This window comes from Megalobrama amblycephala, linkage group LG10 (genome assembly GCF_018812025.1).
Source record: "Megalobrama amblycephala isolate DHTTF-2021 linkage group LG10, ASM1881202v1, whole genome shotgun sequence".
Lineage (NCBI taxonomy): Eukaryota > Metazoa > Chordata > Actinopteri > Cypriniformes > Xenocyprididae > Megalobrama > Megalobrama amblycephala.
This window is the reverse complement of record NC_063053.1, coordinates 25,738,687-25,805,235: the sequence shown is the minus strand read 5'-3', so window position 1 is coordinate 25,805,235 and position 66,549 is coordinate 25,738,687. Positions and strand designations below refer to the sequence as shown.

At 38.8% G+C, this 66,549-nt stretch overlaps 1 protein-coding gene across 1 annotated transcript; it reads right to left on the bottom strand.

The window, feature by feature from the left end:
• Positions 1-14,440: 14,440 nt before the first annotated feature.
• golga7bb (golgin A7 family, member Bb) lies at positions 14,441-53,283 on the bottom strand. Its single transcript, XM_048205565.1, has 5 exons — positions 52,968-53,283; positions 39,431-39,556; positions 36,377-36,529; positions 29,697-29,798; positions 14,441-17,803 (listed from the first exon to the last, which is right to left on the bottom strand). Exons 1-5 carry the CDS (start codon positions 52,977-52,979, stop codon positions 17,720-17,722), a joined length of 477 nt encoding a protein of 158 aa, XP_048061522.1. The 5' UTR covers positions 52,980-53,283; the 3' UTR covers positions 14,441-17,719.
• Between the last annotated feature and the right edge of the window lie 13,266 nt (positions 53,284-66,549).

The following is a 66,549-nucleotide window of genomic DNA, read 5'->3' as shown; positions in this document are numbered from 1 at the left end:
CTCAATTGTCCTCAGTATGAAAACACAGATCTCAAAATCCTACAGTCACTGCTGGAAAGGGTTCAAATATGCAAAAATGCTTGAAAACTGATGAATCTGCAGGACCTGGAGGATTTTTCTGAAGAACAGAGCTCAGTTTAACTGCTCAGGACAAACAAGAGACTCATGAACAACCATCACAAAACAAAAAACAGTCGTGGATCATCAGGTAACCACACACAGTATTGAGAATCAATGGTTCACATACTTATGAATGGGGTTATTTTAATAAATTCAGCTATTGTTTTGTCTTGTGAACTAAATGCAAACTTGCAAATCTTTTATGTAAAATATCTTACTCAGGACAGTACTAAACAAAAAATAACATGCATTTTTTATTATCTCTCTTATTTTATTAAAATAATTCTCATTTTCACAGATTCTGCAAGGGGTTCACATACTTTTTCATGCCACTGTATCTTTTCCACTAAAGTAAATAGTCCATGGCCAATGTCCAAACAGGGAAAACAAACAAACAAACAAACAAAAACACCTGGAATTTCTGTGCAATATTACAAGCCAAATATTTGTTTTCTGTGTGAAATAGGTGGACATTTTATAGGAATAATTCACACAAACATGAACATTTTCATTACTCATCTTTTTTTTTTTTTTTTTGTAGAAGATCTTCACACATCATTTGTCTTTCATACAATGAAATAGTGACCATGCCTGTGTCCAGAAAGCTGAAAAAAAGGATCCCAAATCCCATAAAAATACCATAAAACAGTCTGCTTGTTGATAGTCCTTGGCCATATGATGATTTTGTCTTCTTAAAATTGAGGTTAAACCATTGGAGTCACATGGAGTCCTTTAATGGTGTCTTTCCTACCTTTCTGGACCTTGAAAGTGGTAGTTGTGTTGGATCTCTAGGGAGGGACAGAAAGCTCTCATATTTCATTAAAAAAATCTTAATTTATGTTCCGAAGATGAACGGAGGCTTTACGGATGTGGAACGACACGAGGGTGAGTAATTAATGACAGAATTTTCATTTTTCTGTGAACTAACCCTTTAAGAAGTTTGCAAAGATAGTACACAAGTCATATGGATCACCTTTATGGTGTTTGGTTTTGTTTTAGACGAACTAACCATTTAGGTCATTATTCACTGGCAGTGGTTTTGAATTTCCCTCGTATTCTAAACTGATAGGCTCAGTAGTATATGCACCACTAGATTTTTTATTCATTCTTATAAATTGATTTAATTTAGCCTTTTCAACCCTAGTTATATTACAGAATAGAATATTACCCTAGAATATTACAGATTCCTATGCAGAAGATTCACCAAAGGTTAATGAACCGTGTGTGGTTCAATGAAAAGGCATTTTAAAATGAAGTACGAGCTCCGTTTGCAGAGTCGTTAGCTTTGGATGTAAATATTGTTATTTCCTACAGAATGCCCTTTACTGAAATGAGACTGCTTAGACACGATTGTCAATTTTATTTCAGAGCATCCCTGTTGCTACAGAGTTCAGAATCCACATTCGTTGCATTTTTTAAACATTGTGTGCTGTCATAACTGGACTCAATGCTTTTGAACAGCTGCCCAAGTAACATTTGATATGAATCCACTGTGGTCTGTGATGGAGGTGTTAAATAACTTCTGAACTGACTCATGATGTGTGCATTGGCTAAAGACCCTTCACTCTCTGGAGGAGAATAGATTCTCTTTATTTTATTACACTGTTGTAATGTTCCATGTCGAGACTCAGGCGGAACATGGAGAGAATGTCAGATCTCATATGAGCTGACAGATGCCACCTATAATTATTACTGAAATGATAATGATATGTAGTTACAGAGCAGATGAAATCAAGCTCACCTCACCGTCATGGTTACAAGGAAAGGCACAATGTAGAAGCTCAAGTAATGCATGTCATGTTAAAGGGATATGTGGAACTATGATCTGTCGTCATATTTTCTGCCAAAGCAATTTCTGTTGAAAATACCAGCATGAATTTCTATGCTGGTTAGAGCTGCTTAACCAGCGTGATTTTCCTGTAGAAAAGACTGGTTAAGTTAGATAAGACGCCTGGTGGGCAGACCAGCATGGAAAACACAGCTGATGTTTTCAACAGTTCTGATCAGATTATATGATGAGCTGCACCTGATGATGATGTCATCTGTACTTTTATGTAGAAATAGCACACAAGTCTATTACTTTCAGAGAAAAGATGGCAATGTTGACTTAAAAACAGGTTTGATCCAGTCTTTTGGTATGTGAATGAATAGTTGCTCTTTTCTTTTGCAGAAATCACTATAATTTGGGATCCATGTGTAAAATAAAGTCAATACCTTTTTCTGTCTTGGTGTTTGTCTAGGTTTTTGTCGCAGCAATATTCAACATCCATGAGCCTCCCAGACTGATATAGAAGCCTGTTTCTACCTTAATAAATACAAAGCTAGATTTCTCGGTAACACATAATCCCTGTAACTTTCATTAAGTATATTAAATAACATTACTTCATTAAATACTTGCGGCTTATTAGTTATAAAGTTCGAAATGACTTACTAGTTAAAAATGAACCATGAACATTTTATATACAGTAACATTTCTATTCTTCTATTCAGTAAGTATGCATTAATTTAATCAAGTTATGGTTAATGACTTTGATACAAAAATGTCTATTTCAGACAAATAATGTTTTTTTTGTTTGTTTTGTTTTTATTACATTTCCGCAAAAAAATAAAGCAGCACAACTGCTTTCAACATTAACCCTTAAATGCATGACTGTTTCGCCAATCATTCTTACATATTCGGGTCTTTATCGACCCGGATCCATATCTAACACGGAAGGATCTCTACCTGTCGTGATAATATAAAACGCCGCTGATATTAGAGTAACAATTACAGAAGAATAAAATAAATCGTATTTTGTTACTTTTTGGAGCTTGAAAGGGCTCTGTTTGAGCAGATGTTTTATGCCATCATCACTGTCCTCGTCAGAGCTCATTTCCCAGTAAATTCAGCAAATAATGGGTTATTTTTATGTTTGAGGTCATGAATATGAGCCCATTCGTGATCTCAAACATATTCTCAAAACTATATAATTTTCAACATCTTCAAAATCAATATTTCGATCGCTAACAGCTTCACCAGATCCATCCAATGACAGTTACAGTCATATTTCATTGCATTCAGTACTTGCTCTGCAGTAAATCGCTGAGCAGTGTTGCCAGATCTCGCGAGACAAATAAGCAACCAGGCCTGTGAAAACAAGCCCAAAACAAGCGACTTTAGGCTTGTTCGAGATGCAGTCGTCTGGTCTCCAATTACTCTCGCGGTACTTTGATGTCATTCGCCGATCGGTCTGCGCAGCGCCGATGCATCTCGAACAAGCCTGTTTTCTACGGAGCCCCCCCACCCCCAGGTTCCGGTAAGAGAAAAATAAATAAACTGTGTGCACGTTTTTACAATCCGTGAGGACGGATTTTAAACTGTGGGTACAGATTGTCAATTTACATCCATGTAGACAGATTGGTAAACTGTGTGCAGTTTTACAAAACTGCACACATGGTAACGTTACAGTTTTATTTTTCTCCCCCCTGAGCAAAAAGATTAACCTCGGTGTAGTTAAACTTGAAAAAATGTGTATATTGACGTCTTTCCGCATTTGAAAGAACATTCAATTCTCATGTTCACTCATTATTTGACGCTATAAATGGACTAGTAGGAAGAGATGATCGGTTTAGGAGCCTCTTGAGCAGAGGCGCTAGCAATCCGTCACGACCATGGTCACGACACATTAAAGAGCCACAAAACGGATTTTATTGTTTGAATTTCTTTAATAACTACACAGTTTGAAAGCTGGGACTTTGTTTAATATCGTAAGTAACCTGCTCTGTCTTGTCTGTCGACGTGTTGCCAGTATCCTCTTTGCTCCACGATGTATTTTTCACTGCGTGTGACGTGACAGCGCCACGGCTTGTCGGACAAAGCAACAGTAACTAAGGGGGGCGGGTCTTTGCGAAGGGCCAATTAGAAGCAGGATGTGGGTGGGGAAAAACTCTCCTGTGTGTATGGGGAAAGGGGAGGACAGAGAGAACAAGCTAGACAAACTCCTACATTTAAATAACATATAGAAAATATCTGCTTGACAACTTATTATGGAGCTGGGATCAAGCCCAAAATAAGCAACTACACTTTAGAAACAAGCCCAAAAAAACGCGACCCGCGACTACCAATATTTGTAAGCGACTTTACAGAAAAACAAGCCCAAAGTCGCTTATTATAAGCGGACTTGGCAACACTGTCGCTGAGCCATTTCATGTTGTTCTTATTATTTCGTTTTCTGTCTGAATGAGTCGTCACTTCAGCATTGTGTATCAGACATTGCCACCTTGTTGAATAAAGGTGAATTGCACTTATTCCGTCATCTAAGATTCAATTATTGTTGTGCAGAAAAAATATAGGTACACTCATACAAAAACTTTTATAATTTTATGATTTTTTTCTTGTTATATTCTTTATAATGAATTGATTGAGGAATACCAAGAAGGTTAATGTCTAACTTTAAAAAATTAATGAGGAGGAGGGTAGTGAATGACAGTAAAAGTCACTAAAGACCCGAGGTATGCATTTAAGGGTTAATGATAATTAGAAATGTTTCTTGAGCAGCAAATCAGCACATTCGAATGATTTCTGAAGGATCATGTGACACTGAACATGGGCAAAATGACTTCTGAAAATTCACAGAAATAAATTTCATTTTAAAATGTTATTATTTAACGGGTGTCTAATGCTATTTCATGCATTCTTACCTATTTACACTGTTAAAGAGTTGGATTCTCATGCTAAACATGGTTAAACGAGTTGGACGTATGATGGAGTATTTCTGTGCCAAATACACTCCTTCAGAGTTCGTACAAGTTTCGGAAAGTTTTTTTTTTTTTTTTTTTTTTTTGAGTTTGGCCCTGTGTAATAAAGGGTGAAATTCCTTGTATGGGCACTTTTTCGGAAAGAGCATGCGCACACTTCAACCAGAGCAAGAGAGCAAGAGCATGTCCATCAACGTGCTTACGGAAGTCACCTGCAGCGCTTGCTCGAGAAAGATTTGTCACTTGTTTTTAGACCACAAAATCATCAATGACACCACAGAAGTGTGTTTTTGGTTGTGAGGGAAAGATAACCTTGCTTCCCAAAGAATCCAGCGTTAAGTGAACAGTGGAGCTGAGAGATTTGTGCTCACGCATTACATTGATGCGCTCTCAACATTTGTCATTAAAATAACCATAGAAACCGCTTTTCCGTGGCTGCTCCAGCCTCAGGATCGGCACTTATGGTTTTATAAACAAGGCCCAGTTCGATGCTGGATTTACAGATCACTTGATACTGAAAGATGGAGCGATCCCAGTGATAAAAGATCCCGGTCATGAGTCGGAACCGCAGGTGGTGAGTAAAACTGCATCAAATGTCTGTTTTGTTGGCATTCAGCGCGTAAGTGCATATAATGTTAACAACACGAACGTATAATGAATCAAATGTTATCCAGGGATAATGTGATGGTGTATTGTGTGTGTTTAAATACATTTGTTTAGCTGTCCATCGATTGCTTGCGATCGCTATGCAAAAGCTGCGTGTGCTTGTGACTCTAGCTTCGCCCACAGCACGCCTCCAGGAGCTCGGCTGTTTTCGGAAAGAGTCGGTACAGTGTATCTATCTTTTATAAATATAATAAAAATAAAGCCTTTTCAAAGATATGAAGGATGCAATACTACTCCGTACTCAAGATTAACATGAGATTGGCAGAAATTGTGTGTGTTATGTACCCTTTAAAATAGAAAATGGTTATTTTAACTGGGAGTAAAATGTCACAATTTTCCTGTTTTTTACTATATTTTTACTCAAATAAATGCAGCCTATCATTAATCATTATCATGAGAATCATTAATTTGTAATGATTCTCATGAAACCATCTATTTTTAACAAAACAAATATATACATTCATGAACCGAGTAGTTTGGAGATGATGAGGCACTGAATAAACATTCAAAGCAAACACAAACTTCAGCAGGTGTATGGAGGGGTCACTTTGAAGAGAGCAGTTCTGTGTCTCAGACAGCGCTGGGAACGTTGGGTTACCCGAGGCTGTTACAGCTATCTTTCTTGTAGGGGCTCACTCAGGTTTTCAGGACATATTTCAGATTTTCAGACTCCAAGTTAGCCCAAGAGATAAATACTGCAGATAAAGAAAAAGAAATAAAAAACTGAAAACTGAAGTGAGATCAGATCTCGGGAGAGGAAAGCAAACAGTGTCGAGATCGCTGTGTGTTTGTTGTCTTTGAATGAAACATTGGATTCCAAAGTCTGGGTCTGGGTTTAAAAGGGTGAAGGGTATGGCAGGCAGCACTGGGCCTTAGTCTCATGGTTCAGTACTAGCGAAACATACTCGCTCACACCACTGATGTACCTGTTTACCCAGGTGCTCTCCTCTTGCCATTACTGGACGACCAGCCAGCAAGGTAGATGAGAAACGTGGTACCAGACAGTACACTGAAAGACATCTCACTCCGGTCAGCTTCTCATCGGGATGATTTTTATGTCTTTTCCATTTATTAAAGGTACTAGCCATATCATCATGGTGTCATGAAAAGTGAGAATGTCCTTACTATGAATACATCTCTGTCTTTTTCACATTGTGAGACCTGGTTTTAAACCAGTAATGCAAAGTATGGTTTTGTGAGACTAGTGAAAGTGAGTCATCTATAACTGAATGTCATCTATAGGCCCTTTATAGGGAGTACTAACTCTCTCTATTCATACAGCCATGTTATCATACTTAATGTTTAAAAGCACATATGGGTCTCTTGTTTGAGTGCCCACATACTTGATGGCTTTGGTGAAAGCAAGAATAGAGTCCTATTCAAATTCAAATCTATTATTAATCTCCTGACCAGTTCTTCAGTTCTCTCTCACTGTTCTTTCCTGCTTCAATACTGTGCTGGGCTGATAAACTATTGATGGTTGAAAAAGAGCGGAGCACTTAGATGTTGAAGAGAACGAGATTCAAATTGGTGCTGATAGCTTGCATTCTAGATGTAGGAATACTGTAGCTCAGTTTGGGAGGTCTGAACATCACTGACTGCCATTGTTTGCTGTCATTGGCATTCCTCACATAGCAAATAGGCCAAACCAAAATGGCTCCTTCTCATAAATGAAGCACTTGAGGACACTTGGCTATGATGGATTAAAGAATTAAATCTTTTGGACTTTTTATTCTACTCTCTGATCTGGGTTGATTTGTTTGGGCATTTATGAAACACATCGGCTTCAATAAAGTTCTGAACATGGAGAATTTTGGTCAGCTTTCAAGTAATTCTCTTGCTTGATGTCTTTGGATATTAATGATTCATTTTTTTATTTTATTTTTTGCCAATATTCATATTATTATCCCATTTTACACTAGTTAACATGAACATTTTGTGCAATGTTTTTCAATCTTATTGTGTGGCCAGAAGATTATTTTTAAATGTCAATGAGTCATTGAACAAGTCAACATCTTCTTTAGGTCACCAAACAACATGCTTTTGCATTGAATTAGACTCTTACTGAGGATATATTTCAAAGCAGCGGCTATTTGCACAATAGATGCTATTTACACTATGTGCAAATAGTGATAGATGCTATATATCTAGCCATATATTCAAAATACACCATGTGAAAATAGCAATACATTCTAATTACACTAAGTCACAATAGCAGCATTTTCATAGGTGAAAACACTAGGTGAAAATAGCTATTCTATTTACAGCATGTAAAAGCACAACCCGAATTCCGGAAATGTTGGGACGTTTTTTAAATTTGAATATAATGAAAACTAAAAGACTTTCAAATCACATGAGCCAATATTTTATTCACAGTAGAACAAAGATAACCTAACAAATGTTTAAATGGAGCTCATTACATTTGCCTGGCAAGGCCAGACTGATATATCTTCTACAAGATATATCAGTCTGGTCAGTCCGCCCTCCGTCGCGATTCGAGTCAACTCCAAACCGTACCGTGCAATCAGATTCGTTTATTTCAGTGACGCAAACAGCGTCACTCTAGTGTGGCGAAAGTCCCTTCAATACCAACAAAGATTGCGCATGGGAGACCCGAGAGTTTGTTCTATTCAGCCGTGAATTCAGTTTTAAATGACCAAAAACACATTAATTATTTACTTTTCGCTGTTGACTCTCTTGCTGCTTTGCTAACGTCATATCCGCCCTTTACTCCGCTTCCTGTTTGCTCGGATTTGCTCCGCCCTAGAAATCGAATTGATTCAATGGCCGACCAGACTCATCCGCTGGCACAGTGGTGAGGCTGGATTTTCCAGGCAATCATTAAATGAGCTCATTTCAAATTTGATGCCAGCTACAGGTCTCAAAAAAGTTGGCACGGGGGCAACAAATGGCTGAAAAAGCAAGAAATTTTGAAAAGATGCAGCTGGGAGAACATCTAGCAACTAATTAAGTTAATTGATATCAGGTCTGGAACATGATTAGCTATAAAAAGGATGAGGCAGAGAGGCAGAGTCTCTCAGAAGTAAAGATGGGCAGAGCTGTGAAAGAGTGCATAAAAAGATTGTGGAAACTGAAGAATGACACTGCATCACTCATTGGTATGATTGTATCAATGGCATTACTAAATGGGCCCAGGAATACTTCCAGAAACCACTGTCGAAAAAACACAATCCGCCGTGCCATCTGCAGATGCCAACTAAAGCTCTATCATGCAAAAAGGAAGTCATATGTGAACATGCTTCAGAAGTGCCGTTGTGTCCTGTGGGCCAAGTCTCATTTAAAATGGACTGTTTCAAAGTGGAAAAGTGTTTGATGGTCAGACAAGTCCAAATTTGACATTCTTGTTGGAAATCACGCACACTGTCATCCTGGCTAAAGAGGAGGGAGACCTTCCAGCGTGTTATCAGCATTCAGTTCAAAAGCCAGCCTCTCTGATGGTATGGGGTGCATAAGTGCATACGGTATGGGCAGCTTGCATGTTTTGGAAGGCACTATGAATGCTGAAAGGTATATAAAGGTTTTAGAGCAACATATGCTCCCCTCCAGATGATGTCTATTTCAGGGAAGGCCTTGTGTATTTCAGCAGGACAATGCAAAACCACATACTGCAGCCATTACAACAGCATGGCTTCATTGTAGAAGAGTTTGGGTGCTGAATTGGCCTGCCTGCAGTCCAGATCTTTCACCTATAGAGAAAAATACGTCAAAGAGGATCACAAACTCTTCAGCAGCTGGACACCTATATCAGGCAAGAATGGAACCAAATTCCAACACCAAAACTCCAGAAACTCATAACTTCGATGCCCAGACATCTTCACACTGTTTTGAAAAGAAGAGGAGATGCTACACCATGGTAAACATGTCCCCGTCCCAACTATTTTAAGACCTATAGCAGGCATCAAATTTGAAATGAGCTCATTTTGTGCATAAAATTCTACAATTTCTCAGTTTAAACATTTGTTATGTTATCTTTGTTCTATTGTGAATAATAAATTGGCTCATGTGATTTGAAAGTCTTTTAGTTTTCAATTTATTCAAATTTTAAAAAACGGCCCAACATTTCCGGAATTCGGGTTGTATCAGTTCTTGGCAATAAGTGTAAAAAGAAATTAGATGCTATCTATAATTTATATTGACATATACTATTTGCACCTCAGTATTTTTGTACATTAACTAGATGCAATAATATCATAGAGTGTAAATTATTATATTTATTAAAATTATTAAATGGATGCTGCCTTATTGGGAGAATAAAAACACTCCCTACACCTTCCCCTAACCCTACCCAATAAACATTTTTAATATTATTAAACACCCGTTAGCAGTTTATTTCCACTTTTAGAATATTATTTAAATTTTTATTGAAAATAAATGCGAGCTCGGCAAAAGCCAGATTCAAAGCCACGTCGATCGCGTTAAAAGCCAGGTCTGCCTTACTCACTACTGCTACGCCACTGAAGACATTGATTTCTGCGCGTTATTTTTAAAACTAAAGTGGCCCAACCAGACATTGGTGGGCGGAGCTAGTGTAAATAGTGTTTGCTAACAAGGGACGCTATTTGCACTAAATAGACACTTCAATATTTCAATGCTTTTGCGTTCTCTCACAAAAGTTTTAAGTTCTTTGAGAAACTTTGCGTTCCCCTGAGAAACTTTGTGTTGCCCCTGAGAAACTTTGCGTTCGTTCGCAAAGATCGGAAAAGTTTTGCGTGCAAGTCCAAGTTTCCTGGGGGAACACAAACATTTTGCCAACTAACGCAAAGTTCTTGGGGGAACGTAAAACATTTGCAAGAGAACGCAAAGCATTGACATAATTTTTCCTCCCATCTCATTTTTTTTTTTCCTTCACCATGTCCCTTTAGGTGCTCCGTAGATCATTGTTAAATATATCTGACAACAAAGCTTATTGCAAAAGAACATATTTAGATTCAGTGTACACTAGATGTTGCATCCTACAACAGACACCACACATTCAGTGCTAGTGTTTGAGGTTTAAGCCAAAGCCAACAAAAGGAGAGATCCAAATTCAGTCAAACCATAATATTTGCAGACACTAAATCCAGCCAGAAATGAAAGAGGAACGTCATGAAGACTGTATTGTGTTAATTCTGTCTTATGAAAGCTCTGCAGGCTGAGTGTTTAAATAATAAATTAAATGTGCCATGAAGATTGAAAGGATCATGTTCACAATTAAACTGCCATGTAACAATCAGAAGCGTGAAGAATCAGAGTTTTCCCTCTATTAGGAACCCATTCTCCCTGTTTACGGAATCTGCTGCCTATGTAGATGTGATCGGATCGCAATTGGCCACTAAAAGCCAGGGAAAAATTACATATTGAGGTTGGATCACTGGATTTAGAGATGGCGTAATTTCAAATGTGTGTAGTGTTGAGCAGCAAATAATCATTGTCATTTTTTTTTTATATTAATGTATATAAATATAATTAATATTTCTACAAATATATATAAAGAAATACTATATATATATAAACTATATAAATATAAACGATTTATAAATGTGCAATACTCTTTATAAATAATATATTATTGTTAATTATAAAATATTTCAGAATGTTTTAAGATTTAAAGAACCAAAATCATGGTAAAGTAAATTGTTCACTAAATATTGAAACACTATGTATTTTTAAAGGGATAGTACACCCTAAAATGAAAATTCTGTCATTATTTACTCACCCTCAAGTTGTTCCAAACCTGTATGAATTTCTTTTTTCTGCTGAACTTTAATGTGACATTGCTTCACAAGATGAGCGAATGCTTGATCTTAATGAATTCAGTCAGAAAGGTTTTGTTAATTTAAGCAAAAATTTGGATCATTTATACTGGGAAAAACAACAAAAAAGAAAAAGAATGAAAAATGAAAAAGAAAAATTGCAGTGCACTTCACTGGCTCATCTATCGGTGTTCCTGTCAGAAACTGGAATATTTTTAAAAGAACATTTCCCGGTAGTTTCAAAATGATTGTCACTTTACTTAAAACAATCTTACAAGACTGAATAACAAAATCTGATCTATTTACCATATAAGATGATGTCTGCTTCTCAGACAACAATAATTCTTTCAGCCTCTGCTTGCTTTAGTCCTTCTATTTCATTCCTCTTTTTGATTTTAAAAGTCCAGAACGCAAAGCTGGCCTGTGTTCTAACGCTGGAGTGATTTTAATTTTCCCCTTGGTTGACAAAGAGGATGACGTTTGCTCTTTAAATGTGAAATCAACTGCATTTCAATAACTCTCTCATCTGCTGACCCTGAACTGTGTGTTTACTGCAGTGAGGAATATAAGTAAATACACTTATGGAAAAACTCTTGCTCACACTGGCCTTGAATTCATTACACTGTAGCTGCTTAGTTTGTTGTCTTTTATCATTGTCCAAAACAATATGACTCTAGGGTTGTGAGTAACCTTTCTTTAAATGACCATGCTATCTGTTTTTCTCTGGAGATGTTGCAGCAATAATAAAAATGCATGAATGTCTGTGAATGTAAAGGTGAAGTTCGTAATTTCTGCACTGCAAGCATCACAAAACAGAATTGTAAAAATAATGATTTTTTTTTTATTAGTTGCCCAAACACTTCCTCATCACACACTCCTCATCAAAACAGAATGTTTCCCCCACTCCGTATCAGAATTTGCACAGTGAACTCATTTTACTGTGTTTTTAAAAAGGTGCAGTAAGCGATTTATGAGAAATGCTGTTGAAAGTGGATCGGACCGAACATCACAACACACTTGTAGCCAATCAGCAGTGAAGGGAGGGGTGTTTGTTTGGATTGAGTTCAAATATCAACAGTGTTTCTCAGAAATTGCTTACTGCGCCTTTAAATGCAATTTCTCAGAGAAACAAAGCATTTACTGTGTGATTTCACTTGTCAGATTTTTCCAAACAATCCTCATGGAGCAAATAATTTGACCTCATTGTTGCCATCACAAGGCTTTCATATCAGCAGGTGAATCTGTTCTTCTGCACTAATATCCTGGAGGAAGAACAGACCCAATGCAAATTCCCTATAAAACTGCAGAACCAAACGCAGCCTGGGGTTGCCAAAGTCATAACTCTAATCCTCCATCTCTGGCGTAGAATATTCATCTGTCACATCAAGGGCAATACCATTTCCTCTCAAATAAGAATATATGACTTCTTCTCTAGCCAGTAATGCTGCTTAATATCTTATGGGAGAGAATTACTTTTGGAGAGTGTGTGAGCTGGACCTTGAATTAGCCTGTTGAGATCACAAAATGATGAACCCATGTTTGTTAACCTAGCTCACATGCCCAGAAAACAGTCTGTTTTCATTTTAGCACTGTCTGTGTATGTGCAAGGGGGAAAACTCATCTGATCTCCGTTTCCAGAGAAACAACAAAACATTTTATTTTATTGTTGGCATTCTGGATAAAAGCAGAAAACAATACCTCTTTTCAGAATCCTGCTCACATCCAGACATTTTGGGGATAAATATATATTTATATATATTTGTAATATAAATGGTATAAAACTTTCTCTTGATACACTGAGTGCAACATAACAGTAATAAACAAACAGCAGAAGAAATACCTGCTACATTGTTATATATTCCCCATTTCAAGGTATATTAGTACTTATAATAAAACACATTTGTCTCTGTGGCAGCAATGAGCCAGAGATTTTATAATATTCCCAACATAAGTATTAAAGGTAATGGAAAGTTATGCTTCAACATTAGGAAGACATGAACATTTTTGCTTCTTTTAAATCATACTCCAGTGTTTTCTCTATACAGTTGGTTCAAAACAATATAATATACAATACAAAACTAGTATTTACATTTTGCCATATCAAAGTACTTTTTAATACATATGCGATGTTTCTTTTTTTCCTAAAACAGACGTGTAGGCGATTTTCCATCTTACCTATGCTGACATACCCAATATTTGTTGATTTAAATGAAAAGTGAGGATTGTGGAAAACTCATGGCAAGACGCTAGACACACTGCCTGACACTTTATATGAATTATATACGACCTGTCCAAAATAGCAGGCTTGTCCATATAAACACATGGTAATACATGTCTTTTTAATGTAACTTACATTTTTATGTCATGTTTTACTGATTTGTATGGATCAGCCCGGGGCCCTTTCAGACTAAATATTGTAAATATTGAAGGGCCCCTGACACTCCATCATTAGAGTCAAAATCAGTCAAACCATGCCAAGAAATATTTCAGATTTTCAGTCAGTTTTGTCAAAACGTAAGGGCTGTGGGTGAGAGAGGTTTGGCAGATTTACTTGTAAAATCTTTCCTGAGCAACTTGTCAAAAACATGCCTTTCCAGCCCAACAAACAGTCAACATAAAATCACAATCAAAATATACTTTCTCAACTCATGTCCCATGATGTTATTGCGCAAAATTCATTGCTGATTGCCATTTCAAATAAAAATATGTTTGGAAAACATTATATAAATGCCTATTTTTCACAATCCGATCAGTTCACAAAGAATAAAATCAAATCCTACAGTAAACTATTCTCAAAAATATATCATATGGCAGAAAAACAAAAGGGCTGTGAACAGGTTCACTTCATAATCATCTTCCCAACTTAAAAACAGCTTCATCAAAAGACAACTACAAACATTCACTCACTAATGACAAACGTTCACATGTAGACAAAGACTCTCATGCATTAATAGTGCAAATCATGTACAATTTACAGAAGTCCACGGTTCTGATGGATCAGCACCAGGGTTGGTATCTCCACAGCAGTGAAACATGAAGGCAGCAGGCACAGGAGATCTATGAATGCTACGATACTATGGATCAGATGAGTGGCTTTCAGAACTGAGATGAGGGGAAACGCTTGAGAAGCTCAAAGGTGGGTTACATTAAGTGTGGCCAGGAACTGTTCAATAAAAAGGGGAAACAAATGGCATAAAATAATGAACAGTCAGTTAAAGGAGTCATATCATGTGGAATCAAATTTACATTGATATTTTGAGATAAAAGAAGTCCAAAGCAGTCCAAAAATAGCATTCACTGGAACTGAGGTTAAAAAACAGCATATTATGAACCCTTCTTAAACATGAACATATCACCACCCACACTGATGCCAGTGTCAGTGTTCAGAAACTTGCCTGTCCAGTGACAGTGAGGTAATGAAGGATGAAGCGGGATAGCTCAAGTAGGCTATTAATCTCAATGGCAGTTACTCAGTTGTTTTTTTAACAAGGCCCCCAATAATTACAGTCCAGTCTTGCACTGATTGTTTATGTTATGCAGTTTATGAAGAGGCTGTTACTGGAAGATGGGACCGTTAAAAACTATATTAGAAACTGTATTAAAAAACTATATTAAAAAAAAACTATAAAAACTATATTAAAAATATAGTGTGGTATATATATATATATATATATATATATATATATATATACACACACACACACACACACACTCTTCAAGGAGAAAAGTTATTCATAAATTGTTTACAAATGTATGATATGACCACTTTAATACATAAAATAGGGGAAAAACAGAAATGTTGGCTTCTATGCATGTGTGAAACAACAGTGCTTGTTTGAATAGAAAATGTATCATACTGTCTATCCACATAATGAAATAGACACTCTAATGCTATTTCACAATTTTACTGTTTTACTGTATTTTTAATCAAATAAATGCAGCCAAAAAAATTACCAACCCCAAACCTTTTTTTTTTTTTGAACAGTTGTGTACGATAAAGCAGTGCAGCAGTAATATAGTCCAGTTACTGTGAGGGTATTGACTATCTATGAGACCTCCTTTAAACAGAACACATAAAAAAAATGAGTTTAAAAATCATAATAATAAAAACATTTTAATAACGCAATGATAAAAGGATGGAAAAGCAAATATGATCTGCATTTCCAATAAAAACTCCCCTCCTTTCCTTTAAACTGCACATTTTCTTCTCTTTATTCCAGAGTTGTAATCATCATAGGCATTGAGGAGGACACGGACCCTAATATTCAGTTCTGTTGTCCATCAATATGGGCTCTCTTTTAACTTTAGTCCCATCCAATACTAAATATTTAGTTACATTCTTGCTTTAACTTAGTGACTGAACTCTACAAGATAAGGAAGATCAAATTCAACAGCTCAAATATGTTTTATGTACAAATACACTAAATAGTTGTGCCACTTTGCATGTGGTATTTCAGTGCAAAAGCCTCAATTTGATTCCCTAACAATAATAACTTACATATGATACCTCCTTTATATGTAAATTTGTCTTAATGTATACAGGTAATGTACCTTATTGATAAAACTCTATTTTTCTGGCACAACTAATACTGGACCATTACAGCACTTTTTTATTTCAACAAACTCATAAACTGAAGGGAAGTCAATCGCCGACTGTGGAAAGGGCTGTTATTTCTTTTAAAAGAATAATGAGTGTGCATTCTTGCATGAATTATGTCTGAGAGTCTAACAAATATGCTTAACATGAAACCAACAAGAGCAATGAAAAATCTCACAGCTCATTCTGAACAGCTGGTGAGTCAATCTTCTCTGAACCAGATCAGTCAAAATAAACTTTATCTAAGGCGCATTTACATGTTGGACCTCATCCTGTCTACACTGGCTCCCTCAGCTCCCTGCGCAAGCACAAACCAGAGGTAGATTTTATCGTACAAAAAATAATTAAGTAAGAAAAAATAATAAAGAAACATGCTGCCATTTGTTATTATCCTCCATGAGCAGAGGAGAGCTTTGCCCGGTTTGGGCATATTGTCTACGACACCAAACACTAAACCTCTGAGGTGCAGGTATGTGGTGGAACTAACAGAAGGAACATGAGCCTGGAGCGCTGCAAAGGGTCAAGACTGCCAGTGAACTGAGGCACTGCTGAATTTGGCCCCTGCGGTACATCAGGGGGATGAATAGAGAGAGCTCAGTCACTGTCCAAACTAAATAAGCACCATAGCTCTGCTGGAAAATCCAGCTTAAGTTGGTTGCTATGTTTTGGAACCATCTTAGGCTACATCTATATTAATCCGGATACATTTAAAAATGACATTTTCATTTCAAAATGCTAACTGTCCACACTAGCGTTTTCCAAAAGTTTTGTGTCCACACTGAAATGGTGGAAAAAGCTAAAATCATCCAACTACAAATGCATAAAATGTAATAAAAGCTCACTGAGATGATACTGAGAGACCAGACATCATAAAGTTCTTATGCTATAATTATTTTATTTGTAAAATATCTCACCACTTACTGGTGTGTTCAGGTCGCACTCTATTGCCATTCCATGTATTGACTAAAACGCAACTGCCCTCATGTTTTGCCAAAGGACAGCAATTGCGAGTAATTTTTGTCATTTTTGCAGGAATGTAGTATGAAGATTATACAAAGTAGCATTTATCTTTAGCAACACTGTGAAAGTGAATAGCACAAAGCAGGCACATACCGGTATAAACATCTATAGGTACAGTATAATGTGAGTCACATGACTAAGCATGCATCATCATTTTCAAATACCTCCGTTTTCACGGTTTACTCTATAAACTGAAAACTGCATTTTCAAATGTATCCACTTTGGAGAGCGTCTTCAGAAAGCCTTGTTTTAGAAGGACAAATATGCTGTTTCTGTGTGGACTGAAGGACCACATAGAGAAAAAAGATGCATTTTTAAATTAACCCAGATTAGCGTAGATGTAGCCTTAGACCAGCAACAAACCAGCTCCCAGCTGGTCATGCCAGTTTAAGGTGTCTTACATGGTAAACCAGTGAATTACCAGCTTAGACTACCTAGAAACCAGCTATCATGTTGTTTCAAAACCACCTTAACCTGATTTTCCAACGCTAAGTAACAGTGAGAAATCTGTAGGAAGCACTCCAACCATTGTACCCATCTGCTAGCCCTCTTTATTTCATTATTGAGGGCGTCTGATCAACTTTTCTCTGTCACTAATGGAAATGCAAAGAAGGCTGAATTAAATGAGATGGGGGGAGATGTATTTGTGAGTTAAAGCTCCTGGTTTTGCTCTTGTTGTCTGGATGAAGCGAGCGAGTGAGCAGTACTTCCTCTCTCTCTCTCTCTCTCTCTCTCTTTAAAATCTGGTGCTCTCATGTTTCAACATGCGGATTTTGGCGAGCGTACCGGCCACCCTGTACCCGTACCCCTGGTGCTGCTCCTCCAGTCATTGAGCCGTGCTACTGGTCGGAGAACTTCCACTAGAGCTTGAGCTGGTGGAGCCACTGTCCTCAAAGATGGAGATTTCGATCTGGACGGCTACAGTCAAGGGTTAAAATTTGCAATGATGAAACATAACAGTGTTAATATGAGAAGTCTAAATACTGTATTAAAGACCCCATTAAATTGCTTGATGAGCGTGGCATGAAGCAAGGTGGGGCCGAGAGCCATGGGAGCGGAGCAAGGCTGGTGGAGTACATGTTAAAGGATTAGTCCACTTTTAAATAAACTTTTGCTGATAATTTATTGACCCCCATGTCATCCAAGATGTTCATGTCTTTCTTTCTTCAGTTGAAAAGAAATTAAGGTTTTTGATGAAAACATTCCAGGATTTTTCTCCATATAATGGACTTCAATGGGCACCAAACGGTTCAAGGTCCAAATGACAGTTTCAGTGCAGCTTCAAAGGGCTTTAAATGATACCAGATGATGAATAAGGGTCTTATCTAGCGAAACGATTGGTCATTTAAAAAAAATAAATAAAAAAGTTTAAGTTTTATAAGCACAAATGCTCCCCTTGCTCTGTTCTGCGATGCGCATTAGTGACGTCACGTAATACACAATTACGTTGAAAAGGTCGTGCTTGACGTAGGCGGAAGTACCGACTCAGTGTTTACAAGTTAAACATGCAAATACTAACCCTGCATCCCAATATGCATACTATCCACCCTATCCACCCTAAATAGTATTGAAAATTACTAATATCACATACTATTTAGGATGGATAGTATGCACATTGAGACGAAGGCTCGGTCAAACGCTGTTTACAAAAAAACGTGTGTCACCGCAGCAGTCTCTTCCTCTGTGTATTCCGGTTCAAAAAGGTAGGGCAGGGCGATAAACTCATCTTCTCCTCGAAGTTCAAAATCCTCCAACATTGTCCAATCTGTAAACACTGACTTGGTACTTCTGCCCTACGTCAAGCGTGACCTTTTCAACATAATTGCGCATTACGTAACGTCACGAACGCGCATCGCAGAACAGAGCAAGGGGAGCATTTGTGCTTATGAAACTTAAACTTTTTTATTTTTTTAAAAATCGTTTCGCTAGATAAGACCCTTATTCATCGTCTGGTATTGTTTAAAGCCCTTTGAAGCTGCACTGAAACTGTAATTTGGACCTTGAACTGTTTGGTGCCCATTGAAGTCCATTATATGGAGAAAAATCCTGGAATGTTTTCATCAAAAACCTTAATATCTTTTCGACTGAAGAAAGAAAGACATGGACATCTTGGATGGCATGGGGGTGAGTTTATTATAAGCAAAAGTTTATTTAAAAGTGAACTAATCCTTTAATGTGACACACCAATCTTGAGTCCCACAGAGGAGCTCCAGAAAGATAAAGGGAGGAGCGAAGACAGTGGAAGGTGAGAGAGGAGCAGGTCTTGGACCTTATTTTGTTTTATTATTTTTATATGCAGCAGTAGTCCATGAGGGGCTGTCGCTTACTTCAGTTTTGTTGTTGATGTTTATTTTGTCATTAAAGTTATGCTAATCTTTCGCCGGTTCCCGTCTTCTTGTTCCCATGTCATTACAATGAGTATTGCTGTTTTTACCAAATAAATGCATCCTTGATGAGCATAAGAGATTTTTTTTCATAAACATTTAAACTCTTTAAATTTAAACTTTTCTAATTCTGATAAATGTTTATTTTGTAAAGTACACATAACATGTAGATGGCCTCAAAGTTGATAGACATGCACTAAACGCCTCAAGACTCCAATCTGGATCCTAAAATGGATTTAAATGAGAGCTGTTAAATGCATTCCCTCTCCACAAGAAAGTTAGACCTATTCAGATGTTGAGAATATGCAATATTTTGTAAACGTGGTAGCATAGCAATAATGGAATTTAACCCATCAACTGTTTCATTTAATTTATCTTGAAAATGTCTTTCCTGTGAGCTAAACCAAAGCCCTGTGAAGAGTTACTGGTGGTCAGTGTGGTGGGAACTGAATGGCAGCTATTGTTTGCCCATTGCTCCTAAGGTGACAGCTGGTTGGATTCCGCAGGGCTGTGAGCTGACGAAGGGCTGCCAAAGCCAGATGGGCCTGCAGTCAGTGGGAAGAGGGAGGAACGGGATTGCCAAGCTAGCTTGATGGTCCACTGGATAGATTTCCCAAAAGGAATCACCCAAAATTATTGGATCCAAAGAATAATATGTTCCTGGATGATCTTTTGAGGGTGAATTTACTGTCATACCTGAACAATACAGACATATATTAGACCTAGAGAGAAAGGAAACACCCAGGTCTCTCTACAGCAGGGTTTCCAAAAGTGTGGGCGCTGGTTCCTTGAAAGACACTGAAATTTCATTTTGTATGATTATTTTTATACACATTGTGAAAAAAGAAAAAAAGTTTAAATCAAAATAATAATCAAAAAGGGAATGGGTTGCCAAGGCAACTAGTAGGCTACTGGGGGACGTGCTGTGTTTTGAGCCTGATCTCAGCAAAATGACAAGCATTCAGCCATGCATCAAAATACTTGACAAGGCAGAAACATCTAATTAGCTTAGTTGCTTAGAAACAATTATTTTAGTTCACATTGACCCAACAAACAGCAACATTTCAAACCTTCCCAAGTTGCTTGTTGGATTTATTATATTGAGAAACCTAACCATCATTTTCAAACTGCTTCAACAAACACAGGTTTTACATGCTGATGTGTTGTAATTTGATGTTTGTTAAAACAACTTGTCCCAAAACTTGTAAACTACTCCCAAGGCTGCATTTATTTGATCAAAAAAAGTAAAACAGTAATATTGTGAATTATCATTACAGTTTAAAATGATGGTTTTCTATTTTGATATGTTTTATAGCATAGTTTTAAAACGTGATGGCGAAGGTGAATTTTCAACATATTTAAAGTCTTCAGACGGCCTTCATTGAAGTACTCAAGTCGTCACTAGCTATATTCCTATGCAAAGTAGTGAATTTAATTTATGCACAAAATTATAATAGGCCTATCACATAAAATTTTGTGAATACAGCAGTGTTTCTTTCCATCCTATGTTCAAGAGAACAAAATTGCCACTTCCTGGGAAACTGGCACAAAATGTCTGTAATAAAAATGGAAGTTGCTGCAATCGGGGAAGAAACTGTGGCTCTTTTTTTACTACATCATAAATGACTTCCACCTCAGAGCACGCAGACAAAACACAATAAATGCTGTCATGTTATCTTGTATGCATGGTTTTTGGGAACGCTTTTGTGTGAGACAATTCTGAGATAATTTTGGGACATTTTGGGACATTTGGCTTTGGCATTTCAGAATGATCAAACCAACATTTGAGATGCTGTGCTGTGTGTGATTGGTCTGCTGGTTAGTCCAGTTATCCAATCATATTTTCTGTTGAGGCAAATGCATAAAAAAAAAAACAAAAAAAAAAAAAAACAATGGAAACTTGGCTAGTGTCACACAATCCTTCAGAAATCATTCTAATATGATGATTTTGTGCCCAAGAAACATTTCTTCTCATTAATAATGTTAAAAGCAGTTGTGCTGCTTAAAGGTGTAGTATGTAATAGTTTTGTCCGCCAGAGGTCGCTAGAATCCTATTCAAAACAAAGGCGTAGCTTGATGACGCCAAGTTTGAGAGCGGAAACGTCTCGGTTACGTATGTAACCCTCGTTCCCTGAAGGAGGGAACGGAGACGTACGTCAGTAGTGACCGACGAATTGGGATATCGCTTAGAGAGCCCTATCAGCTTCGTGTGAACTAAAACAAGCCAATGGAATTGGCGTGCGATATTTGCATAATGCGCACCGCCCCCGACAGGTGTATATAAATAGGAAGCGGATGCAATCGCACTCTGTTTTTCGCTGAGGAGACAACTGGTGTCCGCACTACAGCGAGGGTACAGGAACTGTGGCGACGGGACGTACGTCTCCGTTCCCTCCTTCAGGGAACGAGGGTTACATACGTAACCGAGACGTTCCCTTTCAGTCGGTCACGTTCGACGTACGTCAGTAGTGACCGACGAATTGGGATCCCAACTAAAGCGCCACAGTTACGAAACCCCTTCCAGTGCCCAGCGCAAGCTCGGCTACCCATAGCACCAGCTGGAATGGTGAAGGGGCGAGCTTACGCCGAGAGAGTTTACTGCTGTCTTACCGAATACCCACTAAGTAAACTAGACTACACTGGGGAAGCGAACCCGTAAGGGACGCTGCGGAGGCCACTACCTACCCAATGGGGGAGGAGTTTACGTGGAGAATACACATATGGACTGGCCCGGGGGGCAGTACGCATATGGGGTCCCTGGGATGGCTCCACCTGGGTAGGGGGAGACTCATCTGACAGGTGACAGCAGAGCTGGCTCTGCTAAGGGAAAGACACGGGCTCGCCGTAGGGAGTTTAGACCCGTGGACAATACACATATGGGACCGCTCACGTAGAGGGGTCACGACATATGGGCCCCAGCTAACAGATAGTGTCAGCGACAGATGTAGGCCTGGCATCAGACACTCCGCAATGTCCGAGCCGAAGGGGGAGGCGGAGGAACTCGACAGGGTTCGCCAAGCGGGGAACACGACTGGAGTAAAAGTATGCATGTATCCGGCCAGGGGGCGGGAATGGCATTGCAAGCCGACACTTAGAGCGGGTACAACACGTCTACCGACTAGTAGATGCGAGTACACGTGAAGATACTGGCTCTACACGTAGGCTATAAAACCTAGCGAACGTGTTAGGTGTCGCCCAGCCCGCAGCTCTACAGATATCTGTCAGCGAGGCGCCATGAGCCAGCGCCCAGGAAGAGGCCACCCCTCTGGTGGAGTGGGCTCTCAACCCGAGCGGGCAAGGCACGCCCTGGGATTCATACGCCAAGGCGATGGCATCCACTATCCAGTGGGCCATCCTCTGCTTGGAGACAGCCTTTCCCTTCTGCTGGCCTCCGTAACAGACAAAGAGCTGATCTGAGGTCCTGAAGCTTCGCGTTCTGTCCACGTACACACGCAGAGCGCGGACGGGACAGAGCAAAGCTAGGGCTGGGTCTGCCTCCTCCGAAGGCAGCGCTTGCAGGTTCACTACCTGATCTCTGAAGGGAGTGGTAGGAACCTTGGGCACGTATCCAGGCCGGGGTCTCAGGATGACGTGAGAATCACCGGGCCCGAATTCTAGGCACGCTTCGTCGACCGAAAACGCATGCAGGTCCCCTACCCTCTTCAGGGAAGCCAATGCAACCAGAAGGACAGTTTTTAGGGACATAACCTTCAGGTCGACTGATCGCAAAGGCTCAAAGGGATGACCCCGGAGAGCTGTGAGAACCAGGGTCAGATCCCAAGATGGTACGGAGGAAGGGCGAGGAGGATTCAGTCTCCTTGCCCCCCTCAGGAACCTGACGATCAGATCGTGTTTCCCCAGGGACTTACCCTCAACTGCGTGGTGATGTGCAGCGATAGCGGCAACATACACCTTCAGGGTGGAGGGAGACAGCCTTCGCTCCAACCCTTCTTGCAGGAAGGAAAGCACAGATCTGACCGAGCATGATCGGGGGTCCTCTCGGCGAGAGGCGCACCATTCGACGAACAGGTTCCACTTCAGCGTGTAGAGACTCCTAGTGGAAGGAGCTCTAGCGGAAGTGATGGTGTCTACGACCGCTTGCGGGAGATCACTCAGAACCTCCGCATCCCGTCCAGGGACCACACGTGGAGGTTCCACAGATCGGGACGCGGGTGCCACAGGGTGCCCCGTCTCTGAGTCAGGAGGTCCTTCCTCAGAGGAATCGGCCAGGGAGGGGCTGTCGCGAGGAGAATGAGGTCTGAGAACCAGGTCCGAGTGGGCCAGTACGGAGCCACTAACAGAACCTGCTCCCCGTCCTCCCTGACCTTGCACAGGAGTTGTGCGAGAAGGCTCACTGGGGGAAACGCATATTTGCGTAGACCCGGGGGCCAGCTGTGTGCCAGGGCATCCGAGCCGAGCGTGCCGCCGGTCAGGGAATAGAACCACTGGCAGTGGGCAGTTTCCGGGGAGGCAAACAGGTCTACCTGGGCCTCGCCGAAACGCTGCCAAATCAGCTGAACCGCCTGGGGGTGGAGCCGCCACTCGCCCGCAAGTGGAGGCTGCCGTGACAGCTCGTCGGCCGCACGGTTGAGCACACCTGGGACATGAGTGGCCCGAAGGGACCTCAGATGCTTCTGACTCCACAACAAGAGATGGCGGGCGAGTTGCGACATGCGACGGGAGCGTAGACCACCTTGATGGTTGATGTACGCAACGGCCGCAGTGCTGTCCGAACGGACCAGTACATGCTTGTCTGACAACAGCTCCTTGAAGCGGGCCAGAGCAAGACGTACTGCTAGCAACTCGAGGCAATTGATATGCCAATGCAGCTGAGGCCCCGTCCAAAGACCCGACACTGCATGCCCGTTGTACGTGGCCCCCCATCCCGTGGCAGAGGCATCTGTGGAGACCACAGCATGCCTGGACACTTGTTCCAGGGGTACTCCGGCCCGCAGGAACGAAGGGTCCGACCACCGGACAAGGGTGCGGCGGCAGCTCGGTGTCACGGGGACACGGAGCGTGCCGCGCTGCCACGCCCATCTCGGGACCCGGCCGCGGAGCCAGTGTTGAAGCGGTCTCATATGGAGCAATCCGAGCGGCGTGACCGCGGCTACAGATGCCATATGCCCCAGGAGCCTCTGAAAATCTTTCAGTGGAGCCGCTGTCCTGCGCTTGAGCGAGCTCAGGCAGTTCAACACCGACTGGACGCGCGCCTCGGTGAGACGCGCAGTCCGTGCGACCGAGTCTAGCTCGAGACCGAGATAAGAGATCCTCTGCCCGGGGGCGAGTTTGCTCTTGTCCCAGTTGACCCGAAGACCCAACCGGCTGAGGTGAGCTAAAACCATGTCCCTGTGTTCGCACAACTGCTCTCGCGAGCTGGCCAGGATCAGCCAGTCGTCGAGATAGTTGAGGATACGAACGCCCTGTTCCTTGAGGGGAACAATGGCTGCCTCCGCAACCTTCGTAAAGACGCGGGGGGACAGGGCCAGCCCGAAGGGTAGGACTTTGTACTGATATGCCCGACCCTCGAACGCAAACCGCAGGAAGGGTCTGTGTCGAGGCAGAATCGAGACATGAAAGTACGCGTCCTTCAGGTCGATTGCTGCAAACCAATCCCGGGGACGGACGCATTCGAAAATGCGCTTCTGCGTGAGCATCTTGAACGGCATCTTGTGGAGATACCGGTTCAGGACGCGCAGATCCAGGATTGGCCGTAGCCCACCGCCCTTTTTCGGTACAATGAAGTAGGGGCTGTAAAACCCCGACTTCATATCGGCTGGAGGGACCGGCTCGATTGCATCCTTCGCCAGGAGGACAGCAATCTCCGCCCGGAGAACAGGTGCACTGTCCAACGACACCTGAGTGAAGTGGACACCCCTGAAGACCGGGGGACGCCGGGCGAACTGAATCGCATAGCCGAGTCTGATAGTGCGAATGAGCCAGCGGGACGGGCTGGGAAGCGTGATCCACGCCTCCAGACTCCGAGCCAGCGGGACCAAAGGCACCACAGACGCACCGGGGGTGGGGCAGCAAGGTAGAGTGGGACCCAACTCGGACGGCATGGGAGCGGCCCGGAGTGTGGTCGAACTCTGGGAGGCAGCAGTGCGTATGGGAGACGGCGCACGGGGCGCGGGCTGCACCATCACACTGCCACCTGCTGGCGAAATGGGAGGGGGCTGCGAGTGGCGAGGCGGGGCCTGGCACACTGGCAGGCGCACCCTGTTGTGACCTGGAGTTTGAGGAAACTGCTCTTTTTGTGATAAAGTGGGTACCGCTGGACTCCGGGGAGCCAGCGGCGATAGATGGACAGACATCACAAATTCCCCCCGGCCCTCCTCCGGGGGTGGGAGAGAAGGTGGAAAACTCTCCCGAAGAGCAAGATCCTTCCCCTCCAGGTTGCCCGTCTCAGGGCCGTGACTTCCTTTTGCGTTTGCCACCTGGCTTGGCTGAGACGGGCTGGGCACCACGTCCGCGACCGGCACCCTGCTGCTTGGCTGGTGTAGGCTGCTGCTTTGCCGAACCAGCAGGGGCGGAGGACGACGCAGGCGGGCGCCCTCGGCGACGGGCGGGCTGAGGCTGAGCCACGGGCGGGTGGGTGGAGGCAGCAGCGGACCGCCGTGGCATGACGTGTTTGATAGCCTCAGCCTGCTTCTGTGCGGCGGAGAACTGTTGGGCGAAGCTCTCCACCGCGTCGCCGAAGAGGCCGACCGGGGACAGGGGGAATTCAGGAACCGCTGCTTGTCGGTTTCCCGCATGTCCGCCAAGGTCAGCCAGAGATGGCGTTGCTGGACTACCAGGGTAGACATCGCATGACCAACAGCGCGTGCTGTCACCTTCGTCGCCCGGAGGGCAAGGTCGGTGGCAGCGCGTAGCTCCCCAAGCAGTTGTTGGTCAGGCCCTTCCTGGGGCATCTCCGACAGCGCTTTTGCCTGGTAAACCTGCAAAAGGGCCATCGCGTGCAGGGCTGAGGGAGCCTGCCCACAGGCGCTGTAAGCCTTCTCAGTCAGACCGGCTGAGAACTTACAGGCCCGGGATGGGAGACGCGGCTCACCACGCCAGCCAGTGGCCGTTGGACACAGCTGCATCGCAACGGACCGCTCGACTGGCGGGATCCTCGCATACCCCCTGGCTTCCCCGCCGTCCAGGGAGGTGAAGGCGGACGAGGGACCGGGCCTTGCACGAGCACTATACGGTGTTTGCCAAGACCTGGTCACCTCATCGTGCACTTCCGGGAAGAATGGCATTGGGGCGGGACGCTGGACATGACCAGCGCGACCCCCCCCAAGTACCAATCATCCAGCCGAGATGGGCCGGGACAGGGTGGAGGGTTCCACTCGAGCCCGACACACAAGGCGGCCCGGGAAAGCACAGCCGTCAACTCGGGATCCGACTCGGCCACCGCTACCATCCCGGAGGGCGGCAGCGCGTCCGGATCTTCCTCCCCCGAGGACCCTGGCTCACCTTCCGATGCAGAGATCGACATCCGGTCCGCCGCAGGCGCACCAAAGGTAACGGCTGGACAGTCCGTAGAGGGCCCAGCGGAAACCAACGGCGGCACGACGGGTTGCGGTGCTGATGAGGCGGCAGGGGCCCGCGGAGCATTTCCGCTCGGCGGGGAAGCCCTGACCGTAATCCTCAGGTCACCCTTCCCATACACCGCCGAACCGTCATTCCGGCCCGGGCCGGAAAAAACGGTCGAACGGGGCATAGGAGAGGGGACCCCCGCTTCCTGAGACCTCAGGAAGGAGAGTCTAGACCTCAGCACCGCGATAGTCATATTCCCGCAATGGGAACATGAACCATCCACAAAGGCTGCTTCAGCGTGCTGAACGCCCAAACACGAGATGCAGCGATTGTGCCCATCAGCAGGGACCAGGGAACGACCGCACCCAGTAACGCACAGACGAAATGACATACTGTCAGGGTTCGTCTGTAAAGCTCTTTTAGAAGGGGAAAGATCAGCTCACTTGTGCTGAAGCACACAGGGAGTGACGCGATGCGCTCAGGTACACCACTCCCTGAACACACCGAGGAACCGGCCCAAATCGCAACACGCACACACACTTTTAGAGTGTTGCTGTTACAACAGCAGTTGAGAGCTTATAGCTCGGCTCCTCGGAAGCTCGCGACCTCGCTGGAGTGCCTTCACTACCAACACGAACAGCGTGCTGTTAATCCTCTTCTGAGGCAGTTTTAGTTTCAGTTTAAACAAAGTCTGAAGCAGGACACCAGTGTATGGCTCCGAAGCGAAAGACAGAGTGCGATTGCATCCGCTTCCTATTTATATACACCTGTCGGGGGCGGTGCGCATTATGCAAATATCGCACGCCAATTCCATTGGCTTGTTTTAGTTCACACGAAGCTGATAGGGCTCTCTAAGCGATATCCCAATTCGTCGGTCACTACTGACGTACGTCGAACGTGACCGACTGAAAGGGAACTTGGGACATGTGATCTCCACCTCAACGGACGGTGCAAAAGAATAGGGATAGGACTCGGGAAGAAATCACGTTCGTGAATGCGATTATTAACGTTATTGAAGTATGAAGCAGAGCAGGACCGAGTGTTGTGGGAGCTGAATGAGGCCACTGGAGCGATTGCGCAACACACGCCTCACGAGCAGCGGAACTTTTATTATGTCACAGTCGCCGGCGCCGCTTCCGCTTTTCCGGTCATGAGTATGAGGTAACACAGCTCTGTTTATCATATTAGATACATTTGAGTGTTTTGAAAATGACGTGCGTTTGCTCGGCGGCTGCTGTGAGACACTTGTTTGAGACACACTGCAGTAACATAGATCGATTTTAGAATATCATATTAAGTGCTGGATGGCTTGTGTTGATAAATGGCATGCAATTCATTTTAAAACGTATTGTATGATGGAGAAAATTATGTATTACTGTTACTAAAAATAAAGCTGCATCTGATTATGCTCTGTTAGCTACTTCACAAAATAGTGTTTTTCTCTAAATTAGATTTAAACAATGAGACTAAACGTGTTGAGCTATATAACAACAATTCGTTTTCTGTCTATAAATATATCAAAACAATTGCTCCCTTGCCTATTAAAACATGTAAATATTAAAGCGTCTTTGGTGTTTCCATGGTTTCTACAAAATAAAACCGGAAACCAAGAGTAACGCGGGTATGACGCAATTGACAGGTGACTCCTCACACTTCCCGGAGCCTTGGTTAAAATTATGACATATTGTACCTTTAATATATTTGTGGAAACTTTTTTATTTTTCAATTAAATGCATCCTTTCTGATTAAAATGATTTATTTCTTTAAAAAAAGAAATTAACTTGCTCAAACTTTAGAAATGGTAAGTATAACCGTTTATTTTAGCAGAAGGGTTTATGTTTTTTTTTTCTTTTGTCAAATCAACTTAGATAATCAGTGTGGTTCAGATAACATAATATTTTGTATTTCTGTTCATTAAACTAATCGCCTTAATTGTATTAACTAATTTTTTTATTTCAATGAACTCAAAATTTTAAAACAACCAGGTAACTAACTTTTTTAAGTTAAACCAACAATTGTTTTTTACTGTGTAGATTCCCGCAGCCTCCATTTTGTACTAAATTATTTTTAGTTATTCCATTAGAAGTTACATATAAAAATACATATACATTTTCAGTAATATTTAATTAGGACAAATTTCATTAATGACACCATTTGGGTTAAATGTGCACTGGAAGCAATCAGCTTGTTGTGATGCGACAAAACCAGATTGTTCTCTTTTTGATATTATTATTTTCCTGTTGTTTATATAGATTTGAAAAGTTATCCCAATATATCCCACTGATGGATGTTCAGTCTTGAAATATTAATGACGTCAAACTCAGCTGTCAAACACTTTAAGCTGTTTGTCTTGACAAACTTTCCTTTTCTAGTTATTCTTTAATCACACAGACAGAATGTTTCCAATCAGGTCTGGCCTCAGGCACTTTTTGGTCTCACACAGTTTCCTAGCTACAACCATGCTGGAAAATGGAAAGAAACACCTTCAAATAAGGCAGATTTTCCTCTCTGCTTTATATCAACATATCAAAGTGTCACCTCAGCTGAACAACTGAAGGTGAAGTTATATTCTTTGCATAGTACGTGACTCTTATGAAAGTGTGACTTCCTACTTTGGAAAGAATAGAAGACACACAGTCACAACAGTGTTGACTGGCATCATGCTGTGCCAAACCAAATATAAACCATCTTTCTGTTTTTTTGTGGAAGTCAGAATTGAAAGGAAAACATGGCCATGGGAAAATATCTCAGCTTCAAGTGACAGCTAAAAGAACAAAGTCTTTTCAGCAACCAAACAGGATAAGTCATCAAAGTTCGAAGTTTGTGGTGGTGCCAACGATTCAAAAATGCATAACGTAAGGCTGAAAACCATCCCGGACTGTTTGCAAAGGATACCACTCTCATGCCTCTCTCGATGGGGTCTGTGAGGATCAAACCTCTGGGTGCATAGATCTTTTCATTCTGCTCCTGAATATACATGCTGATCTTTTTCAGTATCTGTGGGGGTCAGAGAAAGGACAGGAATGAGGAGACAAACAGAGGAAAAGAAATGTTATCATAATTCCCTTTCTGTTATCTGTTAAGGCCCGTTCACACCAAGGCCGATAACGATAACAATAAAGATATAGTTTTATAAATCATTCTTAATGTAAAAGAATGGCAGAGTCTACACCATAAATATAATGATAACAGCACATAGAAACAATATATTTGGAATCACTGTCACAACAATTTTTTTTCCCCAGCTGATGAATGATAAAAACCTTGACATCCAATCAAAATCCATCCTTCTTTAAAGAGCTTGAGCATTTAAAGTGGCAGATGACAAAACTGCAGCACATGCCTATGATAAACAGAATGATATTGTGCGTTGGTGTAGACACTATTATAATTATTGCTATAGTTATAGCTCTTAGTGTGCACAGGCTTTTCAAGTCAGCATAAAATAAAAATTGAAACAACTTTCCTTGCTGGCTGACATCATTAATCCCTCTTCACTTTTCATCCGCTCCCCTTCAATCACCTGGCTCCATTCTGGTAAGCAACACCCACTTTTCACAATCCATTCAATTACAGCAGATAAAAAGTTACTCCCTAAATTTATTTTCTCATGGAATAGACTTTAAAAAATTATATATTATAACTAGAATTAATAATAAAAAGTTTTTTTGTTTTAAATAATAATAATAATTATTAAAGAGGCCATATAATGCCCTTGTACAAAGCCTTGATTTAGTTTAGGGTCTACAAAAATGTTTTCATGCTTGAGGGAACTATCATACACTCGGCACAATGCGGCGCCAGGCAAAACAAATGTTTTTTGCTAGTTTCAGCCCGACGCAGTTATCATTTTCATGTCCTGAGCCATGTTGTTTAAATAGCAAATGCATTTGCGCCCATTTGAGTGCCCATGGGTGTGCTGGTCTCAAAACGAGGTGTGTTCAGGTGCATTGTTGGCGTGTTACTATTTTGAGGCAACTGAAATAGACTGTGCCACTGACCAACTGAAACCTGGTCTAAAGTCAATGGCACAATATTTTTTTGTTATTTAAAGTCCGCGTTAGTAATATGCGTGCACAATGTGCATACACGCTGCTTTTTACACACACAAGGACACGCAGCAGCACACAAACATGCCAAATATTAAAAATAAAAGGGTTACAATGTAAAAGATTATTATTGTGTGCATAAAGATAAAAAATGCTTTGGTGGAATCCAGCTTTTCCCGTAGATGGTCTGCTCACACGCGAGCAGATCCATTTCCTCGCTAGAAAAGCATTCACACTCTAAAAAATGCTGGGTTAAAAACAACCCAAGTTGGGTTAAATATGGACAAACCCAGCAGGTTGGGTTAAAGGGCACCTATTATGCCCTCTTTCACAAGATGTAATATAAGTCTCTGGTCTGGTCAAGTTTCAGCTTAAAATACCCCACAAATGTGCCACTATTTGGGGGTGAGCAAAAACATGCCTTTTACCAAATTAATATATTGCTGGCTAAAAAACTAAATCCAAATTTGGTTGAAAAAAATGGCTGGGTGAAAACAACCCAATCCTTGGGTTTGTCCATATTTAACCCAGCATTTTTTAGAGTGCAGTTTTTCCGCTTACAAATTCCACCATGTAAATAGCGAATCTGCCATGGCGCGAGTACAACTGGCTTTTAAAGGGAATGGAAGAAGGGACTCTGATTGGTTTATTGCACGTTATGCCCAAAACACACCCATTACACATTAAAGGTGCCGTAGAACATCTTTTCAAAAGATGTAATATAAGTCTAAGGTGCCCCCTGAATGTGTCTGTGAAGTCTCAGCTCAAAATACCCCATAGATTTTTTTTTATTCATTAAATATGCGCCGATTCAGTGCGCGGCCCCTTTAAATTCTCGTCCTCCCCTCCCCCGAGTTCTCGCTGCCTTAAACAGCATAAACAAAGTTCACACAGCTAATATAACCCTCAAAATGGATCTTTACAAAGTGTTTGTCACGCAACATGTCTAATCGCGTAAGTATGGTATTTATTCGAATGTTTACATTTGATTCTGAATGAGTTTGATAGTGCTCCGTGGCTAAAGCTAACATTACACACTGTTGGAGAGATTTATAAAGAATGAAGTTGTGTTTTGAATTATACAGACTGCAAGTGTTTAATAATGAAAATAGCGATGGCTCTTGTCTCCGTGAATACAGTAATAAACGATGATAACTTTAACCACATTTAACAGTACATTAGCAACATGCTAACAAAACATTTAGAAAGACAATTTACAAATATCACTAAAAATATCATGATATCATGGATCATGTCAGTTATTATTGCTCCATCTGTTATTTTTCGCTATTGTCCTTGCTTGCTTACCTAGTCTGATGATTCAGCTGTGCACAGATCCAGACGTTAATACTGGCTGCCCTTGTGTAATGCCTTGAACATGAGCTGGCATATGCAAATATTGGGAGCGTGCATATTAATGATCCCGACTGTTACGTAACAAATCAAATTTACACAAGAAGGAGGAAACAATGTGTTTGAGACTCACTGTATGTCATTTCCATGTACTGAACTCTTATTATTCAACTATGCCAAGATAAATTAAATTTTTAATTCTAGGGCACCTTTAAGAGAACAGGGACAACCCTTTTAGACCATGCACCGGGTGCGCCAACCATTTTTCCCATTGTTAAACTAGCAAAAGTGGATTCAGACACGTCCTAAGTGCACTTGCGCTGTGCGCTTTAGACCATGCGCTTAAATCGTTAAAATAGGGCCCTGAATGTTTAAAACACACATTGTTTTTCACATATTTAAAATTATTGCAGAACCTCTGTTCCCAGTCTGTCAGTAATGCTCTGTTTAGCTCCTGTCTCGATGAAGCCCCTCCTTCCAAAAAGTGCAATGTGTGTTCATTGGATAGCTGGACCAGTATATTGTGATTGGTCAACCACTCTGAGTGTGCTTCAGAAATGTCATGCCCCTTAACATAACTGGAATTTTCAACATACTACTAACACAACTCAACCAGGCCTCGCCCTCTTTTTCCATACATGTGTTTGTTCCCAGAAGAAAACTCAAGATACCTTCGAGGCTTTTCAGGGAGTTCAGTAACAGTGCTTACGGATATAGAGAATAACTCCCTTTGGAGTGAATTTGTGCTTTGTAACTTAAGACCTTTTTCATGCTCAAGCAGCAACATTATACAATAAAGAAAGTTGAAAATGTAAAAAAGCATATAAGGTCCTCTTTTTAAAAATAAATAAATAAATAAATAAATAAATAAAAATAATTAGGCTATAATTAGCTTATCTAAAAAAAAAGAAGTCTGTAGTTTAATAAAACTAAATGAATGCTAATATTATTATATTGTTTACTGTCAGGACCATTTATGAAAGCATCAAAGGCATCTAACAGTAGTTTATTTAGATTACTCAAGTTTATTTGTTTGACTTTTCAAGTGAGCATTGCAAAGGCTGTCTGCATTTCTCTACCCCAGTGGAGTGAAACTGTGCATCACTCTGCTTCGCTTTGCTTTCCACTCTACAGAACCGGCCATGAAAAGGGACGAGATGTTTGTAATAAGGAAAGAAAAAGGATCTGTTCTGAGTTCAGTGGCCATGAACAAACTTCAGGATGAGCAATGACTCACAGGAGCAAATCCAACACATGCTGCTAATATGCTACTTGGCGCAACACAAGGTGAAATACGTTTTTCCAGAACAAAGAGTACAAGCACACATTTATCCAAAAAAATTACATTCATTTATCATGATAAAAATTCCATGTAAATATGGAGCGAGGTTCAAAAGTCTGAGACCACCAGTGGAAATGCTTTTTCATTACAGCTTATATCAGCATAATAAATTGAGAGGAAAGTTAAACTGAAAAATTAACATGAATTTCTTAGAGTTTGGTATTGTTACCCTTTAGCTTTACAGCAGCACTCAAGCTGCATGAGCTTGCATTTACATTTATTCATTTAGCAGACTTTTTATGCAAAGTGACTTACATTGCATTTGCTTATTTCATTAGTGACTTAGAAATATTACAGAATTTTACATTATAACTTTAAAACACACACACACAAAACATATATATATATATATATATATATAGTGTGTGTGTGTGTGTGTGTGTGTGTGTGTGTGTGTGTGTGTGTGTGTGTTTTCATTTCCTCCCTGGGCATTTTAAATCATTTATATCAGGCATAACATTATGACCACCTTCCTAATATTGTGTTGATCCCCCTTTTCTGCCAAAACAGCCCTGACCCATCGAGGCATGGACTCCACTAGACCCCTGAAGGTGTGCTGTGGTATCTGGCACCAAGATGTTAGCAGCAGATCCTTTAAGTCCTGTAAGTTGCGAGGTGGGGCATCCATGGATCGTTCAGCACATCCCACAGATGCTCGATTGGATTGAGATCTGGGGAATTTGGAGGTCAAGTCAACACCTCAAACTCATTGTTGTGCTCCTCAAACCATTCCTGAACCATTTTTGCTTTGTGGCAGGGCACATTATCCTGCTGAAAGAGGCCACAACCACCAGGGAATACCATTTCCATGAAAGGGTGTACATGATCTGCAACAATGCTTAGGTAGGTGGTCCGTGTCAAAGTAACATCCACATGGATGGCAGGACCCAACATTTCCCAGCAGAACATTGCCCAAAGCATCACACTACGTCCGCCGGCTTGCCTTCTTCCCATAGTGCATCCTGGTGCAATGTGTTCCCCAGGTAAGCGACACACATGCACCCGGCTATCCACTTGATGTAAAAGAAAACGTGATTCATCAGACCAGGCCACCTTCTTCCATTGCCCCATGGTCCAGTTCTGATGCTCACTGTTGGTGCTTTTGGAGGTGGACAGGGGTCAGGGGCACCCTGACTGTTCTGCAGCTATGCAGCTTCATACGCAACAAACTGCGATGCACTATGTATTCTGACACCTTTCAATCAGAACCAGCATTAACTTCTTGAGCAATTTGAGCTACAGTAGCTTGTCTGTTGGATCGGACCACACAGGCCAGCCTTCACTCCCCACGTGCATCAGTGAGCCTTGGCCGCCCATGACCCTGTCACCGGTTCACCACTGTTCCTTCCTTGGACCACTTTTGATAGATACTGACCACTGAAGACTGGGAAAACCCTGCAAGAGCTGCAGTTTTGGAGATGCTTTGACCCAGTCGTCTAGCCATCACAATTTGGCCCTTGTCAAACTTGCTCAAATCCTAACGCTTGCCCATTTTTCCTGCTTCTAGCACATCAACTTTGAGGACAAAATGTAAAAAAAAAAAAAAAAAAAGTAAAAGTAAGAGGACAAAAAGTACAGCGAAAGTGATTCAAAAGCATAAGGAGCCATCTGCTCTTTAATCACTCTTGTGCTGTTCGAACGAATCAAATGATCAAATCTTTTTTAAATCTTAACATCTTTACATTTTAAAACATAATAAAATAGAAAACTTATTTTTTTAATTTTCAAATCATTTGTGTTTTTATTACATTTTTAATCTTAATAAATGAGCACATGAGAATAAAAAGAACATTAAAAAAAAAAAAAAAAATCATTATTATTCCAAACTTTTGACCGGTAGAGTACACACACACACATTATTAAACTTCATTATTGATTTATTTAGATCTTACAGAAAAAGGTGAAATGTACTCTTTAAAATTTCCAACTCGTGTACCACAGTTTGAAAACTGCTGCTTCTGTACAGAACGAAAGGTCATTTTGATATTTACGGGCTTGAGCCTTGACGTGTGCCAGTGCAGCACGCTCTAAATCTCTGTCTCCGCTGCCCTGACTTGTGTGTGCAATCACTCATCTTTGATGAGGAAGATGCTATCATGCTAGCCCGGGGCATGAGGGAACTCATCCGTGTCCACTCATGTGTGGCCTCCTGTCAGCTGGAGCAACAAACAAAAGTGCTTATCATGGGTGGGTGCAGTTTATCAGAGCTCGCCATTAAGGTGGGCATTTTTACAGGATGGAGTTTACAAATAACTCTCTGGAAAAGCCTGATGTGACCTTGCAGTTGCATAATGTGGGTTAGGCATGAACAATGTCACTTTTCAAACATGTTAAAGCATGAAGATGAATATAGTTTGAAGCGAGAGAGATAGCAGGGACTTTACATCCGCTCTATCTCAGTGCAGGTGATGCACACCTGTGTGGAGTAATTAGCTGCCCTTTGGAAGTATACGTAGCACTGAATGTCATGTTATGATTCGGTCAGGTATGGCCATTGGTGGACAGGTGCTCACCACAATGGAACTATTGTCTAAGTAGGGCATATCAAAACTTATCTCAACTTCGTTTGACTGCTATTCAAAGAAAGTGATTCCATCTGCTACTGTGAACGTGTGTGGTCAGATTCAAATGGGCCGGCACATCAAAATGTTCAAACTTTCTAATGCTTTGATTCTTTGTGAATCCTTGGGTGACCAGGCCTGAATGCTCCTCTTTGATCTTCAAAGGCGGCCATGGGTTGGAGCTGTTCTCAATCTTACATCTCAGAATTGGCATCTTGATGAATGTTGAGTGTATTGTAAATGAAACAGGAGAAGACTTTATCTCAATACCTTTTCATAGCGTGTCTCCATGCACAGGAAGATGATGTAGGCCGTAGCACAAGCCAGGCAGCCTTCCAGGTAGGATTGACCGCCAATCTTTTCAGCCTCTGCATAATAGCAGTTGAGCGTCTTCACCGTTTCTTCAAACAGGCTCCTCTCGATCTGTGCACAGCAGTCAGTTTAAACCAATGATGTTTTCATTAAAGGGTTAGTTCACCCAAAAATGAAAATTCTGTCATTTATTACTCACCCTCATGTCATTCCACACACGTAAGACCTTCATTCATCTTCAGAACACAAATTAAGATATATATAAAAAAAAAAAAAAAAATGTTGGCTCAGTGAGGCCTGCATCATAACACTCCCTTTTTCAATGCCCATAAAGCTACTAAAAACATATTTAAAACAGTTCATGTGACTACAGTGGTTCGACTTTAATATTTTTTTGTGCGCCAAAAATAACAAAATAGCGTCTTTATTCCATAATATCTAGTGATGGGCGATTTCAAAACACTTTCGCTTCACGTATCTTTTGTTACGAATCAGTGGTTCAGAGCACCAAAATCCTATGATTTCAAGTAAACGAGGCTTCGTTACATCATAAGTGTTTTAAAACTTCAATAGTTCACGTGACTTTGGCAGTTTGAAATGCGCTCCGAACCACTGATTCGAAACAAATGATTCGTTAAGCTTCGAAGCTTCATGAAGCAGTGTTTTGAAATCACCCATCACTAGATATTGTTGAATAAAGTCGCTATTTTGTTATTTTTGGCGCACAAAAAGTATTTAAAATATGAAAGGTTGAACCACTGCAGTCACATGAACTGTTTTAAAAATGTTTTTAGTAGCTTTCTGGGCATTGAAAAAGGGAGTGTTATTGCTGGCGATGCAGGCCACACTGAGCCATCGGATTTTATCAAAAATATCTTAATTTGTGTTCCAAAGATGGTCTTACGGGTGTGGAACAACATGAGCGTGAGTAATTAATGACATAATTTTAATTTTTGTAGTGAACTAACCCTTTAACAAAAAATATTATAAAGACAAAATTATTCCTAAAGAATGGATTAACTGATAAAATGTATTAAATGAAAAAAAGATCCTTCAGAAATAATTCTAATATGCTGATTCGCCGCTCAAGAAACATTTCTTATTATTATCAACATTGAAAACAGCTGTGCTGCTTAATATTTTTGTGGAATTTTTTTTAGGGTTCCTTGATGAGTAAAAAGTTCAGAACAGCATTTATTTGAAATAGAAAATTTTGTAACAATGTTAGTCTTTACTTTCACTTTTAATGCATCCTTGCTGAATAAACATCAGTACTGTCAATCGATTAAAAAAATAACAAATTAATTGCACATTTTTCTGAAATTAATCGCGATTAAAAACATTGGAATTTTTAATATTTTTATATTGTAATAATTCCACAGTTACACTCCAAATTAATGTAGAAACAACTTAAAGACACCTTAAATATATGTTTAATGGCATCTTTTTATGAATGAAGGCCAGTATCACTGATACTAATACTGGTACTGATGTCTTTATGAATGTGATTTTTAAAAAAACATTAATCATAGACATTCTACATTACAGTATAACTGAAAGCTTCAACAATTATTAGGCTTTAAAAAAATAACTTTTAATTTAAGTGAACTTAAAACAATCTTCACATAAACCCATTATAATAAATGTCATATATACCTGTGGCCTTCCTATCTGTCTTCCTATCTGTCATTTTCTCACAACTCTTTAACTTCATTTAAAGGTGCTAAAGAGGATCTTTTCGTCGACTGAGAAACCAAAGACTGCTACTGAGTTTTTGAAATGAGAGCATACGTAAGAACAACCCCCCTCCTTCACAGCTCATTTCGAGGGAATGCCTCCCAAAACTCGTGCACGAGTATTGAAACACGAGTGTTTACCACCGGCATTCGCTGTGTCATGTTAGTGGATTCATTATGTCGGACTCACCACAGGTAACTCATAATCTGCAGTTGTTACTCCTGTCTCCTGACAAAAACATTGCATGCGGAGTGTGGAAAGTTACTGGAGCGCGCAGCCACGCTCGTCTCTCACAAGGAACGTCATGGCAGTGATTGACAAGCCAGAGGGCCAATCGTTTACGCGATGATCGCATAAACGATTGGCTGATGTTTTTAAGGCCCTACCTCGTGCACAGATGATGTATATTAATATTATTCCTTTCAGTGCACCTAATAAATAGTCTTTTATCAGTTAGTAAAGACAGTTTCAAGTAATATTGCAAAAATGTATAAAACAAAACATCCTCTTTAGCACCTTTAAGATGTTATTTGACTCATTTAAGACTGCTTTTATGAGGATATACTTGAAAAAAACACTGGCATTTTGGCATAATTCTGTTTGTTCAAGTACAAAATAGAACACGATACTGGTGGCGCGCGTCTTTCTGTGCACACGAGCCACGTGTGCCACGACGTTCTCGTTTGTCTTGTGGTGCTTGAATGCTTTAAAAGCATTTGCTTGAATAAGAGCGTGATCATATAATGTAACACTAGCCACATTATAATTGATAAAATGGATGCTGCGTTAATTGTGTTAAATATTTTTAATGCGTTAAACTGTAAAAATTAATCGCCTGTGTTAACATGCTAATTTTGACAGCACTAATATATATATGTTTTTTTTTTTTTTTTTTTAATCTTACTGACCCCAAACTTTTGAATGGTAGTATAAAATTGGTCAAGTTGTTTAAGTGTTTTTGATGTGTACACACAGATGGACATGCGTCAATATATCCACCTCTATGACGTTAGAAAATTTCCAAAGTTCAGAAGGAGCCATTTTTACAGCTTAGTGTCAATAAACAAGGGAAGGCATTTTGGCATTATGATAAATTGCAATATGTTTACATTGACCTTTTTATTTCAAAAGATCATGGAAAGTTTGAGTTGTCATTGTATGATCCCTTTACGCAATTAAAAATTTTAAGAAAAAAACAATGCCTCATGGGATGTGCGCCCACATAAATGGTAGCAATACATCAGATGTCTCCCCAAACCCTCATCTGAAACTCACCCTGCTGTCCAGCTCTGCTGGAAACTTGGTTTGGAATTTGCAGATGGTGCCGTCACTGTAGTCTCTCTGAACGAAGACCTTGGTGGCCAGAGATGCACTGTGACGCAGCTCCTGGAGGTTGTGGAACTACAAAGAGACACAAAGGGGGCGCTCTTAAACATTTTTCTGAAACGCAAAATGATAAATGGTACAGTCATGAGGCCATAGAGCCTTGTGTGTATGTCATTTTATACATTTTTCACATAAATCTTCACTTGCACAGTTATATCATTGTACATGTGGATAAGAATTTGAGATTTGACACTTAAAATTGAGAGGGTCCGGACAGTATGACATTGTGTCAATTAATTTAATGATTTATGGTTTCTATCTCTTCCAAGGCACACAGAAAACCTACAATATAAAATGATAGAGCCTGGACCTACATCAAGAGAATCAGTCTATCAAAATGAAAAACGGACAGGGGCCTCTGAAGAAATAATATTTTAAAATATGAAGGAATATGTATGCATGTTTATAAAATTTGGGCCAGAAAGAAGACAGAGCATCAATCAAAAGAAGGAAAAGAAACACTTGATGAGTTGTTTTAGGACTTTATGTGTAAAAAACATCTTCACCAGCATTGGAAACATAATGAAATAAATTTACAGAGCCAAGAGAGAGAATGAAACCTGATGGATCCAAGGTGCAAATTCAGCTCTAATGACCATTTGCTGTGTCCTATTTCTCCTGATTCTCTAATTGACAATACAGTTGGACAGACATATTCCAGAACTCAGTCTATCCACAGTGGCTGGAGGCAAATGTGTTTCATAAATTTAATTTTCAAATAATAACAACATGAATTAAGAACAGACTTTCTAAAAGCTGTACTGCAGATCCTAAAGCTTTCTGTCAGACACTGCAAGCAATGAATCAGTTTTTCTTTCTTTCTTTCTTTCTTTCTTTCTTTCTTTCTTTCTTTCTTTCTTTCTTTCTTTCTTTCTTTCTTTCTTTCGAGACCCTGTTTCCTCCTTGTAAACAAATCCGTATTTTAACAGATCAAGATATAAGACGAGGCTCACAGCTTTATTTTCAGCAAAAATTAATTGGCCTCACAGTTGCGGTCTCATTAGTGTAATTGCTGAAAGCTTTGATGCCAAAAATAAGTCTATTGTTAATGCTCTATTGCTAACATAGTAAAGTTACTCTAAAAGGCCAGTGCTGAGACATACAGAAATAATGATGCAAGTTTAATGGTCCTTTACAAATATAAATTATGGCTTCATGCAAAATATGTACAGTATTCATGTGCATACACAGAAAACAGTGTAGAATTTATATGATGGAAAAATCATTTTAAAATATATTTTAAAATCAATAACTCATTGTTTCTCCTAGAAAGTAATGAGATTAAATTGAAAACAAATGGAGAGTTTTGTTTAATAATCTGACATGTCTCCTTTAGATCAATGCTTCTCAACCAGGGGGGCCGTGAGCGCCAAGGGGCATCATTTGTTTTTTTTGTTTTTTTAAAGAGATTTCATAATTTTTTGTTTTAAATCATCTTAAAAATTAAAATAAGCAGTTTATATTTTAGCTTATTTTTTAAGAACCAGAGTCTTGGAAATATATATAAACAAAGAATTTCAGAATTAGTAACCAAAACTTCATAAGGATGGATGTGAATGATAATTAGTCTTCATTGTTGCCACGACACACAAAGCCTTTTAGTTCATGCCAAATGAAACGAGCCTAATTATCCTGCACTCCTCCACGGAGACATCGCTCAGAGAGACTCAGGTTGAGGACGCTCATAATAGCTGTTCTGCTGTCTGAAATCCCACAGCAGCTGTTAGCATAACCACAAGCAAGTGGCTTATCTGGCCACATGACTGTCCACAGTTGGATTTCTCCCAGAAGACATGATAAATTATTCACACTTGGGAGGTCATCTAAACTGTTATCTACAAGTTATACAGAGAGAAGTTTTACATAGTCAGACTTTTGACTATCAACATAAAGCCTTGTACAATTTGCAGCTTATTTTGGCCAAGATCTATAGGAAAAATCTGTCTGACCAACATGAAAAGTGAATAATAACAGTTTGGTTTGTTATTATGTGGCATTTAGGTTTATCTTAATAGAAGAGTTCCACCAAAAATCTAAATTTTGTCTTCATTTACTCACCCTCATGTCATCCCAAACAGAGAAGAAGAAAGTCAAAAAGAAGAAACTCAGAAGAATGTTGGTTGCCAAATCGCCAAACTTCTGCCAATGTATTACAATGTAAACACAACTGGTGTACTCCTAAAAGCTGTATAGCTTAGAGCCGCATGATTCTGGATAAATTGAGAACCACAAATGTTTATTATTATTATTTTTTTTTTATTAAAATAAAATATTGCAAAATTAAGCAAAATAATGCCATTTACTAGAGGTTCTGACAAAATGTTAATTGCTGGAATCTATTTAAAAACTATTTAAATGGAATTAATTATTATTATTATTATTATATTATTATACCCCTTTCACACATACAGTCTTTACTGGTAAATTACCATTAAGAGATCATGCGTGAACAGCATATTTCATTCCGGTAATTTTACGCTAATTTACTGGGATTACTGTGTGAAAGGGGCTAATGACTTGCTCATAAAGATTTGTTTCATTACTGGATGAATCAGCATTTTTTAACAAATCTATTGAATGAATGATTCAATGACAAATACATTTTTTAATATGTTTGTCATTTGTCGCCACCTACTGATGTAACAATGTAATTTATACAATCTTTATTAGGTGATTAGGTAACCGCAGACATCAGGGTTTATATCTGAACTATAAACTTTTATCCCAGTACTTCTGCAATAATTTGGATTATTGTAACATCCAAATGATCCAAATGATACTGTGTGGTTGAAAAGACGTTTTGGAGCTGTTTCCTATACATGACAACTGCTCTCCAGCGCAGATGGTGATGAATGTTCGCTGTGACCGTACAAAGTTTTAATAGACATAGACGAATCTTTGTCATTTAAGATCACATGGGTGTTCAAATCAAGATCACTATCTTTTAAAAATTAGGAATCATGCAGCTCTATTTGTATAGGGCCTACAACAATACAATTTTATCAGCCAATCCGATTGGAAGTGGCAATTTCTGCCAGCTCTTGCTATTTTTGTGTGCAATTCGCATCAGACGGTCAGTAAACGAACTGTAGGTGATTATTGGGCTTACTTTGAGACGAGGAAGAGGAACCATCAAGTTTCTGTAAGTCCTGAACTGTCAAAGTTAGCACTGCTGTAATTGGTGAATAAGTCTAAAAGGTGAGGATAAGGGTACAGTGACATTCCTGAAGTGAGACCATTAGCATCATTGCTCATCACAACCCACAGCAGTCAGATGGTCACGGCCAATTAAAATTCATCAGTTCAGGAAAAGGATGAATTTTAATGAAACTGCCTGTCCAGCAGAAACATCTGAGGGGTCAAAGGTTGATTCTAGATGCTGCCAACATTGAGATGCATTTCATAAGTAGCTGAGCAGATCTGCAGAGGCATATTAGGAAGAAAGATGTGTACCTTCAAGACTTCATAGGCTCTCGGGGCATTTCCTCTTCCTTCCTTTGTGAGTGTGGAAAATGATTTTAAACAGATGTGACAGAAGCAGAACATTTACAGCGCTCGGGTTTCTTCCCACAGAAAAAGAGAAATGCTGATGTGCTCTCAAACCCTTGAGAGACACTGTAGCGGAAGCAAAAGATGGACTTGCTTCAGTTTAATAGTGCTTTATAGGCCTACATGTAATAAGTGAAGGACTCCAATCGACTGAGAGATAAAAAAAAAAAACCCTCTTTCCTGCCCTGCAGGGCTGGGTGTTTAGCAATATTTTGGTCTCATTACAAAGGGAAAGAATAAATCAGATTATGGGCTCAGTTTTAGCACATACAAGACACTGAAACCATTCAAATGCAATATAATACAGTATATAAATCATGTCATGTTAGTATTCACTGATGCACAGGCCTGCTGCCCATCCGGGAACCCTTTGCTGCTAGTGTACTGTAATACTTTATGTAGCTATTTAGGTTTCATTATGTAGATCCATATACAAAAGACATCGGTCAAAATGTGATGTAAACACATGTAACATGTACATAAAGCAGAAATAAAGGAAAACATGGATGTTTTAAAGGTTCCCTAGAACACTATTTCACAAGATGTAATATAAGTCTCTGGTGTCCCCAGAATGTGTCTGTGAAGTTTCAGCTCAAAATACCCCATAGATTTTTTATTATTCCATGTTTTAACTGCCTATTTTGGGGTGGGATTAAAAATGCTCTGATTTGGTGTGTGTACACCTTTAAATGGTGTTATGTTGAGATTCGCCTGTTTTTCTGTGGTGTTTTTCATGCAGGAGATTTACATATGAAGGAGGAAACAATGGTGTTTGAGACCCACTGTATGTCTTTTCCATGTACAGAACTCTTATTATTCAACTATGCCAAGGTAAATACAATTTTAAATTCTAGGGCACCTTTAAGGTGTTAAGGCCAGAACACACCAAGCCGACACCGACGAACTAGTGGCGACGAAAGCAGACTGCGGGGTTGGCTCACGTAGGCAGCGTCTGTGTCCAAAGTTGCCCTGACACACCAAACCAACGCTAAACAGCCGACGGCCAAGTAGCACGTCTGTTCTTTGCCTGCGCAAGATGAAATGCCTTTCCGTACCAGCAGGTGGCAGTAGCTGAACAGCCAATCAGAATGATCAGATGGCCCGACGGATCGACGAGCTCCGACGGCGATTCAACATTTCGAATTGGCCAAAAAAAAAGCCAACGAGGACCAACTTCAGCCGACGGTGCGGAATACACTGAGAAAACTTAGTCGGCCGACGAAGAAAAACTGCCCGACGGCCGACCGTCGGCCTGGTGTGTTCATCCCTTTAGAGGGGTGAATCTCATATTTCAAAACAAATGAAAAACAAAAGAAATGCTTAAAAGTTTTTTTGTGTGTGAAAGTAAATTAAGCATATGAAGCATACACATTTTTACATTGTGGCAAACACCAAAAAAAAAAAAAAAAAATCAGGAAATCATCATAGTCTGCTTTTTATTATTAAAATCAGCATAAATTTAGTAGTACTACAATTTTTTTATGGGCTACTTACAACAATTACGGCTTATTAAATGCGATGGGGGATCACAATACTTTCTACAATACAATGTAATAATATTTCAGAGAGTTGCTGTTTTTTTTTTTTTTTTTTTAATAAAACATATGCAGTCTGGGTGAGCATAAGGGACTTTCTTCAAAAACAGTAAAAATGAGTACAATTAAAAACAGACCCTATAAACTTTTGAACAATAAACTAGCAAACATTGTAAATGTTTTAAACATATTGTAAATTCTAAATAAAAAAATTAAAAAAACAACTGTTAGACTAAATTTTGTAACAGATCAAGAAACATTTGATACCCATCTTGCACACAGATACCTTTATAATCAAACACTGCTGATCTTGAGCACATTCTGTTATCCATGTTAATTAAATACCAGGAGATTATAAACTGACTTTCCAGTCCCCTAAGAGACTTATTTGCTTTTAAATAGAATGCGGCTGCCTTTTGAAGCTTGTTTATAAGTGAATGATTGTCATACCAAACAGATTTTCACAGAAAATCAGCTGAACGGCTCAGGCAAAAAATAAACTCACAGGAATTGCTTTGAATTTGTATTAAGTACAGAAAACTATTTGGACACTTAACCACATTTAAAATCATCTTAATCTCATTGCACTTGTTAACAAAATAGCAAACGAAGTGGCTTACAATTTATCATTTATTTATTTTTTTTTTTTATTGAGATTTATACATCATCTGAAAGCTGAATTAATAAGCTTTCCATTGATGTATGGTTTGTTATGTATGGCTGAGATACAAATTTTTGAAATCTGGAATCTGAGGGTGCAAAAGAATCAAAATATTGAGAAAATTTAAAGTTTAAAGTTGTCCAAATGAAGTCCTTAGCAATGCATATCCACTCACAAAAATATATATATATGTATTTTTTTATATATATATATATTTATGGTAGGAAATTTACAAAATATCTTCATGGAACAGGATCTTTATTTAATATCCTAATAATTTTTGGCAAGAAAAATCAATAATGTTGACCCATACAATGTATTGTTGGCTATTGCTAATGCTACAAATATACCTATATGACTGGTTTTGTGGTCCAGGGTCACACACACACACACACACACACACACACACATACATATATATATATATATATATATATACATACTGTTCAAAATGAAGTATCTGACTATACTCAATTTGTGTCAAGTATTCTTGATTCTAAGCACCATTATGAAATGTTATTATTGCATAATTGTGCAGGTTACATTCAGATTGTCAACTTTTAACCGACCTCCTCACATGACCTGCTAAACATCTGCCACCTACCAGAGACTGAACAGAAGATGAACATCAGAACGATTCATAAGATTCATTGAGAGTAAACAGAGCATGGAAGCCATGCCTTTAAAAAATAAAGCAGCTCTTGAAAGGGCAGTATGTTGTTCTCTAAGCGCTAGCAGAGATGCTGAGTGCACATGGCCTCAGGGTCACATGAAACAAATTACAGGTTGCTTTAGCTGTGACACTTTAAGAGGGCTGTTACACAGTCGAACTGCTTTCTGTCGTGCTAGCTCATTTCTTCGCTTGTCCACCCTCTCTTTTGCTCCTTTCTTTCAAGATGCAAATATCTTTTCATTAAGCATTCAGTTATTCTTATAACTGTAAAACTGTTTCAGATCAGCATACTTTTTTTTTTTTTTGGTTAGGTCAATTCAGTTCAATACATGCAATATGACCGCATTACTAAAATGTTGTTTAACAGTCTTGTTCTGCCATATCTATTCACTTCTAATCAACTCAGGATATTCTTGAGATCACAGTTAACACATAACACAAGTAAAAACAGTTCATTGTGTTGTGTATAATTAATTGGGTTTGGCACAGGGTGTAAGTATGTAACCGGAGACGGCTGTGCTTCTATCTGTGTGGATTTACTTAGCTATACTTGGGGGATAAAACTATCTCCAGACGTTTGCTAAATCTGACAAAAACTTTCACTGTTCTAAATAAATTAAATAAATTAATAAATAAAATACTACTAATAAATGTGTTATGTTTCACTTCCGAATTATATAAAAGTTGTCTTGTAAAGAATAGGGTTAAGACTAACCTATGTAGTATATATATATATATATACACACACACACACACACATTGCTCAGCATAAATGAGTACACCCCCTTTGAAAAGTAACATTTTAAACAATATCTCAATGAACACAAAAACAATTTCCAAAATGTTGACAAGACTAAGTTTAATATAACATCTGTTTAACTTATAACATGAAAGTAAGGTTAATAATATAACTTAGATTACACATTTTTCAGTTTTACTCAAATTAGGGTGATGCAAAAATGAGTACACCCCACAACAAAAACTACTACATCTAGTACTTTGTATGGCCTCCATGATTTTTAATGACAGCACCAAGGCTTCTAGGCATGGAATGAACAAGTTGGCGACATTTTGCAACATCTATCTTTTTCCATTCTTTAAGAATGAGCTCTTTTAGAGAGTGGATGCTGGATGGAGAGTGATGCTCAACTTGTCTCTTCAGAATTCCCCATAGGTGTTCGATTGGGTTCAGATCAGGAGCCACTGAATCACTTTCACCCTGTTCTTCTTCAGAAATCCAACAGTGGCCTTAGATGTGTGTTTAGGGTCATTGTCATGTTGGGAAAGTGCATGACGATCAAGTGCACGGAGTGATGGTAGCATCTTCTCTTTCAGTATAGAGCAGTACATCTGTGAATTCATGATGCCATCAATGAAATGCAGCTCCCCGACACCAGCAGCACTCATGCAGCCCCACATAAGGACACTGACACCACCACGTTTCACTGTAGGCACCATGCATTTTTCTTTGTATTCCTCACCTTTGCGATGCTACACTGTTTTGAAGCCATCAGTTCCAAAAACATTTATCTTGGTCTCATCACTCCAGAGTATAGAGTCCCAGTAGTCTTCATCTTTGTCAGCATGGGCCCAGGCAAACTCTAGGTGGGTTTTATTGTGCCTGGGCTTTAGGAGAGGCTTCTTTCGTGGACGGCACCCATGCATGCCATTCCTCTGCAGTGTACGCCGTATTGTGTCACGGGAAATAGTCACCCCAGTTTGGCTTTCTACTTCTTTAGATAACTGCAGTGAAATTGCATGCCGATTTTCTTCAACCCTTCTCATCAGATGCTCCCGTTGAGCTGTTTACTTCCGATCTGGGGTGCGTTTCCCAAAGCGAACTATGGTCGTAAGTTCCGTCGTTACCAATAGAGTTCAATGGGACTTACGACCATAGTTCACCAGCGATGCTTTCGGGAAACGCACCCCTGGACGTCTCTGTGAGATGGTTGCAGTTTCATCTTTTTTTTTTTTTTTTTTTTTTTTTTTTTTTGTACCACTTTTGCTACGGTATTCTGACTGATAAGTAAAGCTTTGCTGATCTTCTTGTAGCCTTCACCTTTCTGGTGTAAAGAAACTATTTTCTTTCTCAGGTCTTGTGACATTTCTCTTCGATGTGGTGCCATTGCTGACAGCATGAAATGGGAAGGGGTTTTAACACCCTTTTATAGTCAACTGTCTGCTGGACACCTGTGTAATGAATAATTAGACTCACCTGTGGTTGAATTCTTGTTAAATTAGACATTTGTAGTCTAAAATTTAGCTTTGCTCCAGAGACTTTCAGTGGGGAGTACTCATTTTTGCATCACCCTAATTTGAGTAAAACTTAAAATATTGCTCTCTAAGTTATATTATTAACCTTACTTTCATGTTATAAGTTAAACAGATGTTATATAAAACTTAGTCTTGTCAACATTCTGGAAATTGTTTTTGTGCTCATAGAGATTGTTTAAAATGTTACTTGTCAAAGGGGTTGTACACATTTATGCTGAGCACTATAATATATATATATATATATATATATATATATATATATATATATATATATATATATATATATATATATATATATACATTGTATTCAAAATTACATATAGTAGTTTAATGTAATATTTACACTAAGACTCTGGAAACTTGCTTTTTTCTCAGTAATTTTCATTTTGGGTGAACTATAGCTACACAATACATATTGTCACTACACTATATATATATATATATATATATATATATATATATATATATATAGTGGATAACACTTTTTGTTTGAGCATCAGTAACTCAGTGGTTGTTTGTGCTAGATGTCTCAAACTTTGATACACTTTGAGCCACATTTGTCTGCTACAAATAGAACTCGCTTGGATGTGTACTACAAATTTACAGATTATGTAAATTAATGTCAAATACAAAGAGTTACTACTTGTAACAGTAGATGGGGATAGATGTAACACTGAGAGGTAATTTGCTGAAATAACACCCACACTATCCAATTTTTGCATAAACATCATTGAAGAACAAAGAAAAAATTGTTTTGAACAACATGAACAATTTAAACTGACAATCTTTTTTTAGAACTTTAAATTTAACCACATAAGGGTTCAGTCACTAGCTATGTTTTCAAGATCCACCTATTTTTATGTGAATTTTGAGCGATTGCATAAAAATGCCGGATGGAAACATCAAGATGCGCATAAATTCTAAGATAAATAATTGTATCTACAATTCAATGATTGCTAGGCAAAAAATAATCTTGGTGAAAAACCAGAAATCATCTACATTGTGGGGATTAGCCAGCAGTCCCCATGGGGGAAATGGATTAATAAACATACTAAATTATGTTTTTTTCAGAATGTAAAAAGAAAGGTTTTTTGTGTGAAGGTTAGGTTTAGTGGTAGGGTTAGGGGATAGAATATACACTTTGTACAGTATAAAAACATTATGTCTATGGAGAGTCCCTACAAGGATAGTGAACCAGACAAGTGTGTGTGTGTGTGTGTGTGTTGCCACCAGGCCTCAGGCCCAAACAAAACAAATCAATGTGGGAGTCTTTAGTTGTGGCCCCTGCACAAGGGTAAAAACACTTTGGAGTCTCATGTAGACAGATAAATAGCAAGCAATCCTCTAAAGACTGTCTAATGCAGCAGCTCTGCATAAAAACAGAAACACATCACACATCAGTTGTCACAGTAGCCCCAGAACATAAAACAACATCATTTATTTTCTTCCAGGAGTTATTTTAAGGATTGACTGAACTTGATTTGAGGTGCTTGTCAAAGAAGGAACTAGAGATCCATCTAAAGAAGCCTCAGAGTTCACTGAATGCTAAACTGACCAGTGAAGCGAAGGAAAGGCACTCGGAGCATTCTTGGAACATTCCGGTGACTCATTACAATATTTTTTAATGAAAACGAGCCTGATGTAGGACAACAAGACCACAAGATGCCCAGAGCAAGTTCATGACAGCCCTTTTTGTGACAGCAAACCTTTTTTTTTTTCTTTTCCACAGTGAATGTTGGCTAGGTGAGAGTCAACAATCAGTTTTAATATCCTAGTAAAAGTAAAATCTAGGTTGCTGAGGGAAAGAATTGTTTCCCTGAATACATTACAAACTGTGGAATCTCATTGTGTATTCTCACTGGAGGGATTTGTCTTGTCTACCTTTTGAATAAATCTGTAAACAAGATGGCTGAGTAAACAGGAAATGCATGCAATCTAAACAGATGCCTAAATATAAACCATTTATTATGCAGGTTGGATAGGAGTTGATGCATTAAGGATAAAGGGCAGCTATACAGACATTATTCTTAAAGAGAGAAAATTAAATCTGGAAGATATGCTAATAAAACAGAAGAAAAGAGATGTGGATGCTTATGCATATTAAAAAAAATGAATGTTGAATTTATGAATAAATGGTGCTTAGCTATGCATAACACCATGCTAAAGTACTGCAGGTGGTTGTCAGGGCGTTGCTGTGCGGTGCTAACAGTGCTGGTAGTCAATACAGTGGGCTATATAAACTAAACAAATCTCGCACCATCAAGAAAATTTACACTAAAGGAGAGCCTCACTTCACCTGAAATGAGTAGGTAAAGGTCCTTCATTCATTAGGATTTCACCAATATTTTACCTAAAGGTTTCTCTTCCACTGTTGTCCACAGGCAAGCTTGATGACAAATTAAAGTGATTCTGGAAGCTGATTGGTTTGAATGATTACCGATATATTTGTGACATTGCCGTATTTTAATATCTATTCTGGTGAGATGCTGTAAGTCTCCTCTACATTTTTTTTTTTTTTTGTACAGGAAGGCCTATAAAAAAATCAGTTACAATGTAAAAAAAAAACAATCTAAATAATCATATTACATTTACATTCTATGCATCTGAGTCATGAACATCTGTTCATAAACTGAATAAAGAAAATTGTTAACTTTAGATGTACCCCAATTTGCGGAATTTTTTTGGCCTTAATAATAATGAAAAACACAGATATGACATCCAAAGTATGTAAGGTAGTACAACTAGATCTCTTTTATTGAATCCAAAAGGTTTTAATTATATTTTGCACCATATAAAGGTATTTTAAAAATGTTAAATTGTCAAAAGGTCATTCGATTTAACCGTCCAAAGGCCAGTTGTGATTGAAATATCTTACAATGTAATAAATGTATATATTTTTTATTCTGGCATGATTTTATAACATCAAATATCAACATAGTGCAAAATGGTATTAAAAATATGTATAAAAGTCGTTACTTTGTTGTGAGAAAGAATGTCCGGAAAAATGAATTTCATTGATGTCATTTGGAGTTACCAATGAAAAGGGACCATTTTGGATCAAGTCATGTGGTCAATATCATGTGACAGGATGTGACATCATTCAGACACCTGCAAAGGACCACATGGTCCCGAAGCAAAGCAACGAACTCTCTCTTAACTATTTGAAAAATTAATGTTTTCACTTGCTCATACCAGTGCCCAAGGAAGTTGACCGGAAGTTGAAGTCGGCCGCGTGCCGCCATCTTGTAGCAGAACTTCACTTGCGTTAGCATCCCATTGACTCCCATTCATTTTGGCGTCACTTTGACAGCGAATAACTTTACATCTGAGGCGTTTAAAGACTCCATTCGTCCATTATTTATTTCTAAAGATACACAACAATGTATAAAGGGCTCCATTACCTTCTATGTTACATTATGGCCCCGTAGAAACAGTTTTTGTAAAAATAGGCTAACGATTGCGTCATAACCACTCGACTCTCTGTCGCACAGTAGAGAAATTACCGTACAGACAGGAGGAGAAGCTCGCAGGCAATAGTATGCATTAACTTAATATGGCGTACTGGCGTTACATTTTAAAATACTATACAAAATAATTAATCCGAATACTTACTCCTGCTCACTCACGCCAAAGAACTCCCCGCTCAAGCTTGCCGTCTCTGCAAGATTAACGATGGCAGTTTGCACGGACAGCTACTAGAAGATTTACATCTGTCAGGCAGGTTGCTGACGTCATCAAGCTTAGTTTGAGTCTGCGCGTCAGAAACGGAAGTGCTAAAAATCGCTAAAAATGGGCTTCACTTGTCTCAATTGAGTTCCAATGGGGTCGCTGTGTCCATTTCTTTTACTGTCTATGGCTCATACGCATGTCCTGAAATATCAGGTCATTTTGCTAGCTAGCTAGATATCGGCCTGTTAGCATTGTTTCAAAATATTGTCATTCAGTATAACCAAAAGTGTCATTCGGTAAAACCGAAATTTTGGTTAAACCGAATAACTTTTTTGGTGACAAATTTTGTCCATCTTGTAAAAAAAATTACAAAAGCAGTGTTAACTGATTATAAAAACCACATAATCTCATTGTTAACACACACTTTTTAAAACCTTATTCATCAATGACCCAAATATAGAACCTCAACCAATCAGAATATAGAGTACTTACTAAATAAATAGACACGAAATACTTATCTGAGGTAAAAAATATTTTACTAACTTAATTGGAGAGACAGGAGCACAGGTAGAATAATGGGTTTCCTCGATCAATTTTCAGTTACATAGTGTTGCCACGGTTATTAATCGAGAGTATATGAATGGCGTAATTGACCAATCAGAATCAAGTATTCCAGAGAGCCGCACAATAAATACTTTTAGTTTAGCATCTGTTGGTTTATTCAGTCTGTATATTTGTGTCTCTGTCCAGGGTGCTGAATAATACATCAGTCCGTCTGTGTCATTCACTCTTTCCTCGGTAGATCCTCTGCTTTGACCACAAGATAATGATGCTTCACTTTTGGCTGATTTCAATGGAAAGCTCTGTCATGTCGACGAAATCAGCCTTTAAGTAAACAACGTTTCCATTTCTCAATTGGTTTCTTTGAACGCGTCTCATCGAAAGCGTTTACAGGAAACATCGTGATTCAACCCCACAGCAGGTGTCAAAATAACTTCACACAAACGATACGAATGAAACGGACCCGCTTTCCGCTGCTCAAATTAACGTGTTAATGATTCTTACCTCTGTCGCCATGATGCCTGAGACGGTGGTGGATGTGTGGTGGATCTGTCCCGGTGCTGAAATCCTCTCCACTCGTGGGACAGTAACGGACGGAGAGATGAACGCACTGGAGAGGGTGGAGCAGCGTCCTACTGATGGAGGAGGAGTGACTAGTACAGATGTGTTTCACTTCATATCTGTATAAACAATATCTTCGTAGAGACTCCGAGGACCACCAGATTACCACATAACACTGGGGTAAAAAGTGTTTCATCAATATTTTTTTTTTTTTCTTGAGATGTTGAGATGTTTGCATTATCTATACATTACAAAACTAAATGGACTAAATACATAAACTAATAAACAAGCAAACAAATAAATAGGTGAATGAATAATTTAACTAAAAATGTGCTTAATGTGATAACATCTAAATTAAATGGTGAAAAATAGTGAAAAATGAAAGATATTAAAGGGATAGTTCACACAAAAATGACAATTCTGTCTTTAATTACTCATGCCGTTCCAAAACTGTAAGACTTTCATTCATCTTCGGAACACAAATTAAGATCTTTCTGATGAAATCTGAGAGATTTCTGTCCCTCCATTGACAGCTACACAACTCACATTTTGACGCTTCCAAAAGTTCATAAAGAGATCATAAAACTAATCCATATGATTTGAGCAGTTTAGTCCAAATTTTCTGAAGAGACACACAATCGCTTTATATGATGAACAGATTTAATTAAGGTTTTTATTCACATATAAACATTCATCACCGCACACATCAATTATGGTAAACGGAAGCTCAAGCATGTTTGCTTGACATGCGAGAACCAATGAGGTTCATTCTTGAAGAGGTTTGTTCTCGCACGTCAAGCAGGTTCAGTTGAGCTTCTGTTTATGTTCACTGATCAATGTTTATATTTGAATAAATTAAATCTGTTCATCATATAAAGCGACTGAGTCTCTTTAGAAAATTTGGACTAAACTGCTCAATTCATATGGATTGATTTAACAATCTCTTTATGAACTTTTTGAAGCATAAAAGTGCGTAGCTGTCTATGGAGGGCCAGAAAGCTCTTAGATTTCATCAAAAAGATCTTCATTTGTGTTCTGAAGATGAACAAAAGTCTTACAGGTTTGGAACAACACAAGGGTGAGAAATTAAAGACAGAATTTTCATCTTTGGGTGAACTATCCCTTTAACACTAACATATTATAAAAATACCAGCCAAAATGCAACAGGTTATTTTTAAGAGACATAGCAGGTCGAAAGAGCTTCTGAAGGTAACAACTGCCCATATACCTTTGTATTGTATAGATGAAAAATGTATACATTAATGTTTACGTTTTCAGTATACGTATGAAACATTTTAAATTAATACATTAGATTTAGAAATATAGATTTTTTCCATCATGAGTTTTACCTACTTCCTTCTGGGAGAAGATTCAAATTTCCACAGTGTAGACTGAACAGGTTCAAGCATTCTTTCTTGTCCTTCAGATCTTAAAAACTAAGAAAAATAATAAAGGGTCCAAGGGTTTGTGCAATACGTGATGAATGTGACAAATTAGTGTATTCACAATCTACAGTATGTTTGTGGATGGAGGGCTGTACAGTATAAATTGGGATGCAGGTGGTGGTGTGCAAATTATATTGGATGGACTGATGTTGCTGTGTCTGATGTAAATCCTAGTCAAAGAAAAAATAATATTTCATTTTAATCTAATGAACATATAAAATTCCATCTGAAATAAAATTATGACAGATTTATGGTGTGCTGGCATTTTCCTGGCTCTTGTTTGTTGCAAAAATATCTTTCTCTGGCGATCATTGCGGTGGCTCAGCCTGAGTCATACATGCATGAAAAAGACTGCATAATTCACAGGAAAGGCAAAGACTCTTAAAAATGTATTAAATGCGCTGCTGATGTTTGGACACTCCTGTGCTTTGACCAGCAGCCTATATGTGGACTGAAAAGTAGTCATGTTTTAACCATGATCATGTCTAGTAATAAACAAAGCAATAAGGTGCATGCAGCGTATATATGTTAGAGTTACAAATTTGGTGTAATGCGCTGCTGCAACTGATGGTGTTGGAAAGCACACCTTACCTAATGACCTTGACTTGAAATTAAGTTCTGTCATGACAACTCTCGGAGTGTTTGGCATGGTAATGGGTATGACAATGTTGTATAGATCTTCTAACTTGCTGCTGCTGTAGGTTATTGCTGTTGCTACAGAGCAAGTATGGGACTTGCTACTGCCAATACATATACAACACGCTGCTGTGAGCAAGTAAGACATGCTGCTGCTGTATAATATAGCTTACATGAATTACCTGTAGTAGATATATACACGTGGAGCTGGGGAAGGTGGAGGGTTTGCTGAAGCACGCTGCACTGCTAAGGCAATGCTACCAAAGTACTTTGAAACTTGAGCATGCAAGCTCATTGGCTACTGATAGAGCAGGAACCAATCAGCTGTGCCCTATAGATAACAATGTGATTATGAACAGGTTGAGTTAAAGGACCTATTAGCCTGTGCCATCTAGAGTTTCATGGCAGAACTTTGTATATGAAGACTTCAGATGCAAAAGCCTCTAAGTGCCATCTGAAATTTTCATCTAAAATGAGCATTTTTATCAAGCTTGTATGTTTAGGTTCAGTAATTTCACTTTAATGGCAATTAAGAGGTCCTTTTCATTGCCATTAAAGTGAAATAACTGAACCTAAACATACAAGCTTGATAAAAATGTTCATTTTATAAGAAAATTTCAGATGGCTTTCATAAGTCTTCATATATTCACTTAAAGTATTCATATATTCTTGAACAAAACACACTTACTCCAAACAGTCTAAGCATTTGTCACATTTGATTGCTGCAACTCAGAGATAGCTAATCTGAATCACATTGGACACATGACAATACCATCTGCTCCTGTCTCTGACTGAAGACTGTAACTGAATGCTATATAATTATAGAAAAAGAACTTTGCCTTGCATCCAAAAAGCAAAACAATTTGCATTACAGGCCCACGTGGGCTGACATAATCAAAAAAGCTTATTGCCCAAAGCCTGAACGCATTCGCACACACGCTCACCGATTCAGGCACGATACATCTGGGAAAACACAGAGGAAGTGTATACACTAATCACAGCTTATTTGATAAGACAGCAAAACGCCTTTGGGAATGTCAGATAATATAAGGTCAAATTTGAACAAACACGCAAAACGTGGGAAGCAAAAGCTGCTTTATTTAATTTACAAAATGATTTTTTTTCTGCAATATCAAAGGAGATTATAAATGACTCCACAGTTATTTAAAGCATTTTCATGTATAAAAGCATTTTTGATTTACACACTTTTTTTCTGAATGAAAATAGAATTGGTAAGCATTCTCTTATTCTCGATACTCACTCTAAACTGTGTGAATGAAAATCCAGAGGAATGCCTAGGAAGGGGAATCTTCCTCTTGTTTTTCATCTAGGCCAAAAATGTTTTGTACAGATGCCACCATCCCTTGGCACAGAAACGTCTGTCTCACAGGAGGGAACGGGAAAGAAAAAAGAAGGTTTGATCCACGATATAAATAAAACATCAAAACGCCTTTGTTTATTGTGTCTTTTTATAGCGGTGTTAAAAAATAAAGCATGTAATCTCACTGTGCCTGGTTACTAACATTGCAGAAAGGGAGCTATAAATAGAGCTCCCTAAATAGATGCACACGTGCACCTATTTTTCCTAGATTTCTATAGCGCAGTACATCTTCGTGTCCCTATCATACATTGTAAAATAATAAAGGTACACTATGTAACTTTTTTTTTTCAACACATCATCAATCCTTTTTTTAAAACATGTTTTTGTCTCACCTTGATCCATTATGGTAAGCTTATTATTATATTTTAGACAGGGTGTGTGGGCTTTTGCGTGGAAATTGCGTACATTGAAATGTTGTAAAAGTGACGCAGAGAAGGAGTTTTTATTACTCAGCAGGTGAGTAAGGTATTTTATTGAAAAGATAAATTGCAATAGGTCTCTAACAGAGTTCATTGTAAAGCATTATCTGTTGCGGAGGGTCATATTCATCTGCACAGTCACGTAGAGCCGAAGCACAACCAAAAAAAATTTTCTTCCGCAGGTTTGTTTTTTAATCACCAGAGGGCCAAATGTTACATAGTGAACCTTTAAACTAAGGGTAGGCCTACGTTTACACAACAACAATGTACTTAAAGGAATAGTTCAATCTAAAAAATGAAAATTTGATGTTTATCTGCTTACCCCCAGGGCATCCAAGATGTAGGTGACTTTGTTTCTTCAGTAGAACACAAATGATGATTTTTAACTCCAACCGTTGATGTCTGTCAGTCAAATAATGCGAGTGAATGGTCACACAATCTGTAAGAGTCAATAAACACGCACAGACAAATCCAAATTAAACCCTGCGGCTCGTGACGGCACATTGATGTCCTAAGACACGAAACGATCGGTTTGTGCGAGAAAGCGAACAGTATTTATATCATTTATACCTCTAAAACACCACTATGTCCAACTGCTTTCAGCAATCGCTTGGCGATGTCTGATCGCGCTCTGACAGCGGCAGTGATGTCTAGCTCTCATTGAAGTATATGCGCGAGACATCACTGCCGCTGTCAGAGCGCGATTAGACCTCACAAGTAGTTGGCGATGTTACTTTGTAAAGAAAGACTACGTATGCGTACACGTCTGCACATACGCATTCTTTTACAGGGCTCTCGAGCCAAACCACAGTCTATGCGCCAAACACGCATGCATATCCACCTTATTTTTACAGTTTACTGCACTTTGATATTCTTATTGTTATTTCCCTATAGCACACATTCACAGAAAATACGTTGAAAAATAAGGTGGATAGACTAAACACGTAATATACATGTGCAAGACGTCGCCATTTTCATAGATTCGCGTTTTTGCAGTTTACACGGAGTTGACAACTGTAGCGTTTTAAAAAAAACTTGCACTTTGAAACCCGTTTTGCGTTTGCGTTTTCTGTTTCCATCCATCCATCCATCCATCCATCCATCCATTTCTTCTTCTCATAATGGAATGCATCATGAAATCTGATGAAACATGCTGATTTCTGAGAAAACCAGGCAATCTGCACAAAGGAGTTCACATGCTCACTGTCACAGATTTTCTTATTCGATTAGTCACTTAGAAATACTGCAGAACACTAAAAAAATCCATCTGTTTATTTCCAGGTTTTAATTTAAATATGAGCTTCAGATTTTCAAAGTCAACTCAGACTTTTGGACCTCCCTGTATATACTTTCTTGGAAGTGTCTAAGGACAGTGAGAACGTCACTGTTACTAAGGAAACAGAACAAAATCAGATTCCTTTTTTTTTTTTTTTTTTCATCATCTGACCACCTGGAATGATCTTTGGATCACACTAAAATCTCAGTAGGATCCTCAGGCATATTCAGATGGAGAAATGTGTGAGAAAAACATATTGCAACACTTCACAGGCCGTGGAACTATTGACTTTGGTTCGTGAAGTGCATTCCTATGGTTCTTTCCATTCTCTTGGCATATTGTTTATGAAATCTGGCATTTCTTTTGGTAATATTACACTTGTGTTGACATGTACAGCTAGTGTTAGTGTCTTGTAGTTGGGGGCATTATCATGACAAAACACAATTATTGCTTTGAAAGAGAATGTTCACCAAATCTCTTTGACTTCTTCTATTATATCTACAGCTCGTGCCTCAGATATTCTACCTAAAACTAACAAAACTGTTTGGTTTTGATTATCATCTCTGTCGTGGTCACGCTCACGTGATATTGTAGTTCATCATGACAATGTATTATCTGCATGCGTTTTAAAGCCATATCAATATAAACTTCTGATATTTAGATACACATCTGAAATGTGAACACAACTGGATGTCAGACGGTGCGTCCCGTGAGTATTAAACTAAGTTCTCTTTTACATGTTATTGTGCTTAAACTGTCAAATACACACAAGGTTAGGTCAAAAACACAAAGTTCACAAAAACACAGTCGGTTATGTATGTGAAAGTAAACAGCAAGAAAAGAAATCACATGTGTATATATATTAGATCTGTGTATTAAAGTACAGCAGCATAAAATACAGTACCTATTAATATGAACCAAATAAAAGAAAAACAGAAAATCACTCACTGCTCTTGACTGAATAACTTAGTAGCTTTAATAAGAATATATTTCTTACTTGAATACTGCTGTTAAATGCTCTGATGAGGAGATAAACATGGCGGACTGTGTACATCTCACTCAGGGCAGAGTCCGTCAGCGGTCGTGGGCGGGGCCTAAACATTTGCATAATAGGTCCCCTTTAAGTAAATGGCTCTCTTTATGAATAGGCCATGATCTGTTGTATAAAATCAATAATATTACATTTGTACAGTTTCACTTGTGCTATCCAGGACAAAAACAGCACTCGTGCACTCGTTACGCGTGTGATATTTCTTAAATATATCATATGATATAAAAACAAAAACTCATGTAGGGGCATAATTCGAAACAAATGATTCATAAAGCTTCGAAGCTTCATGAAGCAGTGTTTTGAAATCGCCCGTCACAAGATATTGTGGAATAAAGTCGTTATTTTGTTATTTTTGGTGCACAAAAAGTATTCTCGTCGCTTTATAATATTAAGGTTGAACCACTGTAGTCACATGAACTGTTTTAAATATGGTTTTAGTAGCTTTCTGGGCATTGAAAAAGGGAGTGTTATTGCTGGCGATGCAGGCCTCACTGAGCCATCGGATTATCAACAATATCTTAATTTTTCTTCTGAAGATGAACGAAGGTCTTACAGGCATGGAACGACATGAGGGTGAGTAATTAAGGCCATCATTTTCATTTTTGGGTGAACTTATCCTTTAAAAAAAGATGTTAGTATTGACTTATTTCAACTATTATTTTGACTTAAGTCCACTAATAATCCAGGTGGTGGTGCCAGTTATAATTGTAATTGAGTTTCATTTTCATATGAAATGAACCTTGTGTCTCTTATTTGGTAACAACAGCAGTTTTGGGATTTTCCAGACTGGAAAAACTCTAAATTGTAGACAGCATGAAAGTGTGTGGCCAATCAAATGATGCTGTCCAGCACATTTACTGTTTGCTCTTAGAAGGTTGAGGAAAACCTCAAAATTGCCCCTTTACCACATATGCCTTGTCATCTTTTCTAAGGACTCATATGCCCCAATGCAAGGGGACATTTTCTGATTTTTGCAAGTCTGTGCAATGACTATTTATGTGTTTGTGTGTGTGTGCACATCTGTATATCTATGCTACAGGACTGGTCAGGCTCTTTGCCACATTAAATATCCTTCGCCTGTTGACTTAACAACAGGAGGAGACGACTGGAATGCGATCAGTGTTTCGTTCCAAGAGCACAGGAAATGAGAATTCTGAAAATGCAGAAATAAAATATTTTTAACTTTGTTAAAATTGTTAGAAAAGCAAATAAAAAATTATCACAGTCAACACAGAGGTCAAGTGAACTTTGCCAGGTGTACCGGATGTGACAGAACTTGACAAGGCATGCAGTATTGTTTATTGAAAGTATTTGACGATATGTTAGACAAATTATATCAAATTACTCTGGTTGTTAAAAGGTTTTAGAGAAATATGATAATTAAATGTCTCTCCTACATTCCAATGACAACACTACATGGGGGTAGAGTAAAACAACATCCACTCTCAAAAAGAAAAGGAGTATGTGAGAGAGTACAGTGCACAGCATAAATGAGTACACCTCCTCTGAAACCTCTGAAAGTCAGCAATTACTCAATTACTTAGAAGACATGTAAGGGTTCGTTAGAGATATAATGTTCCAGCAAGTCTGCTTAATCAATTACCAAAGAAGCATGTCAAAATTATTCAGGAAAATAAGATTTTCTTATCGAGGTGATAAAACTTTGTGTAGCAAAAATGAGTACACCCTCCTAAAAGTTACTAAAAAAAAATGAAATAAAAATTTTCTGGTGTAAGTTTAAGGCAATGTTTGATAAACAGCTAATTATGTTGAACCAAAACATTTAAAGAGTAGTAATTTCTTGACAATTAAAAGTCCACTGAATCATTCACAGACTTAATGCTGACAGCAATGGAACCACTTGGGAGAGAACTGTCAGGAGACTTATTTCTTAGCACAAAAGAGGACAATGGTACAAGAGGATTACCAAATCATTGTTTTAAGTGTGAAAATATAACTTAAGTAACACAGAAATTCAAAAACAATGGACTTGCGACAAGGCCCCTGAAATAATCAGATTTTAAGCTTTCATTTAGTGATGAGGGATTTTTTTGCTAGACAAAGAGCAGGAGAAATAACAAGCGAGCGTCTCAGAGCCAGCAAAAGCTATGAAAAGAGTGACTGTTTATCTCACAGAGTAAGATGCAGCCTGCAGAAATGACATGCATGGTTGTCGTCCTCACTGGAACTACCTACTGTAGCCAAAGCACAATAAAGTCAGTTCCATTTCCACATCCCATATTTACAAAGTATAGATTCTGGGAATTAATACTCGGGTCTCATGAGACCAAATCAATCATTTTGGATCTAACAGCATCCAAAATATTATGGTGTTGCTAGAGGAGGAGTATAGTGAGAAGTGCCTGGTTCCCACAGTAAAGTTCAGTGGTAGTAAAGCTCTTATATAGGGATGTATGAGTGCTGAAGGTGTGAGGGAGTTGTGCTTTATCAATGCTGTCATGAATTCCCACACCACTGTGTAATTTAATACACAAACTTGAAACAGAAGATGTTACCCTTTCCTCAGTCCCTGCATTGTTGGGAATTGTTTCAACATGACAATGAAGATATGCATTCTCCCATGGTGAAAAACCTTCTGTGGACATTTATTGCACTCAGTCTTAACACTCTTGAGCACCTGTGGGGGATTCTGTAGAGACGAGTTGAGCAACATTAAAGATCAGGGCATTTAAGGAGCTCATCATCCAGGAGTTAAACAGGACAGATGTGACAATTTGTCATGAACTTGTATACTCCGTGCCAAGAAGGGTCAGAGCAGTATATTCAAAATTATGGAAGTGCTAGAATATTATACATTTGCTGAATTAAATCTAGGGTGTACTCATTTCTGCAATCTTTAATTTGAACAAAATTGGCTAATTTACTTATTTTATGGCTATTAATGATATGTATTTCTCAGTTTTTATTATGTATATGTTTAATACGTTTTAGTTTTGCTATGAATTGTATTAGTGATCATAAAGAAAATACATCTTTTATATTTGTTCAGAGTGGGTGTACTCATGCTGTGCACTGCATGTGATTAAAATTCTTATTTGATAAATGAGTTTTGATTACTCAATGTCAAATCTGGCAGAATATACTGTTGCTAAAGTATAAGATGAAGAGGAGACATTTCAACATTTGGCAGGAATAAAACACAATAAAACACAAGAGACAACTGGAGCAGTAGAAAGATGAGATATTAAAATTTTTATGGCCTATTTGTCAGTGTCAATACTGCAATAATCACAAACATATCTTCTTAAGGAGCAGGACTGGGCTTGTGGATTTTACACTCTACTATGACACCTAATATAAATTACAATTCAAAAGTCTGGTGTCAGTAAGATTTTTTTGAAAGATATTTTTATTCAGCAGGGCATATTAAATTGATCAAAAATGACATTTATAATGTTGCAAAATATTTCTATGTCAAATAAATGCTGTTCTTTTAAACTTTCTATTCATCAAATAATCCTGAAAAAAAAAATGTATCAAATAAAATATTTTTCTACAACAATAAATAAATAAATAAATAAAAATAATTAGATGATAATTAGACATGTTTCTTGAGCAGCAAATCAGCATATTAGAATGATTTATTTAACATGTTTTATTTTATTATTATTATTATTATTTATTTATTTTTTTTGATCAAACAAATACAGCATTGGTGAACATAAGTGACTTCTTTTAAAAACATTAAAGAAGCTTACCTCAAACTTTTGAAAGGTAGTGTGTATGTACACACACAGTTACTCAGCAACAAAATCACATTCACGTGTGTTTTTGTATGGCAACATTTACAAAATGTAAAACTTCAGTTGAGTCATACCTCTAAAAGGAAACAAATATACACACAGAAAGTGTTTATATGATCTCATGGTGTGCTTTGTCCTGTCTATAGAGAAATGAGACATATTTCTGTCATGACAACTCTCAGAGTGTTTGGCATGGTAATGGATATGACAATGTTAATATTTTTGGTCCAATCAGCTGTGAGGTAATGATGTGATTGCAAGCAGATTGCGTCAAGGACCTATCAGCCTGTGCCATCTAGAGTTTCATGACAGAACTTTGCATTTCATCATTTGCTTTAAGACAGTCACCCACATAATTAGTTGGCAAATTGATTTTACAAGGTAGGGGTGAATTCAGGTTGATTGGGACACTTTTTCTCAATGGCAAAAAGTGTCCCAATCAACCCGAATTCACCCTGGCAGACTTGCCAAACAAATTGTATGGCGGCCATAAACCTAACAAAGTCTGCATTTAAAGGGGTCATGAAATTGTTTTATTATTATTATTTTAAAATGTTCCTTGAGGTTCATTTATAATGTTAATGAAGTTTTTATGCACAAAAACAACTGAATGCCAGTGGGCGGGGCCTGTTGTGTGATGATGTAGGCTATAACTTTTGTTGATGTCTTGCACTGGAGGCAGGCATATGCAAATGTTTTACCTGTGATGTAACAAATCCTGCAATATCCAAACGAGCAATTTTTGGAGCTTGATTAAATAAATGAGAAGGATGCTTTAAGCTATGAAACTTGCAGGATGTTTTAATGGTACAAAGACAAATTTGATTTCTCATGTCATGAATGACTACTTTAACAGACAGTGAAAAGCATCTTAGCCAGAAAAAAAAAAAATCATCATTACATCTGCTGCGACTGAAAAAAATGAACTAAATGAACTGTGAATTCCTTCTGCATAGAAGAAATGTAGATGGTGAGACAAAGTTGAGGCATCATAAAACTAAGGGCCTTTCACTGGCCCCTGCGGCCCATTCAAAGGAGAACCCAAAGACTAACTGAACTCACATGCAGGTTTAGGCCTGAGGAAAGAGTTTAGATCAGAACATCTTCATACTTGTGCAGACAGACATCACAGCTCATATATCTTTTGGTTGAGGTACAGTGGAACACATATTGCTGTTACTATGTTTTCAGTGATAATTGCTACTGGTTCAAAACTCAAAATAAAAATGCTTTCATAAGTAGAGAAGTGAGCGAAAAATTTGTGTTAAGTGACATAACAAAAGCCAACACATGCACAAACGCTCTGTTTAGTGATTAAAATCATGCTAATAGCTGGAAAAACAACAAAAATGTGGTTAAAGAAATGACTAATGCTATTTTGATGAGTTTAGCTGTGGTTTAGCTGTGCTGGGACGCTATTGTGTTTGCTGCGGGTTTTGGCGTGCTTAACGGCTTCTTGTCTGTTTCTGATTAATCCAAACCGATGACTTCAGTATTCTATGTCCATTGGAATTCTCAGACCAAAATCTTCTCTAGGATGGAAGTTTATGAAATGGCTCAGTTTTTGTTGAGAGTGATTTTTATGCTTCATTATATAACACATTTTTTATCCATTACATAAGAAGGAACACAAATAATCATTAGGATAAAATCACATTCAGATTGCTGCCATTTTCATCAGATTTCAAAATTTCTTCATGATTCAGTTTGAGTATTGGTAAAGAGCAGTGTGAACATCTTTTTGTTTCACATTCAGGTTTGGGATGACATAAGGATAAGAAAATGAACTTTCAGGTAATATATTCCTTTAAAACAAGCAAATCTATATTCAGTGCTCAGTTTGTGTTTCACGTGTCTTGAAGAGCATTTGATATATCTGTTCTCTATGTCCCTATTTCAATCACTAGTGGTCTCACCTCTGGAGGACAGACACCTATTTTACATAAAACCTGGCCATACTTTATGTATCATGTTCTGTAAATTGGCTCTTCTAAAAGTCAGTGCACCACAAGCTCCTTGTAGATTAAGAAATCATTATTTCATCAGGAGGTCATTGTGCCAGATGCAGTTCACATGCAACACCACGGAACAATGCCCTCGGCAGAACATACTAGAAATCAGTCAAAAGCTGCACTGAGGCATCAATGCCAACCTGGTAAAGATCGCACAAAAGTGTGTGTGTTTTGGCCATTGAGAGTCTTTCTAATGCCACAGCAAGAACAAAGAAAAAAAAAACAAAAAAACTGTATGTTGTTCTAAATCCATATGATTTTCTTCTGTAGAGATGTTTGAAAGGATGTTCACACTGCACTTTTCCATACAATGACAGTGAATGATGACTATACATTTATATTTTACTTTATAATACACTACAGGCAAAAATTACTCTTAGCAGAAAAGGTTCTACATAGAATCTTAAAGAGCTCTTTCAGAAGTTTTATATATAGAACCTTTTAGGTGTTCCCATCATGAGAATAGAACATTTTGGCATAAATGGTTCTTTAAAATTAAGTCAAGAACCCGATAGATTCTACATACAACCCCACTAAACTTTTTTTTTCATATTACACTCTTAGAAAAAGTACCAATGAAAAGTTAAGGGCCAGTAAGATTAAAAAAAAAAAAAAAAAAAGAAGAAGAAAAAAATTAAAACTTTTATTCATAAATCATACATGAAATTGTTTAAAAGTAATAGTAAAGACATTTAAAATTTTAGAAAATATTTCTTTTTCAAATAAATGCTATTCTTTTGAACTTTCTATTCATCAAACAATGCATCATGGTTTTTACAAAAAAATATTAAGCAGCACAACTGGAATAATGGCTGCTCAAAATTCAGCTTTGCTATCACAATATATTAATAGAAAATTAGTTTATTTATAGAACTATGACACCAAAATATTTCACACATAAACCAAACTTAACTGTTTTGAAAGATATTTATGATCAAATTAATTTGTATAACGTGTTTATGTGACTTGTAATGCAAAATAATAATAATAATAATAATAATAATAATGAGAGTTTTAAATTGCTTGAGGATTTTTTTTTTAGGAATATCTCATATTTTATAGTACTTTTGTTAATATTGCTATCCCTTCACTTGTATTGCTTCCCCAACAGGTGAAATTACACATCCGTAATAATACGGATGTCACAATTGCAGTTGCACAATTCTGAGATATCCTGAACACAGTGTATCAGCAATAGCATCATTAATTTCCTGTCATCATATGGCAGGGCAGATGGACATGCCCTCCAGGCAAAAACTGCGGACTGTGCTTATCCTGACACAACAATGGCGGGTTTCCATTATCCCACATGGGCACTCTGGCATGGGTGATATTTCCTGTTTGACAAGTCAGTGTGTCAGAGCCACAGTTTGTCCATTCGATATATTTATGCCAGCAGTGACATAAGGACAACATGACAGAATCCAGGGAGTGACTAAATATAGGGCAGATCAAATGACAGGCACAAGGAGGCCTGGAGATCGGTCTGTGAGAACAGCACCCTCAAGTGGACTAAAACTATGTTAACAAGGTTAACAGTC

Bases quoted from the DNA above. Each gene is read 5' to 3' on its own strand.
- golga7bb (XM_048205565.1), bottom strand. The intron at 29,799-36,376 runs GTATTGAGATAA...TGACCCCCACAG, and splicing joins TGGAGACACGCTATGAAAAG to ATACTGAAAAAGATCAGCAT. The intron at 17,804-29,696 runs GTATCCTTTGCA...GTAGCCGTCCAG, and splicing joins TCGAGAGAGGCATGAGAGTG to ATCGAAATCTCCATCTTTGA.